We start from the raw sequence: 67,674 nt of genomic DNA on the forward strand, positions 1-67,674 counted from the left end.
CAGGCCTCTGCTGAGGGTTCAGGGGAGACCAAACCTGCGGCCCCTGCTCCCCCCACCCCCGGCACAAAGGCACACTCAACGCAGGCTGGCTGGGCCCTCCCTGGGGAGGCCTGGGTCACCCCCACTCCGCGGGGATGGGGTGGGGGAGGGGGAAGACTTCCCAACCTCCCAGTGAGCCCGGCCTCTGACGGCCTCTTCCATTTCTGCTCAGTGAATGCTGGTTCCCAGGCTCTATGCAAATTCCCCCACCGCCCCGCCAAGAGACTGCAAAGCATTCTGGGGGAGGAGCCCAGCTCTGGATGACTTGTCCATTCCCCAATGCCTGAAGCCCGTGCCTTACACGCCGCAGGTGTTCAGGGAAGACCTCTCCACCGTAGGAGTGTGCCGTTACTAATCCAGGACGGAGCGGATATACACAAAAAACTAGACTTTCTTCTCTAAGGTGGGGTCTACAGAACTGTGGGGCCAGGTGCAAGAGACAAGATTTCCTCACCCTACACTCCTCCTTTGTACTGCCTGAATTTTCTTATCTTCTGCCTATTTTATCTGCTAAAGTGTATTTATATAGAACACAGAAAAGATATATTTGTCTTTTTAAATATCAGGATTTACATTTGGTTCTATGGTCCAGCAGTGCAGTGAGTTACATGTCTAGCCATCTACCCCAAGAAACTAATCGGAAGCGGTATAAGGATGTTCAGTGCAGGATTATTTAAAATGGCAAAACTACCTTCAAAGAACTTACTGTGCCACAGTAGGGGCCTGAGAGATACGCAGGAGTACTTAAAAAAAAATCAAAGAGCATTCTGCTTAGGCAGCTTTACTCTGCCCTCCTGAGATCTCCAAGCGGTGCATCGGAAGCTCTTCCGGAACTGGGGGGCCCCTTCATGAGTACCTTGTCTGTGAGTCCCCACCATGTCTCTGTCCTTCCACCTCCAAGAATGCAACCCGCCTCAGCTCATGAGCTCTGTGGTCTCTGCAACTGTTCAAACACCCATGGCCCACATAAACCAGTAGGAAAAAACCCTACATGCTGAGTTCTACCAAATGGATTTCGGATCTTCTCTTCGCTGACATCAATCAGTGTTTTGTGTCGAACGAGGAGAAAAGAGAGGCATTTTCCAATAGAAAGCCAAACAAATCATCGTTCCTGTCCCCCCGACCCATGTCCACTGGCCCTGGAAATCGGCCAGCCCCCCGCTGCAGCTGTGGAGAGCCTCCGGGGTAATTTTGGGAGTCGTGTTCACAGCGTTCCTTCCTTCAGTCCATTCCTTTGAATCACTGGAGCTGCTAGTTACAGTGATCACACCAGGCCCCCCAGGCACCCTCCTGGAAGATTTCACTCAGTAGGTCTGGGTGGGGCCTGGAATAAGGCTTTTCAAACAATGGGCCCAGATGAATCAGAAAGCTCAGGTGAGTTTGGGAGGAAAAAGCTGATGTAGACCCACCCCAGCGACCCCTTCAGGCTGTTTCCGTTTGTAAATATACCCCAGGGCAGGCCAGCTGGCTGGCTAGGACTGGAATCTTGGCCTCATGAATCCACATCACGGGAGACAAGTTTCTTCTTAGCTGAAAAGTCTCTGCCTTCTGGGGCTGTGCTGATGTGGTCTCCCCTACCCTCCGCTGTTCCACAGGAAGTGGCCCCCCAGGGAATGCACTCCTATGCTCACTCTGCTGGATCGCAGGGTCTTCCCTGGCCAGCCTCACCCCAGCTGGCCCAACACACCTTGGGCTTGGGGCCCCTGCTTGGAGTGACCTCTTTAGAACCCACTCCTGGCCTTGGAGAGGTGAGGAACTTCACAGGCAGTAGGGGGGGATGTTCTCTAGAACGTTCTCTGACTTAAAGGGGATGGATGCGTTCACAGACCGAAGTCATGTCTCCCCGCTCCGTGGATCCCCTAGCTCATCCTTCCCTTCCTTGTGGGAACAACGAAGTCCTATCCAGATTGAGCCAGTCTCTGAAAAACCTCAGGCTCCTGGATGAGCAGAAACGGCTTGTCCCACCGAGAGGCCCAAAGCGGGATGATCGACAATGAACAAAGTCAGCCCCAGCTGGTTTGTTTCAGCTCGGTGGGACAGTGTGAACACAGCACACAAAGGCTGTCAGCTGCCGGGCTGCAATTCTGTGATCCCAGGCCAGCCCTGCGCTGGGTCAGTGATTCTAACTGCGGAGTGGGAAAACCAGAGGGATTAATGTCTGCTCAGGCCTGCCTCCTCCCTCCTCTCCGGACTTGGGTCCTGGCCATTTCCATGCCAGATGATGATCGGGGAATCTCTGGAGTTCCACTGTCTCCTTTAAGAGATGGGAGCGGAGTTCCCAGAGGGGGACAGGTGACTCGTCCTGGGTCACTGGCAGATCTTGAGACAGAAGCCCTTCCCACAGCCACTCATTCACCTGGGGAACAAATGTGAGCATTTATTACGTGCCAGACACTGCAGATACTAGCAGTAAACCAAGGAGAAAGACCTGGCTCTCAGTAAACAGGAAATCAGCAAGGTGATTTCTGAGTGAGTAAGCACTGGAGGCCCTGGGGGAGGAGGGGCCTCTCTGGATGGGCAGATCCAGGCCGCCACTGTGAGGATGTGAGAGTCAAGCTCGGTCCTCAAAGACAACTAAGGAGCCACCGACAGAAAGAGGGAGGAGCACTCCAGAGAGCAGTCACAGCATGTGCAAAGGCCCTAGGACACCAACAGGCGTGGCCAGTTCAGAACAGCAGCGCGCCGGCTGGCTCCGGTGCAGGGAAGGGTAGGAAATGAGGCCAGAGAGGCAGGTGGGGGACCCCCATACTGGAGGCCAGGGGAAGGGGTGAGGCCCTATTATACCATAACAGGCAGGTTTCTGGCAGGGCCAGCGACCAGAAGGAGGAAGTCCCCAGCTCCAGTGCTCTACCAAGCTGCCTCCCCGCAGGATAAATCTGCAGTTTACCACAGGACTTCTCCCCGAGGTCAGGGCGGCTCTCAGAGCACTCATCGGACAGTGGCAAACTCCCTTCGAGGAAGAAACCAGGCCTCCTCCAACGCCGCCTGCAGGAGATCCAGAAAAGCTAGTTGGGCCTGCCTCTCACGAAGAGCCCAGTGGCAGCGCCCAGTGGCATCACAGGCGACAGCTGACGGTCCCTCCCCCACTGACCTCCCCCGAGCTGCCTCTGCTTAGCTCTCCCTGCGGCTCCAGCTCCGAGTCAGGCCGGGAATAGAGGGAACTGGTTTGGGCCAGCCTGGTGCAGGGCTGTCTATAATTACCCACTCGGCTCTGCTTTCTGCCCCCTCCCCAGGCGGAGGAAGCAGTCTCAGGGCTCCCAGGCACAGCCACCAACCTCCAGCGACTGCCATATGGAGAGGCGCGCGCGGTGCCAGCGACGCACAGACGGCCCGGTGGGCCCCGGGCCAGGGGGTCTGCAGGGCAGAGTCTCAGCCTCCCTCGCTCCCTCCTCCACCCCCTGGGCACCTCCTGGCTCCCGGAAACATGCCACCCGGCCCACCGGCACTCTCCTAAGGGCTGCAAAGGGCAGGGCGGATGGAGTGATTCCCATTGTAGGTCCTCGACCCTCCCTGGCCCTCCTGTGCCTCCCGAAGGCCGCAGCCACTGCCCCTCAGTCCTGTCCTCTGTTTCTCTGCTTCTCCAGTGTCCCGGGCGGGCAAGAAGGGACCCCAGGGCCTGTCCCACCCTTACCGTGTCTCAACATTCTACCCACCTCCTTCACGTGATTAGAATGGCCTGGTAGGAGCGCAGAGTTCTTCCCAGTAACGCTCTGGGTATTACCCCTGCTCCACCGAGGAGGAAGCTGGGGCTCAGAGGGGTTAAGGGGCCTGCCCACACTTATGCTGCCAGAAAGTGGCAGGGCCCAGAAACAGGACTCAGGCCTGGAGATCAAGTGCTGCCTTGCGTCTCACTCACTCAGTGACCTGGGAAGCTTCCTTCCCCACGTCCAAGGGTCTTCTGGAAAACGAGAAGGTGGACAAGGTCCCTGCCTACTCTCGCCTCTGTTCTAGATTAAACAGCCAACGCTGTGCAGATTTTCCTCCCCTGATGAGCAGACGCTGCTCTCTGCTGGAGCCGCGCTGAGCACGCCCTAGGCAAGGGAGGGAGTTAAACCAGCCCCCCACAGAGGCCCCCGTCCATGCTGCAGGCGGAAGGAACGTTAGAGAACATGAAGGTCCACCTGGCCCAGGGAGCAGGCGGCCACCAGCCCTCTTCCTCTGCTGACTGCACTGAGCTGTCAGAGAGCTGTGGGATCCCCCGGCATCTCCTCCCGCACCCCCTGCAAGGCTAAGCCCTTCACCGCCCCCCCTGCTCGGTAGTGCACCCCCTCACCCCGGCCTGATGGGTATGGCCTCCTGTGGGGCAGGGCCTGGGCCCCCCCCTGCAGTGCGCACACAGGCCCCAGGAACGACTGAAGGCTAAAGTTGTTATGCGCTAACGGCTAGGTTCTTTTTTTTTTTTTTTTTTAAAGATTTTATTTATTTATTTGACAGAGAGAGACACAGCGAGAGAGGGAACACAAGCAGGGGGAACGGGAGAGGGAGAAGCAGGTTTCCCGCTGAGCAGGGAGCCCGACACGGGGCTCGATCCGAGGACCCTGGGATCATGACCTGAGCCGAAGGCAGACGCTTAACGACTGAGCCATCCAGGCGCCCCTAAACGGCTGGGTTCTGCAACCACCCCAGGTCACTCTTGTGACACTCTCGTGACACGTCTGTAACGGGTTTCTACAGAACAGACCTGGGGGCCAAGGGAGGGGCTGAGGCCAGTTTCGGGCACTTTGATAACAGCGTGACTTTGGGCTGATGATCAGCAGAGCCTCAGTTGCTTTATCTGTAAAATGGGAGACAGGAGCCGATCCGGGAAGCAGGCTGTGGGGATTAGAGAAGACGTATGCGCCGTACCCAGCACGAAGGGCAGAGCAGAACAGGTGCTCAAACGGCTGCTATTATGTGAAGGAGGAGAAACATGCTCTGAGGGCTGCCGGCCACCTGGCAAGGGGAATTCTAGAGTCACGAGGGCTTGGTGGAAAATCAAGGACTGCAGTTAGGCCTGGGCTCGAATGCAGGCTCGTGGCTTGCACGTCCCGGGTCCCTCTGTGACCCAGGGGGAGACGCCGTCCCTGGCGGCGCTGCTGGGGGCCCTCGCAATCTTGCAGGTAGCACCTAGGAGAGTGTCTGCCCCATGGCAGGCGCTCAGCTTGGCTCTTATCAGGCTGGCAGAGAGGGCATGTTCTAGAACTGTTTACCTATTTCCACCCTCAGCATGAGCTTTATCTCCCCTGCCCCCAGGCTGGCGAGGTGGCACCCTCCTCTGATTTCCACAGAGCCCTGGGCCTCCAGCCTCCCCACCGCCCTTACTACATCCTGCGGACAGTGCTTATTTCTGGGCCACTGCCTTCCTGACAGTAAGCTCAATGGGGGGGGGGGGCACGCCTGCGCACGGTGGGGTGGGTACTCCTCTAGTTCTCCTACTGATGCCCCTCCGCACCCCAACAAGATGACTTCACTGCAGCCCAAGAACTGAACGCGTTTCCTTTCCTTAATAGATGTTTCCGAAAGACCTTGGTCTCTCAGCTGTCCTGTCCCAAACAGGAGCACTGGAAGCTCTGTACAACCAGGCGGCAAAGTCCCCTCCATCGAGAAAGGCAGAACCCTGGGACTGCAGCAAAATGATGGCTGGGGTACCCCCAAACCTTGCATCCCCTCAGGAAGGGCTCCACTCTGACACTAGGCGAGGGACGCCCGAGTTTTCAGCCATGGACCTGGCAGGGGCAGGGCGCTCTGAGTGGCCACAGTGATCGCCGGAAACAGGCGGCCGGTCAGGTCGGGCTCGTGCAGGCTCTGCAGTGGAAGGTGGTCCAAAGCACAGCTGGAAGCTACGGTTCCCACACGGGGCTTGGCTAAGGGCCCACCCACCCTACCCAGGCAGCCATTCTTCCCCTACAAAAGCCAGCCTCCAGCGCTCCTGGGGGCTGCAGGTGCCTGCAGGCAGTTTAAACAGGACCTGATTGGTCAGGACCTGATTCCATCTTTAGGAACAGGCTCTCGGTCTACGGAACACCCTATCATCCCTGTTTCTCTGGCGCCTCCCACCCAACTTCCGGTAACAGCACTTAATGATAACAGCGAGCACTTAAATGCTTACCAGGGCCGGGCGCTGTGTGCTCACCACTTCACAAGCACGTTCTCCGTTTCTCTTTAGGACCACCCCAAGAAGTAGGTATTACTATGATTTTCATTTCACACACGCAGAAACTTCCTATCAACGTTGGTATCCAAGTGGAAAAGTTTTTGTCTTGGATGTCGGTAGGCGGGGGTTGGGGGGTGAAGGTGGAGGTGTCAGGGATGAGGACAAGCCCCAGGGAACACAACCACTGTTTAGAACTCGTACCACTCCAGAGGGAGCACAGCGGGGAAGTCTGTGGATCCATCTGAAGCCTCAGGGCAGGAAGAAGAAGGCATACCTCCCCTCCCCTTTCCTGCGGTTTCACTGTGCTTTACTCAGGAACTCTCCATCTTTTTGCTTCCAGAGAGAAGTCTGGGCTGCCCACCCCCCCATTCCCTACAGCTCCCTGCCGCAGGGGCATGTGCTCTGGCTGGGGACTTGAGGGAGGAGGAGGGAGCCAGAGGGAAGGTACACAAGGAGCTCGGATCTACTAACTGGCTGGTACTGCCTCCCCCGCGGGCCGCTGGTGCCCAAAAGCCCTCTAGTGTCTGGGAGCCCAGAAACAGTGAAGAACAAAGAAGGCCCTAACATCCAAGGATTCGGGCTTGCCCCAGATCCCAGGTGGGCGCTATCCTACTTGGCCCTCTGACATGACCAGAGACCTCTCAGTTTGCAAGGTTACTGCTGAGGTTTCTGAAAGGGGAGGGAAAAGCACGAGGGACAGGCTGAGCCCCAACACTCCCTTCTCCAGTCCCTGAAGCCACTGGGGTCTGTAAGAAAAGGCAGCTGTGAGATGCTGAACACATGAAACCCCAGCTCCAGAGGGGAGGAGGTGCCCGGAGTGGCTGCTGGCCAAGAGGAGTCCTCTGGGCTGACCTGTCGCTACACTCCCTGCTCTCAGACAGACAGGTTCCCGTCAGTACCTCTGCCCTCTGCTCTCGCCTTGCCCACTCCCCTCTCAGCACCATCCCAACTGCTTTTGGAGCTGGAAGGGACTGGGATGAATACACCGGCTCTTTCACTTAAATGTTTGGAGAAAACTGCCATGTGGGGCAGGGAGGGAGGAGGAGTTATAGGGTAGGAGCCCCCTGAGACACCGAAGTCTGCCAACATCCTTCCTAAGTGTAGTGTCCAGAAATGGGCACGAGCCTCGGGGAGAAATGAGTGTGGCAGCAAAGACAGCTCTGGGATCAGACAGGCCCAGGTCTCCCACTTACTGAGGAATCAGGCAAGTAAGTCTGTCCACCTCCACAGGGATGTTGTGAGGATTCAATGCAAGGACACAGGTAAGGTGCCTGAGACAGGTCTGACTCAGAATCAGAGCACTTAATAAATATTATCTGGTATTACTACCATCACCGCCTTCACTCTCCCCCACACCAGCTGCTGCAGTCCTTTCTAAAAGGCCAATGGGAACTCTCCAAGAACGGCCCTGTTATGCACTGAATGTGTCCTCTCAAGATTCATGTGTCGAGATCCTAACCTCCAAGATGACAGTACGCGGAGATGAGGGCCTTTGGGAAGTAATTAGGTTGCGAGGCAGAACCCTCCTGACTGGGATAAGTGCCTTTATAAAAGAGACTCCAGAGCGCTAGTTCTCCCCTTCCATCCACTGCTTCCACAATGTGAGGACACAGTGACAAGTCCCCTATGAGAACGCAGGCCCTCATCAGACACGAAATCTGCCAACACCCGGATCTTGGGACTTCCAGCCTCCAAACTGTTAGAAATAAATTTCTGATGTTTATAAGCCACCCGTTCTAGGGTACTTTGTCATAGCGACCCAGACAAACTAAGACGGCTCCCATTTAAAATCCTCAATGCTCTCCAGCACCTCAAGTCCAAGGTTCTTTCTCCAGTTCATGCAGCCTTCTCTCAGGCACCCTCACACACCTCAGACCTGGGCTCATCACTCCCAGGATCACCTTAGCCCTGACTCCCTCAGCCCCATCGCCCAAAGCTCATGCAAATCCACTGCGGTTCGCCTTGGAAAGGTCAATCCGCTGGGCAGGTGTCCTCGGTCCCAGGCCCCGCCGTGCCCATCAGGGATCCTTCAGATAGGTTCTCTTAGAACTCCAAAAGACTCTCTGACCTGGCTGCTCTCCCACTCCATTCCCCTTCAGGGCCTCAGACCGTGCTGCCTCGGCCCAGGTTCTCCTCCGGCCTCTTGGCCCACCTTCAGCTTGGGTCCCCTTACCGCCTCAAGACGGTGCGGCCTCGGTTTGGGTGCCCTCAGCCCAGGGCCCTCCCAACACCTCAGACCATCTCCCCTCCAACCGTGTTGCCATTGCCCGGGCCCCCTGCCCTTAGCCTGGGTCCCTCTCCGCTACTGTAGACCACGGCACCTCCTCCCGGTATCCCCTCCGTTCTCTAGGCTCGAGCCGTGCGACTCCGCCCCGCCGCTTCAGGCCATGACTCCTTCGTCCTCTCAGTGTAGGTCCCAGCCCACCCCTCGGCGTGGTTCTCACCCAAAGAGGCCCGAGAAGAAGGACTGCGAGTTCTTCACTTTGCGCTCCGCCTCGGCCAGCAGTGCCATCGCCTCCGCTTCTTTCCCGGAGTTGTCCATGGCGGCCGCAAAGGTACTCAGCAAACCGCCCGACCCGGGCCCGCGGGGGACTCAGCAGAGGCCCGGCCGCGGTAGACAGGTCGGGGGAGCTCACAGGGCTGCGTTGACGTCGCACCGGTACGCACCCCCCCACCCCGCTGCCCGGCACCATGTGACGTGCGCCGGCCAACCAGCGATCTGGTAGGGAGGTGCGCGCCCTGCCGGCCACACCCCCGCCAGCCGCCGCACCCCGCCCCGTGACTCACGGCCGCCAATCGGCGACGCGATGTTTCAACGCTTGCGCATACTTCCGCGTAGGACACTCCACTCTTCCTGGTGCGCTCTACGGCGCTCCACGTGATTCGCATAAGCCAATCGTAGTCCCTACCATCAAAGACCCGTCCCGAGGTGGGGCTTCTGCTCCACCAGTCAGCAGGATCCCCCGTCTCAGCCCGTACCTCCCCGCGGAACTTGCGCCCCAGTCAGCTGACCATTGACCCTCACATGACAGCTCCCGGCCCCGGCCGGAAGATACGCCCCGCCCTCCTCCGGGTTTGACAGGTGTCCTGCGCACAGCTCAGTCCCCGCCTCCGCTCCGTAACTCGCGCGTTCTTTACTAGGAGAGCCGTAAGCGGTGAGGAAAGCGTTCTGCCTTGTCTTGCGCCCTCTGCTGACGGATACTGGAACTGGTTTGGGAAGGCCGGTAAAGTCCGTAGACGGGGAAAGAAAACTGAGCGAGGGCTCTCTCTGGATTCATTAATAAAAACAAACAAAAACAAAAGCTGGAGAGAGCGTGTCAAAAATTCACTCAGAGCCCAGATCTTTGTTTTTAATACCATTCTCCAATAAAAGGAACCAGGACTCCTTGATAAATGGCTGCTTTGAGGCTCGGGCAGGAAATTACACAGGATGAGCCTGAAGGATCTTGTAGTGCCAAAAGGGGGGGGGGTGGAGAGTGAGTGTAGTGTGTGTTTGTATCAAATGGTAGGGTATGTCAAAGAGACACAGGAGCCAACTGAAAGAGCTCCCAATAGCCAAAGCTGGAACATTTTGAGCAACACAATAAACTAGTACTGGATTATAATCCAGTGTATAAAATATCCCTGAGCCCATGCTGGTGTTAAGGGAATGACTGAACAAACAAACGGGGAAGATAGACAAATACTTCATGCAGAAGAGTTCTGAATAGTTCATGTAGACTCCTCCCTCCAGAAGGTGGAGCGTAACTCCTCACTCCTCAGTGTGGACCACCCAGAGACTTCCCTCCAGAGTGTGGTATGGGAAAGGGACGGGGGAAACTGCTTCCAGTGGAGAAACCTGACAGTCTCAGCCAGGTGACTGAGGTTAACATCAACAGTGGTGAATCACATTGATAGAAAGTGCTCTCAATAATGTGATGTGAATGGCACGTCACTTCTGTGAAGGATGGCTCTTGACACCACCCTCTCCCCATCTAATCACAAACATCAGACAAACCCCAGTTGAGGCATATTCTCCGAAACACTTAACCAGGTCTCAACACTGTCAAATCATTAAAAACAAGGAAAGCTGGAGACACTGTCCCAGCCAAGAGGAGCCTATGGAGACATGCCCACTAAATGTAATTTGGTGTCCTGAGTGGGATCCTGAAACAGATGAATGTTAGGTAAAAACTAAGGAAATGTGAATAAAGTATGGACTTTAGTCAATAATAATGTGTCAATATTGGTTCCGTAATCGTAACAGATGTACCATACTCATCTAAGATATTAATACGGGGAGGGGTGGCTCAGTTGGTTAAGTGTCTTGACTTTTGGTTTCAGCTCAGGTCATGATCTCAGTTGGGCTCAGCACTCAGTGGGGAGTCTTCATGAAGAGTTCTCTCTCTCCCTCTGTCCCTCCCCCCACTCGAGTTCTCTCTCTCTCAAATAAATAAATCTTTAAAAGAAGTATTAGGGGGAACCAGGTGTGGGGTATATGGGAATTCTCAGTACCATTTTCACAATCTTTCTGAAAAATCTAAAAACGATTCTACTATGAAATCTTCTTTAAAAAAATTCAAGTTCCAGGGCCCTACCCCCAACGATTCCAATTATGAAAGTCGGTGGCAGGATACAGGAATATACATTTTCTTACAGGACTCCCAGATGATTCAGATGCAGATAACCCAGGGACCACTGGGTGAGAAAAAGCTGTTATTTGGGGGTGAGGATGGGGCTTAGCTGAGGGGGAGTAATTCACAAGAAACGTTTGCTGTGACATTCAGAGACTCTCTTGGACCACCTTCTTCTTGTGGTGGCCACTGTATTTTGACCGCAGATCAGGTGGGGGTGGTGGGGAGAGTCTGGATTACCACAAGCAGTTTCAGTTCCCTGTCCAGCCGAGTGGTGCTATTTTAGCTCCAGCTTGTTTAACGCTGTTAAATTTCAGGACGATTTGTTATGCAGCACTAGAGAACTAACATACCACCCGCCCTTTAAGTCAAGGTCTTTCATTTCCAGCAGCTGAGCTTGTCATTCAGGGCGGGACCCAAACAACAAGAGCAGGAGGACCCATTTAATGGCAATGGCTCTGTTCCTGCGGTGCACCCTGCCAAACGGTCATTTATGTCTTTTCATTGAACCTGGACGTGGGGGAAGGCACTTCCCATCCCGTTTCACAGACTGAGAACACAGAGGCTGAAACAGGGAAGGTGACTTGCCCAAGATCACAAAGAAAGAAGAGTTGGGCTGTAAATTCCGGCTCCTAGGAGACCTGAGCCTGAGCCCTTTCCCTTAACCACAAGGGTCCTAAGTCCTTCAAACTCAACTTGCTCCTCTGCTCCCCCTCCTGCCCCGGCTTTAAGATTTATTTAGCCACAACACGGCCCCCCTGGGATGGCTCCTGACACCACGCTCTGCCCTGCTCCCCCCCCCACCCCACAGTCCCTTAGAACGCAGCACCCACTATGACAGACACAATCGCACCTCGAGGCGATCAGTCTTCTGAGGTATCCCCGCTCTTCCCCATCTGATTCACTGACATCTACTCAGGTGCCGAGCCCCAAAGCTGTCATGCCGGCCCTGACCTGTCCTTTCCCTTACCACCTCTCCCTGGGAGGGGACCCACCAGCAAGGCTGAGTCTATCCCTAAGATGCTTCCCTACTCCCCGAGTTTCTGTCCCTCCTCAGACCAGGCCACCGTCTCACCTTCTTACCACCATGCCTACTGTGTTTGCCATCTTGCCTCCTACAAGCTCCACAGAGCAGGTGGAGGCTCTTGGACCACCCTCCACTAGCCATCCAGACCTTGGCCCCAGCAGCCTCCTCGGTGTGGCCTTCCCTGGCGGGCCACTGTGTGCCATGCCCCAGACACTGCCCAGGACTTGGCCTCCCGCTTTTCTTTATGTCACCCTGTGGTGGACACACCATCTCCCTGCCCGGTAGCCCTCTCCGCGTCCTCTTCTTTTCCTGGCAAACAGAATTCCAGTTTTGAGCCAGTGGCAACAAACTTGAGGGATCACACTGGTTTCCCCCGGTTCCTGGCGACACAGCCTGAGTGTCCAGGAAAACCGTGGCCATTTTCCTTCCAGCTGTCGGGGATCAGTGGAGAAAGAGCATGGGTTTTGCCAGTGGGACAGGAGGGGCATCCTGCGAGGGGCTGCTACAAGCTCTCCTCGCTCTTCCAAAGGGACAAGAGGGAGGGACGCTTTCTCTTCCCCACAGCCTCCGAAGGTCTGGGTGTTGGCAGAGGAAGAGGTGATTTTTGCTGCTGCGGCAGCCGACAGGCTGAGGCTGGCCCCTGTGGGCGCGCCTGACCTCACAGCTGAGCCACGGGAGCCACCACGCATCCTGACCCCTGCAGCCTGTGCTGCCTCCCCTGCTCCCGTGGCCGCGAGCATCCCCACGATCAGTATCTCAAATCATCTTTTCACTCATTCATCACCGCGACTCTCTCACTCTGACAATGGAAGCCCCACAAGGAGAGGGGCCTTTTTCCTCCTGCATCACTGTAGCCCCATTGCACAGACTGGGGGCCGTCAGTTGGGCTTATGCTCTAAGGTAGGTGCTTACTAAATGCTGGCTGGGTGAGCGTACGAGGCCCCCGGTTCCTGTCCTCCGGGGCCGGGACTCAGCTTACCCATCTCTGTGGCTCCATCAAGTAGCAGGGGCTCAAAAGCCTTTGTCAGATCAATAGGCCGGGGAAGCCAGAAGACAGCTGCTCAAGAACCCAATTTAATAAGATTTACAAGTCGACACGTACAAAAAAACCTAACAATGTACAAGTCATTGCAAGACTAGGGACTGAATCTGGAATGCAGACAGACTCCCCTGGTGAGGGGGCCCCAACATGTTGGAGATCTGAAGGTATCTTCCCACTGATTCTCTACGTCTTGGCCTTATCTAACAAATGTAACCAAACCCCAAAACTGAGGTGAAGATTTTAGCGCTACCCAGATCTACCTCATCCCCCCCGCCCAAGCCTCCCTGCTCTAGGAGGAGTGGAACTGAAAGAAGGGGAGAGACTTATTAAAACCTAAGGAGACTGGAGCCTCTGGCACCAGCCAACAGTGGTCTGACGACTGGGGGCTCCTCCTGCCTATTTATGGCTGAATGCCCACCATGTTTCCACGCCAGGCTGGCAAGTGAGGGAACGTAAGGGTGGGGAAGAGGCAGAGGGGTACCCCAAACCCACTGGAGAGGCCGAGGGGAAAGGTGACGAGGCTGGAGGCCCCCATCCAGACTGGCTGCCTTGCCCCAGTTCCCCCCACCCCACCCCAATCACCACTGCAGGGGGCCGATGTCAGCCCCTATCTCCTCCTCCTCCTCTTCTTCCTCCTTCAGCTGGAAGGGCTTCACAGGCCACTTCACCCTGACGATGGGCTCCACATGGTCCTGAAGCCGGTGGCGCTTCATGTGGGCATTTCGACTCTTGATTTTGTCGAACACCCTGAGAAGTCACCAAAGGACACAAGTCAGAGCAGGGGGAAGGCGGGTCGCCCAAGGGCCGCCAGGGGGGCCGAGGGGAGGTGGTGTGGGCACATCCAGGGACAGGAATGATACCTCTCACACTCTCTGCAGGGAAAGACACCCTGGCCCTCCACACTCCCCGGTGGCTCAGGGGTCCGCTTGGGGCCGGCATTTGGGCTGGAGTTGAGAATGGACTCCCTCCTGTAACTCTTGGTCTTTATCTTGAACTCAGGAGTGGGACGGTGGCTGGGTCTCTCCCGAGGGCTGCAAATGACCTGCAGAGGGACAGAAATGACGATGGAAGGGTGCCAACCCTCCACCCTTCTCAGGGAGCCTCTAGGCTGGGCAGGGAAGCCCTTCCCCCTTCCCTGACTTGGATGGGCAGTGCCATCCCGATCTGGGCCGAACTCCAGCTCCACCTTCCCCCGGACCTTCTACCTTTGCTTCTGTCCTGTCTGCCTCATCTGGCTCTCTCTTGACCCTCTTTTCCAGTCCTGGGGCTCGGCCACAGTCAAACTTGATCATTTTTTTCCAGATGTAATAATACTCAACACACTGGGCTACAGTCTTTGTCTGAATCTAGTGAAGGAAAACAGAAGGCGGCTATGGGCACCACCTCATGAGCAGCCTCAAGTGTCGCCATGACACCCTAAAATCCCCTCCCCATGGGGCCACTTTTTGAAAGCCTTCCTGAAATGTCTCTCTGCGTCGGCCTGGCGTGCCCCTTCACTGCAAGGGGCAGAGAATCGCAAAGTCCTCACAGGTGACGAGGGGTTCAGGGTGAAGCCCCCACAGCCGACACTGGCTAAGCCCTGCACACCCCAGGGGGCAGGTCCATCCCAGAGATCCTGCCCTATGGGAAGGTGCACTGGGAGGCATGTTACAAGGATGCTCACGGCGCCATCATGCCTAGGAGCCACGTGTCTGCCAACTGGGACTCATGAAAGCAGAATGCCCTGAGGCAGTGGGGGCCACACAGCCTTTGCGACAGGGAGGCAGGGCTGTGAAGTCCAGAGGGAAGTGGCCCATGAGAGGAAGAAGAGGTTCTGAGGGCACAATTTGATCCCGGCCATTTAGACCCCACTGTTTGCTCCTCCCTCCACTAAGAAGTGATTCCGTTAACAATAAAATCTGTAAAAACAAAACAGGATGGAAAAGTTTATTAATTGCTCCAGAAGGAACATTTCTCAGGTAAATTCAATTGGCCATTTAGTATCTGGAGCTCACTTCAGAAAATACCTTCTCTGTGTGAATTTTTTCAGCTTTGTGTGTTGTCACAAACTAAGAGTCAAAATAGTACATCCCCTGCCCATCTAGGAAATAGCACTAAGTTAAAAAAAAAAAAAAAAGCCAAAAAGTTGAACTTCTGCTTCCAAACAAGACGGAGCAATAGCAGGAGCTAGATCTCCCTCCCATCCCAAACAATGAAAAGACACAGGCAAAATATAGGAAACAGTGGTTGGTAAAACCCTAGGCATCAGTCAAAAAACATCTTTCTGAGAGGTAGAAAATACACTACCACCTTGGGAGAGTTTCCAGACCACGGCGCAGGGGTAGGGACCAGCAGACTCCTTAGCTGAGAGGAGCCTAGTGCCTGGGGAGACCAAGGTGGCAAGAGTCCACAGGACAGAGGACAGCAGAGCAGACAGCAGCACGGAGAAAAATGCCAGAGATCTGGACAGAGTTCCCCTCAAGGATTCAGTGAAGTGGGTGTGAAGAGACAAGCCAATGCTAAGTAAAGATCCATCTGAAAGGATCAGAGGGAAAGGCGCCTGTGGCTCTCAGGGGCCAGGAACGGTGCCTGTCCCCACCAGCTGGGGGTGGAAAACCTAATTCACGGGACACTGGTAGAGTAATGAGAAGGGTTTCACCTCAGAAATGAGAAATAATTAACCCTAGACAAAAAGCTGTTCTGGTACTGCCTTAAGAAACCCAAAGCAATACCCAAAAGGAACAAGTTGTTTTCAAGTAACTGTACCAGAACAAAGGTCAAGAATATTTATAAGATGCAAAAATATCCAGCACCCAACAAGCTAAAATTCACAATGCCTGGAATCCAGTGAAAAATCACCAGGCATACAAAGAAGCAGGAAAATATGACATATAATGAGAAAAATCAACCTGTCAAAATCAAGTCAGAATACTTGCAGATGTTTGAATTAGCAGGGAAGGACATTAAATTTATTATATCTGCATAATATTTGATCAAAAATTTAAGTAACGACATGGAAGATATGAAAGAGACCCAAAGAAAACTTTTAGGGACAAAAACCATAATGTCTGAGAGGAAAACTGCACGGCATGGGATTAATGGCAGACTTGGCACTGCAGGAAGAAAGATGACTGAACTTGAAGATACAGCAATAGAAACCATCCGAAATGAAACACACAGAGGAAAACAGATGGGAAAAATGAAAAAGAGCATGAGTGAGCCATGGGGCAAGTGCAGGAAGCCACACACACACACACACACACACACACACACACACACACACACGTCGGTGGAGTCCTTGAAGGAAAAGGGAGGGACACAAATATCTGAAGAAAGAAGGCCAAATTTCCCCAAATTTAATGAAAACTACAAACCCACAGGTCTAAGAAGCTCAACCAACCCCAACCACAAGAAAAAAAATGAAGAAAACCATACTGAAGCACATCATAATAAAACTGCTCAAAACCAGGGATGAAGAGAAATTCATATAAACAGCCACCACACAAACAAACAAACAAACAAAATACATGTTTTATAAAGAGGAACAGAGACAAGGAAATCTGTAGATTTCTTGGTGGAAACAACAAAATCAAGAAGAAAATAGAGCAACATCTTTAAATGACTTCAAGAATTAAAAAAAAAAAAACCTGTCAAACTAGAATTCCATACCTAGCAAAGATAGCTTTCAAAAATGGAGGCAAAAGAAAGACTTTTTTCAATACACAGAAGCTGGAAAAAATCCATGACTAGCAAACCTGAACCACAAGAAGTGGTAAAGGATTCGCATCTATTTCCTTCTGGAAAATGATGCCAGATGAAAACACGGATGTGTACAAAGGGATGCAAGCGCAGTAAAAATGCTAACTATGTGGGTAAAAATATAAGACTTTGTATTTTACTTTATTTATTTATTTATTTATTTTTATTTTAAAAGGTTTTATTTATTTGACAGAAAGACAGCCAGAGAGGGAACACAAGCAGGGGGGGTGGGAGAGGGAGAAGCAGGCTTGCCGCGGAGCAGAAAGCCCGATGCGGGGCTCGATCCCAGGACCCTGGGATCATGACCTGAGCCGAAGGCAGTCGCTTAACCAACTGAGCCACCCAGGCGCCCTGGATATTTTTTTAAAAAGCATATAACAGAATATTACTCAACTATAAAAAGGAATGAAATCTTGCCATTTGTGACAACATGGTTGGATCTGGAGAGTATAACGCCAAGTGAAATAAGTCAGAGAAAGACAAATACCATATGATCTCACTCATGTGTGGAATTTAAGAAACAAAAAAAGAAAAAAGACAGTTAAGACAGATTCTTAAACACAGAGAACAAGCTGGTGGTTCTCAGATGGGAGGTGGGTGGGGGGAGGGGGAAATAGGTGATGGGGATCAATAGCACACTTATTTTGATGAGCTCAGAAGTGCTGAATTATTATATTGTGCACCTGAAACTAATATAACACTCTATGTTAATTATAGTTCGATTACAACAAATAAAAAAGCACCATCTAATACATGCTACTTATAAAAATACACTTTAAATATAAAAACACAAATAGGTTAAAAGTAAGAGATTATACCATACAAACACCCATTATAAGAAAGTTGGAGGGGCGCCTGGGTGGCTCAGTTGGTTAAGCGACTGCCTTCGGCTCAGGTCATGATCCTGGAGTCTCAGGATCGAGTCCCGCATCGGGCTCCCTGCTCGGCGGGGAGTCTGCTTCTCCCTCTGACCCTCCCCCCTCTCATGTGCTTTCTCTCTCTCATTCTCTCTCTCTCAAAATAAATTAAAAAAAAAAAAGAAAGTTGGAGTAGTTGGCTATATAATAGCAGAAAAATAGATTTCAGAGGAAAGAATAATACCAGGCATAAAGGAAATCATTTCATTATGATAAAAAGGTCAATTAATCAAGAAGACATAAGAATCCTAAATGTTCATGCATCTAAGTCAGAGCTTCAAAATACACGAAGCAAAACCTGATAGAACTACAAGGAAGGGGCGCCTGGGTGGCTCAGGTGGTTAAGCGACTGCCTTCGGCTCAGGTCATGATCCTGGAGTCCCTGGATCGAGTCCCGCATCGGGCTCCCTGCTCGGCAGGGAGTCTGCTTCTCCCTCTGACCCTCCCTCCTCTCATGTGCTCTCTCTCTCTCAAATAAATAAATAAAATATTTAAAAAAAAAAAGAACTACAGGGAAAAAAGATCCATAGTTACAGCCAAATATTTTAATAACCCATTCCCAATAATTGCTAGGACAAGGAAACGGTAAAGGGATGGAAGATCCAAACCACATTATCAACCATCTTGAACTGATATTTCTAGAGCTCCAGTCAACAGCAGCAGAATACAGCTTCTTCAAGTGTGCTCAGGACATCTACTAAGATGTAGACCATATTCTGGGCCATAATCAATGATCAAAAAATTTAAAAGGATTTGAGTCATATGAAGTATTTCTCTGACCACAGTGACATTAAATTAAAAGTCAGTAACAGAAGAACTCTGGAAAATCCTAAAATATCTAGAGACTAAATAACACATTTCTAAACAACTCATAGGTCAAAAAAGAAATCAAAAGGGAAGTGAAAATGTATTTTGAACTCAATAAAAATGAAAACCCAACATATGTATCAAAGCAGTACTTTGAGGAAAATTTGTAGCACTAAATACCTATATTGGGGAAGAAGAAAGGTTTCATATCAATGATCTCAGTCTCTACCTTCAGAAGCTAGAAAAAGAAGAACAAATTAAACTCAAAGCAAGCAGAAGAAATGAAATAATAAACAGCAGGGGCGCCTGGGTGGCTCAGTCGTTAAGTGTCTGCCTTCAGCTCAGGTCATTATCCCAAGGTCCTGGGATCGAGCCCCACATCAGGCTCCCTGCTCCGTGGGAAGCCTGCTTCTCCCTCTCCCACTCCCCCTGCTTGTGTTCCTGCTCTCCATCTCTCTATCAAATAAATAAAATAAAATCTTAAAAAAAAAAGAAATAATAAACAGCAGAGCAGAAATCAATTAAATAGAAAAAAAAATCAACAAGCCAAAGCTGTTTTTTTTGAGAAAATCAGTAAAATCGATAAATCTCTAGCCAGACTGGTCAGGAAAAAAAAGACCAGTTACTGATATCAAGAATGAGAGAGGTGACATCCCTATAGTCAATGAATATAAAAAGCACAATATGAGACTATTATGAACAATTTTAGCTAATACATCAGACAACTTAGAAAAAATGAACAAATTTCTCGAAAGAAAAACCACCAAGAAGACATGATAATGTGAATCACCCTACATCTATGAAATAACCCGAATCTGCACTTCAAAACCTTCCCACAAAGAAAACTCCAGGCTGAGGTGGCTTCACCACCAAATATTTAAGTAATAAATAAAGCTGATTCTAAACAAATTCTTCCAAAAAATTGAAGAGGAGGGAATACTTCCCAGCTCATTCAATAAGGTCAGCATTACCCTGATATGAAAGACAGACAAAGATATTACAAGGAAAGAAAGCTACAGACTAATATCCCTCACAAACACAGATGAAAACTTCTAAACCAAGTGTTAATAAATAGAATCCAGCAATATATATACAAAGGACAAGACTTCAGGACCAAGTGGAGCTCATCCCAGAAATGTGAGGTTGATTTAACAATGAAAAATCAATATAATTGGCCATACTAAAATAAAAAAGAATAACCATATGAGCATCTCAACAGATGCAGAAAAAGCACTATCAATACAACCCCATATCCTTTACTGAACAAACTCTCAGCAAACTGGGAATAAGAGGAATTTCTTCAACCTGATCAGCAACATCTACAAAGACCCCACAGCTAATGTCATACTTAAGAGGGAAAATAGGGGCTGGTTTCCCTCTAAGATCATGAACAAGTCCAGAAGGTCCACTCTCACCATTTCTACTAACAAGGTACTGGACGTTCTACAGTGCAGTGAGGCAAGAAAAAATCAAAGGCATCCAGACTGGAAAGGAAGAAATGAAACTGTCTTTATCTGCAGATAATATGATGGCCTATGTAGAGAACCCAACAGAATCTGCAAAAAAGCTATAAAAACTAATAAATGAGCTTAGCAAGACTGTAGAACACAAGATCAATATTATTTCAATTTTATTTCTATGTATTTAACAAGAAGCCACTGAAATCAAAATTAAAAAGAACCTTCCATAACAGCAGAAAAAGTACAACTACTTAGGAATAAGCTGGAGGTCAGATGTGCAACATCTACACAGTAAAACTTTCCTCAAAATACCATGGACAGAAATTAAAGACTTAAGTAAATAAATATACTTCGTTCACTGGTCAGAAGATCAGATACTATTAAGGTATCGATTCTCTGCAATTGACCTAGAGAGTCAATGTACCAAACAAGATCCTGTCAGTTTTTTTAAAGAAATTGACAAGCTAATTCTATAATTCACATGGAAATGCAAAGGACCTAAGATAGAAAACACTTTGAAAAAGAGTAACAGAGTTGAAGAACTAACGTTTTCTGATTTCATGACTTATTATATAAATCAACAGTAATAAAGAGCATGCCAACAGCTTAATAGCAGGCCAACAGGGGGCGCTTGGGTGGCTCAGTCGTTAAGCATCTGCCTTCGGCTCAGGTCATGATCCCGGGGTCCTGGGATCGAGCCCCACATCCGGCTCCCAGCTCATCGGGGAGCCTGCTTATCCCTCTCCCACTCCCCCTGCTTGTGTTCCCTCTCTCACTGTGTCTCTCTGTCAAATAAATAAATAAAATCTTAAAAAAAAAAAAGTAGACCTATAAATAGATCAAGTGAACAAAATGGATAGCCCAGAAATAAACACATACGTATATGGCCAACTGATATTTGGCTGAGGCACAAAGACCGTTGAGTGGAGAAAACGTAGTTTCTTCAACAAAAGGTATTGGAACAATTAAATATTCATATGCAAAAAATGAACTCCAATCCATACCTTGCATATCAATCCAGAACAGGTCATAAATCTAAACCTAAAACTGAAAACCATAACACTTCTAGAAGAAAACATAGGGGAAAATCTTGATGACTTTGGGTAGGCAAAGGTTTCTTAGAGACGCCACCAGAAGCATGATCTATAAGAGAAAAATTAATAAATTGAGCTTACTCAAAGTCTAAAATTTTTCCTCAAAAGACACTGTTGAACTGAAACTGTGAAGTCAGAGACCGGGAACAAACATCTGCAAAGCAGGTATCTGGATGAAGAGTTTGTGTTCGGAACGAATAAAGAACCCCCACAGTTTAATAAAAACACAAACACCCCCAAAAAAACATAGGCAAAGGATTGGGAGCAGACACCTTACCACGAGGCACAGCAAAAGCGAACAAGCAGGTGGAAAGATGCTCAGCATCGTTTGTCTTTCGGGAAGCGCAGCGAGAGAACGCCGTGTGCTCATCAGAATGGCAAAAAGAAGCCTGACCGCAGGGCGTGCTGGGGAGGGCATGCAGCACTGGGAACTCTTGTGAGCGCTGCCCGTGGGCACGTGAAGTGCTGCGACCGCCTTGGATAACCATTTGGCGGTTTCTTCAAAGTGAAACATGACACTCACCATATGATGTACTCATTCCCCCGGCTAGGTATTTACCCCGAAGAAAAACAGTGCTGGTCCTTGAGAACCCTGTACGTGAATGAGTGTTCACGGCAGCTGTATCTATAATTGCTGATATCTGGAAACCACCCAGATGGCAACAGGTGAAAGATTAAATAGATGGTGGTACACCCACACAATGAAACATTCCCCGGCAATGAAAAGGGGTGAACGACTGGTACTCAACAACACGGATGGATCTCACTGATGCTAGGTGTAAGCAGAGCACATGTCATATGACGATTCCATTCATAGAAAACTCTGGAAAACGCAAACTAATTTACAGTGACAGAAAGGAGACAAGGAGTGGACTAGGGACAGAGGTGGCAGGAAAGAGGACCGAGGGGCAGGGGGAAACGTGTGGGGGTGACGGATGTATTTGTGATCTTGACCGTGTAAATGGCCTTGTAGGTGTGTAAATACACAAAAACATCAAATGTTACACTTTGATTACGTGCGGTTTTGTGTACATCAGATTAACAAATGAACAAAAAACCCAGCGGGATATCCAGTGTGGTAGGATCTCAGCCTTTCATAAGCACGCGCACGTATGCGTGTGAGACGTGCACGGGGAGCGCAAAGCTGAGGCGCACGAGCAAACAGGCCTACGTTAGCCACCAGAAGGAGGCCTTTACCGGAGCACTTCTCAAGTTGAGGATGGGAGCATTCATTTATTTGAGCACTGAGCCTTGATGCATTTCTGGGCTGTTTGGAGGTGTTCACAACAATGGCGTTTTGAAATTATGAACCGTTTCTGAGACAAGCAGAGCGTCACCCCCGACAGGCCCTTCTGCTCTAGTTCGGCTCAGCTGTGTGAGGCGAGGCCCTGTCTACACCAGCGCACCCACATTCACCTTACCGTCTTGTGTATCAAGTAGAAGTCCTTCTTGTGGGCACAGAATGCCTTCTTAAAAAGCCTCTTCTCCATGGGGGTCCAGATGTCTGAACCTATTAGAGAAAGCCAAGCACGGGGGGCGGGGAGGGGAGGACAGGGCTGACATGCAGACCACCCTCCTTTTAAAGCTGCCATCACTAAGCACAGTTATGTGTCAAACATTCTGCTAAGCCCCTTACTTCCTTTATCTCCTACAATCCTGACAAAAACTTTAGCAGGTAAGGCCCATTAGGATCTGCACTTTACGGAGGCAGCCACGGCTTGCACTGGTTGAGAGACTTGCTGAGGCTGGGGGAGGGCCCCAGACTGCCTGACTCCAGGGCTGGCACGCCCCACTGCTGAAGCTCAGCCTGCCTACGCCTCTCCCTGGCCAGGGGCATCCCCTTCCAGGTTGGGCACAGCCCACGAGGGAACCACCGGAAAGGGGATGGTAGGACGCAACTAGAAGAAAACATGCCAGAGTCCCCCACCCCACCCCCACCCCCCTGGGAGAGGAGAGGCCTTTCTGGAAAGACAGATGAAGACCCCAAGAGAACTCCCAAAAGGCACAGGCAAAGCTTGCTGTTGGGACTGACTGTTCACAGGTCTTGCCTGGCAAAAACCACACCCACAGCCTCGCCCAGTCACCTGTGTAGCGGTAGTCGGCCAGCGGGTGAGTCTGCGGCTTCTGGGGTCCTCGGAGTAAGAGGGTCTCCAGGGCAATCTGGAACAAGAGGAGTTGTGGGCTACTTTACACAGGGAGGGAATGAAGAGTCTCCCTCCATTCCTTCCTTCCAAAGACACTTCTAGGTCTCCCTAAGGCCTTCCCTAGCCCTACTACCCGGTGTGTGGTTGGTCCACGGACCAGCCACCACCTGTAAACCACCTGTGGCCCCGCGGACCACACCACTAAGCAGACTGCTGAGTGCAGCTGACGTAGGTTTCTCACGGCAAGGTGCTCCTGATGCAGGAGACAGTGTATGGATTTATTCTGGTGCACACTCCTTACCATCAAGGACCAGCATTTGGAATAGCACTGCCCTTGCCCACTGCCCTCCTTTATTTCCTTCATAGCACTAACCACTATCCAGCAATCTTCTAAAACGTACTTCCTGTTTTGACTCTTCTAAAATGTAAGCCCACAAAGAGAGGGATTTTGTCCTGCTCCCCTGAGGAACCACAGTCAGGTCCTGCCAGGGGATCTGTGGGACCCAGCACAAGATGAAAACGTGGGCCCTTGTTCAAAACTTACTAAGAATTTCAAGATGGCAGCAGCAGAGCACGAAACCAAGGCTGGGGCCCCCAAGCCGGCCCTGGCCCCAGCGCCACCACATTACCAAGCACTCAGTTGAACCCCATAAAGATGTGTTGATCACTCTGCTGAGCACCTACTACGTGCCGGCCGCTGCCTCTCGGCTCAAGAAAAAGCATGACCGTGGCACTGATTCTTGGGGACCGACCTCAGGTGATGGGACTTTTCCTCTCCCACTACTCAAGACTGTGAAGAGGGTCCTTGGAGGAGGCAGAGGCCATTCTACTGCATCAGAGGTTTTCATACACGGGTTTTTATTTTTTTTTTTTTAAGATTTTATTTATTTATTTGAGAGAGAGAGAATGAGAGACAGAGAGCATGAGAGGGAGGAAGGCCAGAGGGAGAAGCAGACTCCCCGCTGAGCAGGGAGCCCGATGCGGGACTCGATCCCGAGACTCCAGGATCATGACCTGAGCCGAAGGCAGTCGCTTAACCAACTGAGCCACCCAGGTGCCCCATACACGGGTTTTTAATCGAAGAGAGAAAGCTCAATAAGTAAACCCAATTAGCACAGGACCCAAGATGATGGGTCTCCGGGGCGCTGACTGCCCAGTGCCCCCGAGATGTCTCCGAGGACCCCGGGGTAGTGTTGTTGCACCACCCAGACAGCTGCCTCACTGAGCCCACAGCTGCGGCTCACAAGGACCACACCAATCCCAAAGCCACTGGGTCGAAGGACAGTGGCCCGCCTTCACTTTTCGTGAGCCGCAAACCCCCAAGCAGACCGCACACGGCATGTACCTGCCGGTCCCGGCCCCAGGAGGGGAGGGGGCTTCCGCAGATGCCCCCTTGCCCTAACCCTGCCTCCATTTCACCTGAACGTTGCCCTGGGCTTCGTGCAGGCAGTGCAGCGCGAGCTCCAGGTTGGTGCCCCCTCCCGGCATCACGCTGGAGCAGGCCACGTTGCAGAGCTCAGTCACTGTTTCCGGCAGCAAGCCGTCCCAGCACAGGGGGAGAGAGGAGACACAAGGAGTCAGCGAGCTCCAGGGAGGAGACTTCCCTGACAGCACTGAGAGGGGGCTCCTTGTCACCGGCCTCCTCACGTCTCAGCTGAAAGCGGGATGAGAGAAGGGAGAGACAAGGAGGAAGGGCGCAAACCCTGCTCCTGGCACTTGCTCTGAGCAGCCTGGCCGGGCTTGCGTGAGAAGGCAGCTGGGGGCAGGGGAGTGCAGCTCAAGAGAAGCCACACAGCACCAAGGGCGAGCCTTCCCCACCCCCTCACCCCAGGGTACTGCTTCTCAGCCGAGGGGAGTGCGGTGGGGGGGGGGGGTGGCGGCAGGGCCCTCGGGAATTTGGCCCCAAAGTCTCAGCCACCTCTGTCCTGCGTTTCTTGGTTGGTCATCACATCTCCCCATGGCTTCCAGACCAGAGAAGCGATGTGCTCATCAACTCCAGCCAGCGATCTCTCCTGGAGCTCTGGGATCTCAGCCTGGAACCGGCTTCCTATGTTGATGTGTCTGAAACGAGGCCACACACACAGACGCGTGAGACATACACATGTGACCAAGATGGGAAATGGAACAGAGACGGGCGGTGTGCCCTGCTCTCCGGCTGCAGCCCTGCCCAGTGCAAACCCTCTGCCATCTGCCAGACGTGTTCAGCGTCCATCATCCCTGAGAGATATGTGCAGGCATTCCAGAAACCTCTCAAGGGGGGATTTCCTTCCTTCCTCTGATTTTCCTTATTGCCGTACCTCTGGCCTCAGGAGTCGCTTTGGGTCTAGGGCAGGGGAGGTATACGCTTACAGCCGGCATGCTTCTACACCCATGGCCATACCGATCTAGCCACATTCCACGGACACTCAAAAGTCTCACATGGTGGTACCACCACCACTTCTACCTAGGACCCCAGGGTCCTGGGCATTCTGTCCCCCTGGACCCAGCTATGGTATCTCTGGACAGAAAGAATACTGAGGGAGTTTCCCACATACACACGTAGAAGTGCACCACTTCTCTCTTAGGGAGGCTCCGTAGCTAGACCAGATCCCCTATGATGAAGGAGCCCCCGGGAAAAACGGACACTGGCCCGCAGGGAGGGTAAAAGCACCCCCACTTTGGAAGGACCCACCCTCAGGTGCTAAATCTGTTCCAACTTACGGTTCAATGCTGATCTTGGTGTCATCCTTTACCATGCAAATGCCGAAAGAGCCATCCACTTGATCTAAAAAACATACAACAACAAAAAGTCTCAAGAAGACTGACCGTAAGTGATCCGGGGGGCCCCTTCTGCCTGCCTTTGCAGAGCAGCTAAAAGCAGGCTCTTTAAAACCGCATGGTAGGGAGATTACTCAAAAAATTAGAAGTAGAACTACCATAAGATCCAGCAATCCCACTTCTGGGTATTTTTTTTTTTAAGATTTTATTTTTTTTTTGACAGAGAGATAGAGCCAGATAGCAAAAGCAGGGGGAATAGCAGAGGGAGAGGGAGAAGCAGGTTCCCCACTGAGCAGGGAGCCCCAAGTGGGGCTCGATCCCAGGACCCTGGGGTCATGACCTGAGTCAAAGGCAGACGCTTAACCAACTGAGCCACCCAGGTGCCCCCCCACTTCTGGGTATTTATACAAAAGAACTGAAATCAATCTCTCAGGGATATCTACACTTCCATATTTACTCAGCATTATTCACAACAGCCAAGTGGAAACAACCTAATGTCCATCAGCAGAGTAGTGGGTAAGGAAAATGTGGTATTTACATACAATGGAATACTAGCTAACCTTTTTTTTTTTTTAAAGGAACCTTCAATATGCAACAACATGAATAAACCTTGAGAACATCATGCCAAGTGGAACAAGCCAGTCACAGAGAAGGAAATACTACGTGACTCCGCTTATGTAAGTATCTAGAATAGTCCACTCCAGGGGCGCGTGTGTGGCTCAGTTGTTTGTGTCCGACTCTTGGTTTCGGCTTGGGTCATGATCTTGGGGTCCTGGGATCAAGCCCCACATCAGGTTCTGCACTCGGCACGGGGCCTGCTGGAGATTCTCTCCCTCTCCTTCTCTCTCTGCCCCTTCCCCCCACCTGCATGCATGCTCACTCTCTCGCTCTCAAAATAAATAAAAATCTTAAGAAAATAGTCCAATTCACATAATCAAAAGTGGAATGGTGGTTGCCAAGGGCTGGGGTAGTGGGACGTGCGTATTTACTAATTTTTTTTCTTTTTTTTTTAAAGATTTTATTTATTCATTTGAGACACAGAGAGAGAGAGCATGAGCAGGGGGGGAGACAGAGGGAGAGGGAGAAGCAGGCTCCCTGCTGAGCCAGGAGCCCGACGTGGGGCTCGATCCCAGGACCCTGGGATCATGACCTGAGCCGAAGGCAGACGCTTAACCATCTGAGCCACCCAGGCGCCCTGTGTATTTACTAATTAATGAGCATAAAGTGTCAGTTAAGCCAGATGAATAAGCTCTAGAGCTCCACTGTACAATGTGGTACCTGTAATCAACAATGATGTACTGCATACTTACTCATTTAAGGGAGACTCATGTTAACTTCTTATCATGATAAAACACAATTTTATTAAAAAAGATTTATTTACTTGAGAGAGAGAGGCAGGGGAGAGGGGCAGAGGGAGATGGAGAGAGAGTAACCTAAGCAGACTTGGTGCTGAGCATGGAGCCTCATGTGGGGCCCGATCTCACAACCCTGAAATCATGACCTGAGCTGAAACCAAGAGGTGGTCACTCAACTGACCGTACCACCCAGGTGCCCTGATAACACACAATTAAAAAAAAAAAAGGATTTCATGGAGGGATTGAACTTCTAAAAAGCAGAATAAGGAACTCAGCAAGACAACAAATTAACTGATAAAAATTATTTTTAAAAACAGTAAGTTAAAGTCTCTGGAAGTTGTCCTAAAGGCATACAGCATTTTAGAAAATACTATTTAAGGGATGCCTGGGTGGCTCAGTTGTTAAGCGTCTGCCTTCGGCTCGGGTCATGATCCCAGGGTCCTGGGATCGAGCCCCGCATCGGGCTCCCTGCTCAGCGGGAAGCCTGCTTCTCCCTCTCCCACTCCTCCGGCTTGTGTTCCCTCTCTTGCTGTATCTCTGTCAAATAAATAAATAAAAAATCTTAAAAAAAAAAGGAAATAATCATTTAAGAAAATGACCAAATATTGGTAAGAACAGTGAGAGTCTGTGGCATCTGTCTGCCACCCAACCCCCAGCTCCATGTAACAGAAGCTCTACCTGGAGTGCCCTACTCTAGGCAGGTGCATCCAAGGAGATGGACCCCCTCTCCCTGCAGTATCCATGCTTAAAGAATTAAAGGGAGGTATGATGATTTCTCATCAAAGACAGAATACCATTAAGAGACAGAAGATTTTTAAAAAGAACCAAATGGAAATTCTGGGGTTAAAAGAAAGTACAATAACCAGGGCACCTGGGTGGCTCAGTCAGTTAAGAGTCCGACTCTTGATTTCAGCTCAGATCATGATCTCAAGGTCATGAGATTGAGCCCTGCATGGGGCTCTGTGCTCCGTGGGGAGTCTGCTTGAGATTGTCTCTCTCCCTCTGACCCTCCCCCCCACAAAAGAAATAAATCTTCAAAAAAATCACAATAGGGGCCCCTGGGTGGCTCAGTCGTTAAGCGTCTGCCTTCGCTCAGGTCATGATCCCAGGGTCCTGGGATCAAGCCCCACATCGGGCTCCCTGCTCAGCGGGAAGCCTGCTTCTCCCTCTCCCACTCCCCCTGCTTGTGTTCCCTCTCTCGCTGTGTCTCCCTCTGTCAAATAAAAAATATATATATCACAATAACCAAGATGAGGCTCAACAGCAGATTTCAGTTGGCAGGAGAAATGATCAGCAAATCTGAAGACAGATCAATGGAGATTATGTAATCTAAAGAAGAGAAAAAAGAACGGAGGAAAATGAAGTGAGCCTCAGAGAAATGCGACACATCATTAAGTGCAGCAAAATATTTGTAATGAGAGTACCAGAAAGAGAGAAGAAAGGGACGAAAAAACATGTAAAGTATCATGGCATTGATACAACAGCTGAAATCCTCCCAAATTTGGTAAAACAAACAAAAAAGATATAATCCAGGAAACTCTATAAACTCCAAATAGAACAAACACGAAGAGCTCTACATCTAGACACATCCATCACAGGCAAAATGTTGAAAGGCAAAGATGAAGATCTTGTAAGTGAAAAGAGAAAAACAACTTGTTTCATGCAAGAGTGCCCCAGTAAGATTAACAGCCGGCTTCTTGTCGGAAACAATGGAGGTCACAAGGCAGAAGGATAACATATTCAAGTTGTTGAAAGTAAAAAACTGTCAACCAGGAATCATATCCAGCAAATTACTTTTCAAAAATAACTGTGAGGGCGCCTGGGTGGCTCAGTTGGTTAAGCGAGTGCCTTCGGCTCAGGTCATGATCCTGGAGTCCCGGGATCGAGTCCCGCATCGGGCTCCCTGCTCAGCAGGGAGTCAGCTTCTCCCTCTGACCCTCCCCCCTCTCATGTGCTCTCTCTCATTCTCTCTCTCTCAAATAAATAAATAAATAAAATCTTAAAAAAAAAAACTGTGAAATAAAGTCATTCTCAGATAAATAAAAATTGAGATTTGTTGCTATTAGATCTGTCTTATAAGAAATAGTAAAGATGGAAGGGCACCCAGGTGGCTCAGTCAGTTGAGTGTCTGATTCTTGGTTTCAGCTCAGGTCATGATCTCAGGGTCGTGGTATCGAGCCCCGCGTCGGGCTCCATATTCAGTGGGGAGTCTGCTTGAGATTCTCTCTCCCTCTCCTTTTGCCCCTCCCTCCCACTCTCTCTCTTTAAAATAAATAAATCTTTAAAAAAAAAGAAAAAGTAAAGGTGGAATATCAGTCAGTCATAAAAAGGAATGGAATATGGACACATCCTGCAACATAGGTGAAACCTAAAAACATCATGCTAGGAGACAGTCACGAAAGACCACATATTGCAGGAATACATGTATATGGAATGTCCAGATTAGCCAAATCTATAGAGACAGAGAGTAAAACTAGAGGTTACCTATGGCTGGGGTTGGGGGACAGGGACAGGAGTGGCTGCGAATGAGGGTGGGGCTTCTTTTGGGGGTGATGACAATGTCTGAAACTTGATGGTAGCAATGGTTGCCCAGTTCTGTGAATGTAATAAAACCCACTGTATTACATGCTTTAAAGGGATAAGTTTTATGTAAATTATATCTCCATACCGGTAACAGACAACTAAGAAAGTTCTTTAGACTGAAAGCAAATGACACGAGATAGTAATGGGAATCAAAACAAAAAAACAAAGGGTGCTGGTAAAGGTAACTATATGGGTAGTTATAAAATTATAATCATATATTTCTTCTCTTATTGACTTAAAAAACAATTGTATAAAACAGTATGTATTGCGGGCCTATAAAATATAGAAATACACTATATGTGGCAACAATAGCACAAAGGGGTTGCATTAGAGTAAAGAAATAATAGCCCAGACAGTAACTTGAATCCACAGGAATAAATGAAGTTATCAGTAATGGTTAATGAGAAGGGTAATACAACAAACTCTATAAATAATGCCTGTTTTCCTTTATTCTCTTTTTTCATATAACATAAAATTATATAAAGTAATAATTATGACAGTGTACTTCTGGGTTTCTATTATCTACATACATATATAACATTGTTATATATACATATGTAACAGTAATAGCAAAAGGATTAGAAGAAACGGAATTAGATAGCAATGTTCCTATATTTTATTAAGTTAATACACAACTGAGTACACTCTGATAAATGAAGATGTATGTTTTAAGTCCTAGAGCAACTCCTAAGAAATGACTAAGAGAAAGTGAAAAATTAAAGGAAGGGATGTGTTGTACAAGAAAATACTCACTTAATACAAAAGAAAGCAGAAAAGGAGGAACAGAAGGAGAAAATGCCATGAGACATATAGAAAATAAAAAGCAAAATGGCAGATACAAATGCAACTGTGTCACTGGAACATTAAAAGAGAATGCTTAAACAAACCAATCAAAAGGCAGTTTGTCAGACTGGATAAAAAAATATGACCCAATTGACGCTGCCTGTAGGAGACCTGCTTTATTTTCAAAGACACAAACAGGGTGAAGGTAAAAGAACAGGAAAAACCATACCAAGCAAACAACAACCATAAAAGACATGAAATAGCTATACTAATGTCAGGCAAATTAGACTATTTTTTTTTAAAGATTTATTTATTCTAGAGAGAGAGAGAGAAAGAGAGTGGGAGGAGGGGGAGAGGGAGAGAGAGAATCTCCAGCAGACATCTGAGTGTGGAGCCCAACGCCGGGAGATCTCATGACCCTGAGATCATGACCTGAGCTGAAATCAAGAGTTGGATGCTTAACTGACTGAGCCACCCAGGTGCCCCTGCAAATTAGGCTTTAAAACAAAAAATATTACTCAAGAAAATGACAAAATTATTGTAATAATGATAAATGATATCATACCATAATGGTAAAAGGTCAAGCCATCAAGAAAATATGGCAATTATATAAACACAATGCACCTAAAACAGAGTCCCTAAATACATAAAGCAACAAATGACAGAAGGATAAAATGAACAATTAAAAAATAATAGTTGGAGGGGCGCTTGGGTGGCACAGTCCGTTGAACGAATGACTCTTGGTTTTGGCTCAGGTGGTGATCTTGGGGCTGTGGGGTCAAGCCCTGAGTTGGCCTCCATGCTCGATGTGGAGTGTGCTTGGGACTCTCTCTCCCTCTCCTTCTGCCCCCTCCATGCATGCATGTGCGCACTCTCTCTCTCAAATAAATACATCTTTAAAAAAAAATACTTGGAAATTTAAATACTTTCAATAATGCATAGGACAACTAGGCAGAAGATCAACAGGAAGTATAATACTTGAACTAACTACACATAGCAGATATCTATAGTATATTCCATCCACCATCAGGAGAATACATTCTTCTCAATTATACATGGAACATTCTCCAGGACAGAACATATTCTAGCCCATAAATATGCTTCAAAAAATGTAAAAGCACGGAACTAATACAAAGTATGTTCTCTGGCTAAAATAGAATTAAATTAAAAATCAATTTAAAAAAGGCAATTTGGAAAATTCACAAATATGTGGAAATTAAACGACACACTCCTTAATAATCACTGTATCAAAAAAGAAATCAGGGGCACCTAGCTGGGTCAGTTGGTTAAGCGTCTGCCTTCGGCTCAGGTCATTATCTCAGTGAGGTGGGATAGAACCCTGAATCGGGCTCCCTGCTCAGCAGTGAGACTGCTTCTCCCTCTCCCTCTGCCCCTCCCCACCCCCACTCGTGCTCGCTCACTCTCTCAAATAAATAAAATCTTTAAAAAAAAGAAAGAACAGGGGCGCCCGGGTGGCTCAGTCGTTAAGCGTCTGCCTTCGGCTCGGGTCATGGTCCCAGGGTCCTGGGATCGAGCCCCGCATCGGGCTCCCTGCTTGGCGGGAGGCCTGCTTCTCCCTCTCCCACTCCCCCTGCTTGTGTTCCCTCTCTCGCTGTGTCTCTCTCTGTCAAATAAATAAATAAAATCTTAAAAAAAAAAAAAAAAAGAACAAAGAAATCAGAACATACTCTGAGATAAATGAAAATAAGAATATAACATATTGAAACTTGTAAAATGCAGCTAAAGGGGTGCCCTGAGAGAAATCTATAGCTGTAAACGTCTGTATTAAAAAAGAAGAAAGGGCGCCTGGGTGGCTCAGTCGTTGAGCGTCTGCCTTCGGCTCAGGTCATGATCCCAGCGTCCTGGGATCGAGTCCCACATCGGGCTCCCTGCTCCGCGGGAAGCCTGCTTCTCCCTCTCCCACTCCCCCTGCTTGTGTTCCCTTTCTTGCTGTGTCTCTGTCAAATAAATAAAATCTTAAAAAAAAAAGGAAGAAAAATCTCAAATCATTTATGGTCAATTGGCTTTCCACAGGGTGCCAGGCCAATTCAAAAGGAAAGGAACAGTATTTTCAATAAATGGTGCGGGAACAGTGGATATCCACATGCAAAAGAATGAATTTAGACTCCCACCCTACACAATATATAAAAGTTAAAATGGATCAGACATGAATTTAAGACTTAAAATGATACAACTCTTACAAGAAAACAAAGACGTACATCTTCATGACTTCCGCTCAGGCAAAACCTTAGATACAACACCGAAAGCACAAGTGACAAAAAATGAATTGGATTTCATCAAAATTAAAAACTTTAGTCCTGCAAACAAGACCACAAATAAAATGAAAAGACCATGCCCAAAACGGGAGAGAATTTGCAAACCGTATATCTGATAAAGGGCTTAATTCCAGAATATGTAAGAAACTTTTACAACTAAAAAAAAAAAAAAAAAAGAAACTTTTACAACTGAGTAATAAAAAGATAACAACTCAATTAAAAAAATGGGAGAAGGATCTGAAAAGATTACAAATGGACAGTAAGTACACAGAATGATGCTCAGTCTCAATAGCCATCAGGGAAATGCAGATTGAAACCACTGTACACATACTAGGATGGTTATGTAAGAAGAAAGATCACAAGTGTTGACAGGGATGTGGAGAAGCTGAAACTTTCATACGACACCGGTGGGAATTTAAAATGGGTCCATCACTTTGGAAATGGTCCGGTAGCTCTTTAAGTGGTTAAACATAGAGCTACCCTATGACCCAGCAATTGCCCTCCCGGGAATATACGCGAGAGAAATGAAAACATATGTCCAACAAAAATCCGTACACGGATGTTCATGAGCAGCATTATTCACAGTAGCCAAAAGACAGAAATGACCCAAATGCTCACCAACTGACGCATGGACAGATAAAATGCGCTATGTCCAGACCATGAGATATTATTGGGCCATAAAGAGGCATGAAGCCGTGATGCCACGTGGTGAACATGGATGCTAAGTGAATAAACTAAACACAAAACGTCACCCACTGTAGGATTCCAATTATACAAAATGACTAGGAACGGGCAGATCCATAGAAAAAGCAGATTAGGGCGCCTGGGTGGCTCAGTTGGTTGAGCGACTGCCTTCGGCTCAGGTCATGATCCTGGAGTCCCGGGATCGAGTCCCGCATCGGGCTCCCTGCTCGGCAGGGGGTCTGCTTCTCCCTCTGCCCTCTTCCCTCTCGTGCTGTCTCTCATTCTCTCTCTCTCAAATAAATAAATAAAATCTTAAAAAAAAAAAAAAAGAAAAAAAAGGAAAAGCAGATTAGTGGTTGCTCAGGGCTGGGGAGATGGGGGCAATGGGGTGTGCGTAACTGCATGGATACGGTGCTTCCTCCGGGGGTGACAAAAATGGCCTAAAATTAGGGGCTCCTGGGTGGCTCAGTCGTTAAGCGTCTGCCTTCGGCTCGGGTCATGATCCCAAGGTCCTGGGATCGAGCCCCGCATCGGGCTCCTTGCTCCGCGGGAAGCCTGCTTCTCCCTCTCCCACTCCCCCCTGCTTGTGTTCCCTCTCTCGCTGTGTCTCTCTCGTCAAATAAATCAATAAAATCTTTAAAAAAAAAAAAAAGGCCTAAAATTAGATGGTGTGATGGGCGCACAACCCTGTGAATATACTAAAGAAATACCGTGTACTTTAAATGGGTGATTCATATGGTTTATGAATTCTATTCCGGCGAAACTGTTAAAAATTACTCAAAAGGCAGGCAGAAGGGTGGGCAGGCTGAACAGTCTCTGCATTTTCTTTCTGGCTGTAAAACTCCAAGCACCTGGAAGGCTGCCGGTCCCAGAGGGTGCTGGGATACCTCCGAACAGCAGCAGGACTCACACACCAGGCACAGCCACGGGCCGGAGAGAATGTCTGGCCCCCGTGCAGCAGGAGAGAGTGGATCTGGCCCCCAGCAGGCCTGCCACACGCGGAGCAGAGACCATAATGATGCCCAGCGTCACTCACCGAGCATGTTGCTGATGAGTCTGTCGGGACCGGCATGAGCAGAGGTGGAACAGAGCGTGTTGAAGTACAGTCCCGAGCCCTCCCGGATGGGGCTGAGCATCGGGGGCGGCGTATAAGGAGAGCATTGGAACAATCCCTTGAGGAGGCGGTCCACGAGGAACACTGGAGACCGCAGACAGCTCTGGTGGCATCCTCCCAGGCCCGGCTCCCCAGATGAAGAGGGTGGAGGAGGGGCGAGCAATGCCTTGGGCTGGGGGCGCTTCTTCCGCTTCCTATGCTGGCTGCTCTCCTTGCTATCTCTCTCTTCCCCGTCTTTCTCTTGTCCCTGGGAAAGAAAAGAGTTCAGGACTCAGGGGATCACCTGAGGCCACCCACCACACAGCTCAGTCTTCAGGATAGCAGGAGAGTGGGAAAAGAGGACGGACTCCAGAGACAGAGGGACACACGACTGCAACCCGGCACATCCATGCCTGGGGCCCTCAGAAGAGGGAGCCGAGCAGGGCCCCCGTGCCCGAGCTGGACCCCAGATCCTAAGTAAGCCACTGGAGCCCTCCCATGCACCCGTGCCCTCAAGGAGAGGCCTTGACTCAGGGAAAGGTGGGAACAGGTGAGGCCAGTTTCAGCTGTTAAACTGCCTGGTCCCGAGAGAGTGGGGGCCAGACACCGCCACAGCACGACCAAAGGAGAACCAGCGACAGGTCCTGAGACGAGCGAAGGCATCCATGCACCTCGTCCCCGAGTCCAGCACAGACTTGTCCAGCGAGATCCTCTGGTATGGCCTGAAGGGACTGGTCACTTGAACTTGCAACGCTCTCACCCCCATGCAATCGCCCCTCCTCTCTGCCAGTCTCACTCCTCCTCTCCTCCAGGTCTCAGCTCCCACACCGTCTCCTCCAGGAAGACACCCCTGACCTCTCCAGGCGGAGTCCCTGGTGCCCCTCAGAATGCCCTCAGCTCTCTCTGCTCCCCCTCACAGCCTGGCGCACACTGGGGCACCACTGTCTGGGGACAGGTCTACTGACCACTGGACCGGCAGGCGCGGGGGCGCAGTCACCAGGGTCCGCAGCACCGCCACCACAGACAGGCGCCGAGGACGCTCCGAGCGTGTTAACGACTGAATGAGCGCGCTCCCCAAGACTCAGCTATTTTTCTGACGTTTGGTCTGGGCTCCCCCCGCCCCCCGCAGCTTCCGCCAGCAGGTGGGGGAAGCAGCAGGAAGGAAGCAGCCTGACCCGCACCCACCTTGGCGGAGCTCCCAGTGGGTCGGTTCCCTGGAACTACAGGCACAGGGATCCCCAAAGAGGCTGCAGCCGGGTTGTCCAAGGACTTCTTAGCTCCTGGGGGACTCTGCCCGTCCCCCTCTGGCCTCAACACCTGTCTCAATGGCTTGCAAAACTCCGTGCCAAACACCTAAATGCAGAGAATCGATGGCTTTTTAAGATTAACGGGTGGGCAAGAGGGGAAGAGCTGCTCCAGCCTGCAGTGCCGGCCCCCCGCCCCCACCCCCGGGAGCAGCACAGCCCTGACTCCTGGCCCCTTGCCCACGCTTCCCCCAGCGGGACATCTCCGTCCTGAGATAAATGACATCCCGTCACCTAATCCCTGAAAGCCTGCCAGAAACCCTGCAAGCACAGAGCCGACTGCACGCGCCCCTTCACCTGCTGCTCCTGCTTCCCTCGAGGTGACGGCCACTGGTCACTGTGGAAACACATGTGACTGCTCAGCCCTTTCTCTGTATAAAACATCTGGCTGCAATTCTTGCAGACATAAGTGCTCCTTGGCTCTGCCCAGTCTGCAGGGCCCCCATTTTGCTGGTTACTGTGGGGAAACATGGCAGGAGGGAAGAACGGGAGAATGGAACTTTGTCCCCATCACTAATTTCTCTTTGTTTTTGTTTGTTTGTTTTTAAGTCTGATCCACTGACAACTCTTGATGAACCCTAAGAAGTGGAGAGAGAATACCCCAATTCTTCATGGCCGGGTGCATACCTCTTCAGGACTGAAGCATCCAGAACTCGGTGACCCAGGCCCAGCACATGAAAGCCACCAGAGGAATCAGAGGGGCTGAGCACCCCCGGGCTGGGCAGGGTATGGCTTCTGAACTTACCATCCACCTGCCACGTTCTCCTCCTTCAGCGGATGGGGGAGCCGGTAGATATTTCCACCCTGAAGATGAAAATACATCTGAGCCAACATATTGGAAAGGAGGCATGCAAGAGCTACAACTGTAAGACTCTGAGAAGAAAGCATAGGTGTAATTCTTCGTGACCTTGGAGGAGGCACTGGGGCCTTGGATGACACTGAAACGAAAAGACAGAACTGACAAATTTGACTTCATTAAAACTCAGAACTGCTGTGCTTCAAAGGACACCATCAAGAAAGTGAGAAGATGACCCTCAGAATGGGAGAAAATCACTGCAAGTCACATACCTGACAAGGGAGTTGTATTCATAATACATAAAGAACTCCTATACAGCTCAGTAATAAAAAGTCCAATCAGCCAATTTAAAAACGGGCAAAGGATCTGAAAGACACTTAACTCAAGAGGATTTACAAATGGCCACTAAGCACATGAAAAGATGCTCAGCACCATCAGCCACCAGGGCAATGCAAATCAAAGCACGGCGATGTGATACCACATCACACCCACGAAGGTGGCTGGGATAACAAGCCTAGAGAGCAAGCAGTGTTGGTGAGGATTTGGAGAAGCTGGAGCCCTCCTGTATTGTGGGTGGGGACGTTAAATGGTGTGGCTGCTTTGGAAAAGTCTCACAGTCCCTCAGATGGTTAAACACAGAGTTGCCATATGACCCAGGAATGCCCCACTCCGGTATTTCCCAAGAGAAATGGAAACCTATGTCCACACAGAACCTTGTACACAAACATTCACAGCAGTACTATTCACACTGGCTGAGAAGTGAGAACAACTCAAATGCCCATCAACTGATGAACAGATTAACAAAATGTGACACTACCATACAGTGGAACATTGCTCAGCCATAAAAAGGAGCAAAGCACTGACAGGCGCCACAATGTGGACGAACCTTGAAAACACCACACTAAGTGTAAGAAGCCAGACTACAGAACGCCACGTGGTGTATAATTTCAATTATATGGAATGTCCAGAAGGGGCAAATCCATCGACACAGAAGGTAGATTCATGGTTGCCGGGGGCCGGGAGGGCTGGAGAGATTGGGGCCGACAACTAAGGGTGTGGGACTTCTTTTTTGGGGTGATGAAAACGTTCTGGCAAAGAGTGGTAACAGATGCACAACCTTGTGAATATACTGAACGCCACTGGAGGGTACACTTTAAAATGGTGAATTAAATGATACGTGCTGTTAAGAAAAAAAAAGAGGCAGCTGTGGGGAGAGGGGAAGGATGCTGGACCTCGGGCCGTGGTAAGGAAGAGCGCCCAGACCCGGTGCCAACCGCAAGGACTGAGCTACTACCACTCGGCAGGTGCCGGCCAGCGAAGGGACCGTGACTCCCACCAGGTGAGAGACGGCATCACACGCAGAAATATTTCCGAGGCGAGATCTCTACCTTTATATCCTCTGAAGAATTTAAGGAGGCCAATCCAAAAGGAAGTGAAAGGCAAAAAGCAAGCAAGCTGGAAAAGCTTCAGGGAGAAAATGTCTCTGACAACTCTAAAGACCTCATTCTCAGCTCTTTCGGGGGGTGGGGGTGACAGGAGGAACCACAATCTCTACGAACCTTCCTTCCGGCCTATCTAAACCTGTCCCGGAGGAGCCCCTAAGATGAAACACAATGCCTGCCCAACCAATAAAGGCGGGAGCAAGTCACGAATGAGACTCCGGCCCAGAGCACCAGCAGGTGTCGGGTCTCGTGAGGGAGAGCCCAGGTACCTGGATTCTGTTGAATATGGTCAGCTTGGACTTGGAGTCCTGGGGAGGCTCTGCCGGAGGCCCAGCCGACGAGAAGGAGGCCATGGCTACCTGGCTCGGGGAGGCCGTGCAGCACATATCCATTTTCACCTTCTCCTTCCGGAAGCCCGAGAAGCGCTGGGACCTGAGGTTGCCTGAGAAGAGCCTGTAGCCTCCGCCCCGGGCGCAGGCCTGGCTCTTTTCACCTTTTGTGGCCCCCAATGCTGTGTCATTCTCTGCCTGGGCCTGCTTCCCTGGGAGCTGGGCTCCGAGGGGCTCCTCCCCACCTAACTGGGTCTGCCGCGGGCCCCCGGGGGAGAAGATGTCCCCCAGGTCCAAGGTCCCTTTTGTGGATCTCAGCTGCTTGGCCAGAGAGGAGATGTCTGGATTGCCGGGAGGGTCCAACGATGAGGCCGTGAGGGACGGCGGAGCGGTGGCCACTTTGGGTCCTCCCTTCGAGTCCCGTCTGGTGCTGGCTGGGGAGGCCTCCCGGGGGAAAGCGGGCGTGATTTTCCTCCTGCGGGCTGGGGACCCCTCTGGCTCCGGGTTTCTGGGGCCAGCATGGAGAGAGTCGACAGGGGGTGCCGGCGGCGGGGGCTGCTGTGGCCATGGCCCTGGCAGTGGCTTCAGGGCGGCCTGCTTGCCCTCAGGCCCGGGGAGCTGGGAGAAGATCCGCTGGGACTTGGCGATCATCTGGAACACCTGCATCTGCTCATGGCTCACCAGAGACTCCTGGGACTTCAGGAAGAGCTGCCGGAAGAGCGGCGTGGCATCCGACGGGAGCCCGCTCGGCTTTTGGGCATCCTGGAGGCCCGGCTCCCCAGGGTTTTGCCATGAGAAAGAGTCGCAGTCAAACTTGCTTTTCTTGGAAACCCAGGAGTCGTCTTCCCCGCCGGCATATCGGGAGTCACCGGAGGCCTCCCCGGGTGCCTTCAGGAGCGTGGCAGGGAAGGGCAACGTGTCCTCCAGACTGGTGGTACCCGAGCTGGGCGGGGGCTCTCCTGCGGGGGACGTGCTGCTGGGCCCCGGGCCTGACTCGCAGCCCTCCTGGGACGGCACTGACGGGGCCTTGTGGACCATGAACATGTTGTTCCCTTTGCTCCTGGGGCAGCTGGGCAGGTTCCGGAGCCACTGGAAGTTGTGGCTGGCTGGCTGGGAACTGGCAGGCACTGTCTGGCCTCGGAACAGAGGCAGGCAGGCAGGCAGGGGGCCACCCTCAGGCCAGCCCTCCAGGGTGGGCGGCAGCGGGAGCACAGGGGGCTCGGACTCGGCTGAGTCGGTGCTGCCGTTCTCCACAGCTCTCGAGTGGACGGCCGTGAACATGGCAGCGGCAGGCTCCTTCCTGGGGGGACGAGGCTCCTCGGGAACGTCCGTGCCCAGGTTTCCGGGGGCCGCCGGGATGCCTGCCGGGGTGCAGGAGGAGGGCCCGGAAGAGGGTGCGCAGGGACAGGCCGCGCTCCTCCCCTCCCCGCCGTCTGCGGGCCCTGTGGCTGCTGGGACGGCGGAAGGAATCTTCTGGTGGACGATGCTGCTCACGATGCAGCGCAGGAGGTCTCGGTTGGGCAAGAGGGAGCCGGGGGACCTGGCTTCCGGGGGCGCCAGGGACCGCGGGCCAGCGGGTGTGGGCTGGCCGGCCGCCTCGTGAGCGTGAGGGGAGTCCCCGCAGGCCTCCTCGTCCGGGGGGGCCTCCTTCAGGATGCACAGGCCATGCTGCACCTCGTAGTGGCGGCGCAGGGAGCGGTAGTCGCAGTAGCTCTTGCTGCAGCCCTGTTCGATGCACACGAACGGCTTGGTCTTCTGGTGGGTGAGCATGTGCCCGGTCCTGGAGCCACACGGGAGGAGCAAGTCAGCAGGTACCTGGGCCGCTGCTCGCCGCGGGACCCCAAGTGGGTCCCCAAGGGGCAGTGGTGCATCCATGTTACCAGTCAGAAGCTACACTCGCCCCCCCATGAGCAAAGACCCAAGCGGCCCCTCCGAGGGCCAGGGCAACACAAAGGGTTCTCCTCTCCCCAACCTTTCAGCAAACCCCTTATTGGAGGGGGGGAAAAAAAATCAAAGAAAGGCAGACTGGCGTTCCCCAAAGTGAGTTCCCAAGGAACACCAGTCCTCCAGAGTTGCTCCCTGAGGACATGGGCTCAGCTGGCAAGGAAGTTTTGAAAAAAACACTCTTTGCTCCTTGGAGGTTCAGAGTAGCAAATTTAAGAGCCACACAGTACACAGACGTCTCTCTCACCTCCCATGTCTCTCAAACTTACTTGCCCGCAGAACCATCTATTCAAATAGCCCCTTTTAGCATCTCTGAGGACCAACGTTCTGCAGGATTCACTCGAGGAGATACTTACTGGATGGAGCACGACCCTTCCCTTAGCCAAAGAGTCTTTGCCTTCCCATAGCACTCCTCTAAGGACACACCTACCTGGAACCTACCCCTGGGGAAAAAAAATTTACAGATGCCCCATCAGTAAAAACTTTCTAGCAAACAGCCAAATGTGCCTCCTGTAATTTCTGCAATTATAAACGAATACGAATATGTACTACGTTTACGTCATACTTCCAGCTATGTTAACATATCGTAGGCATAAACAAATGAGTAAATCCCGCTCTAAGGTTCCCAACAGTCCTACCCTGGCCAGTCTAATCCCCATGGCACATGGGGTCATCTCCAGTAAATAATACAGCCCTCCCCCCAAAGCCCTTCTGAGGGGAGCTGCAGAGGACGAGTCGGGAGACCCAGTTTCTAGTTAGGAGCATCATAAAAATGCAAGGTCTTGCCATCTCCCACTGGCAAGTGTCTGGGTTTGAAAAAAAAGTCTGCCTTTCCAGCCTCACTAGCAAGAAAAGCTCATCATTTCCAAGATACTGAGAACAAAGGGAATTCTGGCTCCTAACTCTTACAATAGGCTTTATTTTTTTTAAATCAAGAGTTTTTTTTGTTTTTTTTTTTAAAAGGAGTTTAAAAAATACGTTAATGCTCCAATGCCAGGCATTTCAGAATCTCTCAGGCCCCCTGAGTTATTCCCACACACACTCCTCATGAGATGCAGATCCGTCCTCCTTGGACACCTGCCGGGGACTCCGAACATTTCTCTATAAAGTTAGCCCAATTCCCTGTATGACAAAATTGCCTTGGGAGTGAGCCCTTGTGTGTCTTGAAACCCTCAAGGGTCCTGCCTGCAATCGAAGCAGCGGTTTCCTCCCTGGTGTGAACATGGGGGCCGGGCAGAGGGACCTGTCCCCGGCAGAGCGAGCCCCACGGCTCGGAGGGCTGGCAGTGTGAGAAGAACGGAGGGGGCTTCCGCGCACAGCTCACAGCCATCTGGGGAGGAGGGGACCCCTGCCGAGGGCGGGCCTGGTGGCCTGGCAGGGGGTGTGAGGGAGATCCAGGAGCAGCGCGCCCATTCCCCACCAGCCCCCTAACCACACTCCTACATACAGGTGGTCCTGGCGCTTGAAGGCCTTGCTGCAGATCTTGCAGACGTGCTTCCTCTCCTGGCTGTGTGTCAGGTAGTGCTTGCTAAGGGAGCTGGCACTGCTGAACACCTTCCCACAGAGGCTGCAGTCCAGAAGCGGGTTCTGGGGGGAAGCATGCTGCCGCTTTCCTTTCCTGGCACTCCCACAGGTGGCCCTGCCTCCTTCATCAGCCTCCTTAGGTACCTTGAGGGCGCCGAGCCCCAGGTCTAAACAGAGGGAGAGAGCACAGGTTAGGGCCATGTGGGGACATCAGAGGGCACGGCCGAAGCACTCAGCGGGTCTCAGGGCTACAGCCCGCTGGGGCAGAGGGGCCAGGTCCACGCCCTCCAACTCCAGCGGCTTTGCGCACAGAGAAAAGGGGGAGGGGGAGAAGGGACCCCAGTCAGGCCAGCCCCGTGGGATGGCCCTTGGAGGGACGGTCTGGGACAAGGTGACCACTGTGGGCCAGGCTTTATGGTTAGACCATCCATGGCGCTCTCAGAAGGCCAAGCCAGAAAAATAGAATCCAAGACCTTAGCAAAGTACAAATCCTTCCTTGCAGCCAACTCCACTTCTGGGATGTTAAAGGAATAAATATAGATGTGTACAAAGAGGTAGCTGGTAAAGCAGTTAACAGTAGCACTGTGTTTCCTGTTAGAAACAACCTAGCATCTGACAAAAGGGCACGCAGGGGACCACAGGACGCTTTCAATGCTCTAGGGCACAGCATTTAAGATAAAACCGTGGGAAAATATCTGACGACATGAACGGATATTCACGCCACGCTACTCAGTGAGAAAACAACAATCTGTTACAAAACAGAAAAAGACAAAACAATTTGAATAGAAAACAAGCTGAGAAAATGGCATAGACTGGGAGGATTATGGGCCACTTCTATTTTCCTCTTCTCGTGTATTTGAATGTGTTTCCGTGTTTTCTGTATCTCTTGGGGTAAAATGATAAAAGGTATGTTACAAACCATTCACCTGGGGACCCGGGGAAGGGACAGGGAATGCTCAGGCGAGAGAGAAGCGGGGTCGTCAAGCATCTCAAGGGCCAGTGTGTGGGGAGGATACCGCCCGCTTCTGTCTTGCTCCAAGGGACAGAGATTAGGTTTGGTTTCATCCGACTAAAGAGAAGCAGATTTCAAATCACTGGACACATAGGGCCCATGGATGCAAGGACGCTGCGGGCTCCTGCTGTCCCCAGCGCCTGGAATTCCCTCTGGGCACTCGTGGTCACTCCACAATCGTCTGGTGGACAGACCAACTGTGGAAATATTCCTGCTCTTTAGATTGGTCTTCAAGATGGTTGGGACCACCTCATGAGATGGCAAGTTTAGAAACTGCCACTTCTCTTGGGCGCTGCGGGGGGGCGGGGGGGGAGGCAGGAGTGAGCACAGCAGGTGCAGCGTGAGAGACACTGCAGGAAGGAGCCTGGACTGGAGTCTCCCAACTCTGTCCGGCCGTGGGCCGTCTGTCTCTCAATGTGCCTGCTCTCCTCTTCGTGTACGAAATTACTGTGACAAGTGGTCGACTGATCCCAACAGTTTAAATGTGGAATAAGAGGACTCCCGTCGGAGAAGTCCTCAGTCCTGCTAAGCTACTTTAAAAATGCTCATTAAAGCAACTATTAAACCAGAAAACAAAACATTGTTCCAAAAAATTGGCAAGGACACTGAAAATCAGGCAGGGTCACCGGCCAAGGAAGCTGCCGGATCTTCACAGAACGCAGTGTTAGGAAAGTGTTATAAAACGGTGTACGTTCTCTGACAGGCAAACCTACTTGGTTGTTTTTTTTTTTTTTTCCTTAAGATTTTATTTATTTATTTGACAGAGAGAGAGACAGCGAGAGAGGGAACACAAGCAGGGGGAGTGGGAGAGGGAGAAGCAGGCTTCCCGCGGAGCAGGGAGTCCGATGCGGGGCTCGATCCCAGGACCCTGGGATCATGACCTGAGCCGAAGGCAGATGCTTAACGACTGAGCCACCCAGGCGCCCCAGGCAAACCTACTTGGAGGAATACGTTCAAAGAACTCATCTGAAAGGAAGCTCGACATGTAAAAAGTTGTTCACAGAAACACGAACACTCTAACGAGCAGGAATATGGTCAAACAGCATGATGGAGGATGGAGTAGTTTATGATGACAAGGGAATACCTCACATAAGAAAGCAAATATGCTCATTTGAAAAACCTCAAACCACATCACACACTTAATGCACCTGTTTTTCTGAGTGCCTTAACTCGTGTTTTCCAAAATCTATGTGCAGGAGTCAGGCTGGGGAGTTTTCCTGATGTGACTGTTCTCTGTTTGCTAAGTTTTCTTTAATAACCGTGTATTACTTTCCTAATTAAAATGAATACAAGTGTATGCATTTATATCAGCCTGAACTTAAGTCGGAGAAGTATAAGGAGTGAGAACTTGATAATGTACAGTGGACTCTTTATAAGGTAAAAAAAGAATTCAAGTTTAAAACACACCAGGGAAAGCTGAACTGTAACACATTTTGCAGGGAGGGACACAGACCCCCATGAAAACCTGGCAAAAGCTACAGTTTCTTTGCCCAGCAAAATGCGCACATATTTGCACTACCAGCGTTCTTCAGGTGGTTTCTGTGGCCGGGGTTGAGGACCCTAATTCTTGTACCTCCCACAGGCCTGGCCCCATGCCTACAACACTGCACATGTCCCACGATTCTAAGATTTCATATCAGCCATCGTTCCAACACGGTAACAAGGCTGAGCCCTTGTCTACTGCATCTTGTATGGAGACGGGGCTTCAGGAGTTTCTCATTGTAGCAAGTCTTCAGGACACTTCCTGAGCTGCTTATCCCAACTGACATTAACACCTGCTCTGCAGAGCCATCGTGGACGTGGCCTTCCGTGCAGGTGGTGTGAACATAACTATCAAAGAGCTCTAGCTCAGTTAACCCAACTAAGCAACTTATCCATGAAAAGAGTTAGCAAAAATTGAATTTGGGGCGCCTGGGTGGCTCAGTCGGTTGAGTGTCCAACTCTTGATTTGCACTCGGGTCATGATCTTGGGGTCGTGAAATCGAGCCCTGAGTTGGGCTCTGTGCCCCAGTGGGGAGTCTGCTTGAGATTCTCTCTCTCCCTCTGCCCCTCCCCCCCAAATAAATAAATAAATCTTTTAAACAATTTTAAAAATCGGGATTTATCTTGTAGGGGAAGCCTGAAAGCAAACCAAATGAAAATTGCACCAAGGCCTTTAACTATCCCATCAGTCCTCCTTTTGTTCCTCCACTGTTGGAGAGAGAGACTTAGAACTGAATTGATGGACGGTCTGGGATGAACCCCACCGATTCTGATGGAAATAAGCACTATCTGTCCTGTGCTCTGCAGTCCATGCGATGCTTTTACATTCCTCTCTTCTCTTGCTTCTTACTGCTGTTACTCTGGGGGGAAGCAGAGTGAGCACTCTCATCCCCCCACTGCACGGATAAAGACAGCGAGGCTGGGGAAAGTTAGCCAACCAGTGACAGACAGGATCCCAGGTCACTCTGCAAACATGAAAAGGGCCTCTGAGATGTAATCAGTAGGAAAATCTCCTGTGAACTCAAAGGTCTGCCCACACCACACACAAGATCAGGACATCCACAAATGGCCCAGTTTCTCAACATTATTCCTTAGGATCAGTGTTCTGTTTCCTTGACTAGGAAGTTGGAAACAATTCCCAAGTTAAAAAAGAAAGTGTCCCCTGTTCCCTATTCACCTGTGGAAGATAAAAATTTTCCTATCCAATCCCCGAGCCGGCCACAGGAGCTTTCACACAGCCCTCTGGGCCCTCGGACCCAGGTGGACAGCCTCACCTTGTAAGGAAGCCTGGGATTCCGGGTCTACGTACTCCTCCAGCAGCTTCACGGAGTCACTGTCCTTCCCTGAGTACAGGGACAGTGTGTCTAAGTTGTCCTCCAGTGCCTCGCTGGCCATGTCGGGCGTTGGGAGGCTGGGGTCTAGGTCCAAACCACTCAGGCCAGCGTAGAGCAGGTCTCGTGTGCTGGGACCCAGATCCCGGTTGAGGGTGTCGCTGCAATTGAGTCCCTGGCTCTCGGAAAATGAAGGGAGATGCATCTCTGGAGGGAGGGCACCCTCATCCCCGAGGCTGTACTGGTCCATGGCTCTCCACTGCCAGGTCTTGGCCAAGAGCTACTCTCCAGACAAGCAAGGCCGTGTAAGGAGTCAGGGAGGAAAAGCTCTTGGTGCTGTCTAATTCCTGAAAATGAATGAGGAGGAATCAAAATTATGAGATGGCAATACGGCGTGGTGGATGGAGCGTGGACTTGGAATTCAAATAGACCTGTGTTTGGGTCTGTTCTCTGCCACTTAACAGCCATGTGAACTTGGGCAAGTCACTTAAGCTCCACGAGCCCCAGTTTCCTCATCTGTAAACTGGGCATAAAAGTACCTCCATCATAAGGTTGTTGTAAGGAATAAATGAAAGGAATTCCGGCAACGTGGTGGACAGAACTGACCTCTTTCTCCAGCTATAAACACAGAGAAATATGACAAAAGATAATTTTTAATACACAGCCGAGCTCAGGAGACAGGCAAAACCCCATGTGCCAGCAACAATGCGAAAACACAAAGGCATCTCTGAGGCGTTGGCTCAAGTCGGCCAGAGGGGAAAGTCAGACTCAGATACTGAGCCTGTTGTCCAACACGGTGGCAACTAGCCATACGGGCCTGTGAAGCACTTGACACATGACCGGCCCAAACTGAGACATGCCATAAGTCTAACCTGCACACTGATTTTGGAAGACTTAGTACCAAAAAAAAAAAAAAAAAAAAAGAGTAACTTTAGTATGTTTTTATATTATTACATGTTGAAATGATAATATTTTGGATACAGTGGGTGAAATATGTGATTAAAATGAATTTCATCGTCCTCTTTTTAGTTTTTCAAGGTGGCTCCTAAAAAACTTTAAATTATATATATATGGTTCATATTATATTCCTATTAAAGAGCATTACCCTGGAGGCTGGGACCCAAGGTCCTAACAGACCTGGGAGAAAAGGAAACAGGGCCCTGAGCTTGCAGGAAGTGGAGATCTGGGACCTTGGAAGAGCCAGGCCATCCATGGGAAAACTAAACAATCAAAAAGAAAAACTGTGCACACGGGGTGCCCGGGTGGCTCAGCGGGTTAAGTGTCTGCTTTCAGCTCAGGTCATGATCCCAGGGTCCTGGGATCGAGCTCTGTATCAGGCACTCTGCTCAGCGTGGAGTCTGTTTCTCCCTCTCAAATAAATAAAATCTTAAAAAAGAAAAGAGGAAAAACTCTGCACACAAGCCTAGAGAAGTACCCCAAGAGTTAGGAAGAAAACAGGGCAATGAGAGACAACAAAACCTAGCATGAAAAAAGAGTAAGTCAGCTCAGGGCAAGAACAAACAAACAAGTGAAACTTGCATGAAGACATTTAAATTAAAAGCTCACTTGGAAGGGCTAAGCAGCAGAAGAAACAGTGCTGAAGAGAGAAATAATGAACTGGCAGAGCAATCTGAGGAAATCCCCCCAGAATTCAGCAGAGAGAGAGAAAGGAATGGAAAATATGAAGCTAAGACAGTACAAATGGAGAAGTAAATGCAAAAGAATAACACTGTCCAATAGGGGTTTCTCCCTAAAAGAGGAGAGAATACAGAAGACACATCTTTTTTTTTTTTTTTTTTTAAGATTTTATATTTAAGTAATCTCTGCACCCAGGGTGGGGCTCGAACTCACGACTCCAAGATCAAGAGTCGCAGGCTCCACTGACTGAGCCAGCCAGGCGCTCCAGGAGACACAACATCTTCAAGAGATATTGGTGGAGGAATTTCCAGAATTGCAGGGACACCAGGCTTAAAGCTCATAATTCCTGAAGGTACATGGTTAATGACCAAGCACTGCAAGGTAGAGCAGGATGAGTAAAAATGAATTCATTCCTCAACACACAATAGTAGAACTGCTGACCATGAAAGACAGACAGAAAACCCTACAAAAGACCAGAAAGAAGAGGCAAACAGTCTACAAAGGGATGAGGACTAGCTTGATGGCAAACATCTCAGAAGAGCGGAGGCTAGGAGACAAGGAATAACACCGCCAGCAGAAGGGCAAGAGCCGGCACAGAACTCAATGTGCAGGGAAACTAGTATCAAGAGGGCGCAACAAAGACTTTTTCAGACGAGGCATAAGAGGTTGCCCATAAACCTTGGCTCAAAGGCTAATATAGGTTTTGAACCATTTGGAAAAGAAAAGACAATGATTAACTTTGTACTTTACCTATGCTAAAAGAATCCGGGGGTAACTACCGGAAGAAAAGGAATAAACGATGTAACATCTGAACTAGTAGAATTTATCCCGCCCCCAAAAAGAGAAAAAAGACTCAAATGACTCAAATTAGAAATTAAAGCAGAAACAAAACCAGAAGGGATTATAAAAGATGACTATAAACAACTGTATGCTAACAAATAAGGTTAACTTTGAGAAAAATGGACAAATTCGTAAAAAGAGACCAATTACCAAACTGACTCAAGAGGAAACAGACTATCTGCATAGCCCTGTGAGAAGGAAAAAGACTGAGTCAGTAACTTTAAAACTTCCCACCCATGCCACCACAGAAACAATGAAAAAATCAACTTTATTGGAACTCTGGAAAATAGTCAAAGGTTTACTGCAAACAAACGACCCTTAGCAAGACAAAGGTGGATGAAACATGGTCCTGTGGCATTTTAACTTACTCCTATCTCATCCCCCAATCCCCCCCCACCCCCCCAGCAGTGGTTTTGAAGGCAGAAGCCACGTTCTGGTGTGGGCTCCTAGTGCAGAAGGGAGCAGAGACAATCTTGTTCTCACACAGCTGAGCTTGTCTGTCCTGACCTGTCAGAAGGTTCCTGAGGGGCTAACATGGAGGTCTTGCCTTGATTTTGCCTAACTTGGAACTTTCTCAGCAGAGAACAGTCACGGGGATGGCACTTGTTGAAAACATTAAAGGCAATATTGTACACCCAAAATTAATATAAGCGTATATGAATTATACTTCAACTAAAAACGCTCAAAAATTAAAAAATAAAAGCAATGAAGCAGGGCCAACAGCAGATATGCCACTGAAAGCCAGGAGGAAGAGGTGAACAGTGAGAGACTTTGAAGCCTAAGGGCTTTGAAAAGCTTCCATGCTGGCAGTTTCTTACAAAGCTAAACACGGTCTCACCATACAATCCAGCCATCACACTCCTTGGTATCTACCCCAGTGAGCCGGAAACGTATGTCAACACAAAACCTGCACACAAATGTTTACAGGAGCTTTATTCATAACTGCAAACAACTAGAAGCAACCAAGATGTCTCTCAATAGGAGAATGGATAACCAAACAAAAGTGATCCTGAATGGCACATATGTACAAAGGAATGTTATTCAGCAATAAAAAGCAAGGAGCTAGCAGCTTCTGGGTGGCTCAGTTGGTTAAGCATCTGCCTTTGGCTTGGGTCATGATTCTGGGGTCCTGGGATTGAGCCCAGCATTGGGCTCCCTGCTTGGTGGGGAGCCTGCTTCTCTCCCTCTGTCCTTCTCCTCCTCCTCCTCCCCCCAGCTTGTGCTTGCTCTCTGTCTCAAATAAATAAAATCTTAAAAAAAAAAAAAAAAAAGCAAGGAGTTATCAAGCCACAAAAAGACATGGAGGAACCTTAAATGCATGTTGCTAAGTGAAAAAAGCTGGTCTGAAAAGACTACATATTATATGATTCTAACCATATGGCATTCTGAAAAAGGCAAAACTATGGAGACACTAAAAGACTGGTGGTTGCCAGGGTTCGAGGGGAGGGAGGAGGGATGAATAGGTAAAGCACAGGAGGGACTTTGAGGGGAGTGAAACTACTCTGTGTGATTCATGTAATAGTAGGTACATGACATTATACATTAGCCAAAACCCACAGAACTACACAACACAAAGAGTGAATCCTAATGTAAACAATGGACTCTAGTTAACTAAGAATAAAATAAATTTTAAAAATAAAAACCGTCCACGTATTTCAAGGACTCAAGAATGCCATGTGCCCAGGGCAGGCACATGCTCAGAAAACACTTGTGAAGGCTCTAAGCTCTCACTTCTGGCTGCTCGTCGGTCTGTGTAAGCAGGAAGTGAAGGTGAAGGCAGAGGTGCAAACTCCCGCTGAGCGCTGAAGGTGTGTCCCAACACTCACACAGAGCACAACCACAAAGACCGGGACTTTTTTGGACTCCAGGCACTTAAGGAAATCTCTGCCAAATCATAGCTGACCACAGACTAACAGAGCAGAGACTTTGCTCACCACACATGACAAAGAATACAGTCTGCAAAAAGAGTCTGCAAAAGTTACTAACCTAACATTACAATCCATAAGCAGCAGCAGCAGCAACAAACCCTGGGGTAGGGGAAAGGAGAATCTGATTCCAAGAGTCACCACCACATTATAATATCCAAAATGCCCACTTTCTCAACAAAAATAATTACAAGGCAGGCACACAAAGTATGGCTCAATGAGAGGGCCCACCATGTCATACAAATGATAGACTCAAACAATATCGGCCTTTTATGTCTGGCTGCTTTCATGAAGAATAGCATTTTCAAGGTTAATCCACATTGCGGCATGCATCACTACTTCATTACTTTTTATCAACGGACAATACTCCACCATCTGCATATAGCACATTTCCTTCAACCATTCATCTGTTGATGGGTATTTGGGCTGTTTCCATTTTAGGCTATTATGGATAATTCTGTCCTCACCTAAACATTTAGTAAATGCCTGATGACTCACTGGTAACAAATCTGGTGGATCCTAGAGTAACTGAAGTTTGGGTCTAGATTCCTAGGCTATTGGTTTCTACTGTTTTTAAACTTTCCATGTTGAAATATAATAGAAAAGCTGTGCCCACAACATCTGCATTTCACGTCATGCATCTACCTGCATGTCTGTGTGGAGCCTATTGGGGGAAACTCAGAAGGTGAATACAGGCCCACAACAGTACAACTCTGAGACCCAAGTGAGTTCTAGAATTCAGAATATGGGGTAAATCAATGAAAAACACTGTATTTTAAGTAACCTTCAGTGGGTCTGGCAACCAAATCACTATTTCTGCATCGAGACTTGTGACGACTCAGAGTAAATGGAATAAATACTATAAAGAATAACATGTGAGTTCTGGTTTGCCCACCAAATGAGGTCTGCGACACCATGGCATTGTCCGAGTTTTTTGGGTTTTTAAATTGCAGAGAAGGGAGTGGGGACCATTGAAATTTATATTCTGAGGCAAAAAGAATTTCTCTGCCAATTCTGAAGTTCCTTGCACAGTGTTGCAATAAGCTCTCTTTAGCACTCCAAAGAGGAAAGAAGCCATCTCTTTCTTCATATTCCAGTAATAAAAACAAGCTAATAAAATAGAAAGCACTGTTCAAAATAAACATGAAGCAATATTTAATAAAATAAAATATGAAGCATTTTCTCCTTCTCAGGCATCGCACTAAGAGCTTTCCATGCATGCATTCACTCCCTTCTCTCTACAACCCAGAGGTCGGTGCTGTATTACTTCTGTTTTACAAAGAAGGAAAGGGACTGACTGACTCTGAGATGCTAAGTAATTTGTCCAAAGTCACTTGTCTAACAAGGAGTGGAGCCAGACCTTAAACCTAGATATTCTGACTTTACAGCTTGTGTTCTTACCCACTACACAATACTAATTCACCATAAATAAATTTACACTGCGCTGGGTGCCTGGGTGGCTCAGTTGGTTGGGCAACTGCCTTCGGCTCAGGTCATGATCCTGGAGTCCCAGGATCGAGTCCCGCATCGGGCTACCTGCTCAGTGGGGAGTCTGCTTCTCCCTCTCCCGCTCCCCCCTCTTGTGCTCTCTCTCAAAAAAAAAAAAAAAAAAATTTACACTGCGCTACACCAATTAATCTAGAAAGCACAAAAGGTTCTGGATAGGGGCAGAATTCCCCACAGGCCAAATCACCTGCTTTCCAGCATACTCCCATAGTCCACAGAACAAACTGGTCTCATTACCACCTGGGGCAGGCACGCCCAAAGTCCAAAGACCATGTTTTGATATTTACATCCTTTTCCAGTTAGTAAAGCAAACCCCCTCTTCAGCCAATATTGAACTTGTTCTTGTTCTGTCAACAGATAAATTCAATTCAACAAGTTTTAGCACCTTCTATGTACAGGGCTCCCCACTAATCCCTGTGGGGCCGGGTTTGTGGTCCCCTGGAACCTTGCAGACATTCCCAATTCTTTCCAAGAATTTTATAATTTTGTGCTTTCACTTGGAGAACCACCTAAGAGAAGAAAATCAGTCTATGCAGATTACTGATTTACTACCTTATAACCCAGTACTACCATTTGGTTTCAGTGCCTGGGGTATGTTTTAATTGCACAAATGCCAAAAAGGATGATTTTAATTGCCACAGGCTAATGAGAAGAGGACAGAGGTGGATTTAGTTCATAATAATGCCTTCGGGGTCACCTAAAAGCCAACAGACATCGTGGTACAAATGGAGGTCTTGCTGCAGTTGGAACTGAGGAAAAGGACAGGAGACCGGAGACATCACAGGGTCTGCCTTGGGCAAGATGTTTGTTTCAAGAAAGCTGTTCGGTCTCAGCAAAATAGCACCCCTCCCACTAAACTCAGCAAAATAGCACCCTTCCCACTAAACTGATGTTTATAATTTGAATTACGCTGGTTTGGTTGCTTTGTTTTACATTTAATTTGCAAATTGATTTTGGCTTTATGGGGCCACAAGAACTGTAAACTTTAGGAACATATGCCTTGTTTTATCATCATTTATGTCTTGTTTAATAGTTTAAAAAACAATTTCAGCCAACGCTAGGGATCTGAAGCAATTTTAAATTTTTTTTTTTTTTTTTTTTTTAAAAAGGTCTGCCATTCTATGACTGGTGGGAGCAGGAGGTAGGCAGGGATTCTCCTGTGAAATGCCATGGCCTCTTGGGAAATTAGTCTTCCATACGTTCTAGCCTGCAACAACAGGCACACAATCCGGTAAATAACATTTACCGAGCCGTTGTTTGGATGGAAAGGAGGCAACAATCTAAACACTTACCACCTCCATAAAGAGGTTTTATTTCACCACAGTTAATCTGAATATTTTTCTATTGGTTATCAAGTCGAAAAATCTGTCCGACTTCTTTTGGACAGAGCAACGCTGTCCAAAAGAACTTTGTGTGCTGATGGAAACGGTCTAAGTCTGCACAGTCCGAGGATAGCCGCCAGCCATGAGCAGCTGATGAGCGCTTAGAAATGCAGGAGATACAACTGAGCAGCTACACTATGTATTTTACTGAAGTTTCACTGAATGTAAATGTACCTAACTACAAGTGTCTGGCAGCTCCCACACTGGACACTCACGGCAGACCTAGAGATTTCTCACTGAAGTAAGGCTTTCCAACTTCTATTTCAAAATCTTGGAAAAGAGGTGCCTGGCTGGCTCAGTTTGTGGAGGATGTGACTCTTGATCTCCTGGCCACCAGTTTTAAGCCCCATGTTGGGCGTAGAGTCTACTATAAATAAATAAGTCCTAATATTAAAAAAAAAAAATCTGAGGCTCTGTCAACGGCAATAACAATTTTTTTTTTAAAGATTTATTTATTTGAGAGAGCGAGAATGAGAGAGAGTACATGGGGGGGGGAGGGTCAGAGGGAGAAGCAGGCTCCTCGCCGAGCAGGGAGCCCGATGCGGGACTCGATCCAGGGACTCCAGGATCATGACCTGAGCCGAAGGCAGTTGCTTAACCAACTGAGCCACCCAGGCGCCCGCAATAACAAATTTTAAGAGAAGCCTTGCGATCACAAGGGAAATCATGGGCTGGAGCTGAGAAGTGCAGGTGCTTTGGACAGAGCAGGCACTCTCCGGTTTGCCAGAGCCCCCACCAACGCCTAATCTCTCACCCCCTCCCGCCTCACTCATTTATATGCCCTGCCAGGCCCCCCCGGAGACCTCTTCCCTTAGGACCCTGATTTGTGCAGTTTCCCTTGACCAACCTCTCTCTACGTAGATTTACCGAATGAAACCCTTCAACTGCAGGCCTAAGGGGCCCCTCCCAACATACCAAGTCTGAGACTACCTCTCCCTCCTTCGGAACTCCATAAGCACCTGTCAGGCAGGCCATGTCACACTTAACCCCAAATGGTCTTGGAGTCTCATGATCTCTCAAGTTCTTCTGGTTTTCCCCAGACTACAAGCTCTAGGATGCCTGTGCCTCTGCCTACGTGTCCATATTCCTCACAGCCTCTTGTCTGGCACAGAACTAACTCCGATCAAAGAAAGCTTTCTGCATTCCTTTTGCAGATGTGTGACAAAATCCCACTGTGCCACCTCCTTTCCTCTTTGAAAAGCCCCAACCTACTCTTCTGTCTGCTTTTCTTTCTTTCTTTTTTTTCTTTTCTCCAAGCACCATCTTCTCCTTTCCCTCTCTGTGTCAGTGTTACCAGGGAGAGAGTGATCACGTCCGAGTAAGATCAGACTGCTGGAAGCTGGGAAATAAGAGAGACTTGCAGCTTCTACCCCAACTATGCAAATTCTTTCCTTGTTTTCCCACTCCAAACATTATTGCAACTATAGGCGTGTTTTGTTTGGCCTATGCGGTGTCTTTCTGCGATTGCGTTCGTCACCAACATTTTTTTTAATGGGGAGATTTCAACTAAATGTATTAATTTCTGGCTTCTCTTGAAAATTGTTAGATTTTGCATTTCCTGATAGTTATCAGTAGGAGAGAGGTGAGGGACAATTGCCATCTCCGAAGAGATGTTCCCACAGTCCTCACTTTCTTCCTCCCTGGCCCCTATAATCATCATCGTTATAAATATCAACAATAGCAGCAAATACTTCTCAAGGCTTTGTCATGTGCCAGGCACTCCTAGAATCACTTATGGATCATCAGATTCCCACAACATCCCTTTGAGGCACATCCTCTGTTCTTTTTTTTTTTTTTTTTAAGATTTTTATTTATTTATTCATGAGAGACAGAGAGAGAGAGAGGCAGAGGGAGAAGCAGGCTCCCAAGGAGCAGAGAGCCCGATGCGGGACTCGATCCCAGGACCCTGGGATCATGACCTGAGCCGAAGGCAGATGCTTAACCATCTGAGCCACCCAGGCGCCCGAGGCACATCCTCTGTTCTTAACCCTATTTTACAGATGAGGTAAATAAAGTCCAGAGAAGGTAAGTAACTTGCCCAAAATCAAGGTTAGGATTCAACCCCGGGTAGTCTGACGTCAAAGCCCTCACATGTAACCACTCTCTATCCTAGGATTCCGCACCTGAGCCTGGGACTCCTGCCCCACACTCTGCACCTACTTTCTTAAGCTGAACAACCAAAGGACACTCCCTCCCCCAGCCATGGAACCAATATAACTTTAACCAGAAGGTTAACTCATCTCCTCTGATAAAGAGCAGATTTATACCTTACATCAGGAAAGAGAAAGAAGATATGGGGGAATCAGATGGCTAGGACTATGCTTTCCAGGAAAATTTTTTACACAGAATTAACTAAGGGAGGAAAAGAGACCTTAAAGCTTCTCATTCCAAAAGCTGATCCTAGCATAAAATGCAAATAAGCATTAAAATCTAGAACAGCAGTTTTCAAAGGGAGGTGGATGGGGGTGGGGAACCCTGGGGTCCTCAAGAGTCTTTCAGGGGAGTCTTCAAGGTCAAAACTATTTTCATAATAATATTCAGACATTATCTGCCTTTTTTACTCTCAGTGAAACTTTCCAGAAGCTACAGGGAATACCTCAAAAGGCTGAATGCAAAAGCAGATATGAGAGTCCAGATGACTATAAAAGCGTAAGACAAGGCCACTATTCTCACTAAATTTTTTGTGTTCTGAAATACAGTCTTTTTAAAAAAATTTAAAAATTAGTCAATTTTGTTAATATATAATGTTTGTTACTGTTATTTTTATATGAATAAATAGTTTTAAAACTTATTAAACTTCCAATACACCAAATATCAGCATATATAGTTCGCATGCACAAACTCTCTGGGGTCTTCGATGATTTTTAAGTATAAGGGGGTCCTAAGATCAAAAGTTTGAGAACTGCGGCTCCCAAGAGGAAAAGTCCTGCATGTACACACACTGAAAGAAACCCTAAACCAAATATTCCAAAGTGGTGGCCAGCCGACATGTTTTTGTAAGGGCTTCACAGTCTTTAAATGCCTTTTAAAGTCATTGTCACCATTTAAAGATCAAAAGGTTTCACATAAAGACAGTGTTCTGGTCCCTTCTCAAAAAAAAAAAAAAAAAAAAATTAAGTTCTGGCAACACTGTCCTGGCATTTCCACTCGGCCATTTCCACAGACTGGTAGGTATCACTTAGATGGGAAACACGATCTTTGGTTCACCACACTGCAGGCCTTTAACTGCCTGTACCTGGAGGTATCTAAGTTGCTACCCTAAGCCAGAGGGGTGGGGGGGAAAGCATTTTTGCAACCAACGATGAAACATACATCAATTTAATAAATGTCTGCATTCTTCCAGAGAAGTCAACATGCACTATAAATAACCTTTTCCTTATCTGATTTCCCCAAAGCAGCAACTGGTAATGGTTTCACCATTCGCACAGAGACTCTTGGATCAATTAGAAACCCTTTTGAGAAAGAAAGGAATCCATCGGACAAAAAAAGGTATCTTTGGACACGGGCAAAGGGAGAAAACTCACCAGGAGAAGAGCAAACGAGTGAATCTCCAGGGAACTGGAGGGCCCAGGTTAGGCCCCACAGGGAGGGGATTCAGGTGATCGTCAGACCACTGGCTATTTCCTCCTGGAACTCTGGGTAGTAAATTCAGGACACTCATCCAACTTCTTTTGCCCTGAAAGCAGGTGGTGGAAAGGAAGAGGCATTCAGAACTTGGGTCCCCAAAGAAGCAAGCACACAGGTGTGAAACTGGCAAAGGGGCAATTTTTGGAAGAAGGAAGAAAGCAATACTAAATTGGGGAGATCTAGATGGGAAAAGGGGTTTTGTTGTTATGGGAAAGTTATTTTTTTCTTCTTTTTTTTCCTTCCTTGGGAAGGGACCTGGAGGGTTTTGCTGGGGAAAGCCTAACTGGGGTGGGACTGGTGATGAAAAGGAATTTTTGCTGAAGAGGCAGGAAAGAGGGTTGGAAAAACAAATACTACATGAGAAACTGGAAGAACTGAGTTGGTCTGTTATCAGTGGAAAGATACTACAAAAACGGGGACTCTTGGTGAGAAGAAACAATTTTTGCTGGAAAGTGATCCTGAATGGAGAAAGAATCTGGAAAAGAAAAAAATATATATTTCTATATGTATATATATATATATATTTTTGCTAGAGTAAGTTCCTAAAAGGAGGGCGAGGGGTATAATCAAAGAAGAGAGGAGAGATTTTTGTTTTTGCTGGAAGATCCTAAAAAGAAACAAATCTGGGTCCCCTATTCAGAAGAAAGGGGATTTTTAGCAGAAGGCCTGGAAGCGAGGGCGAATGCAAGGCCGCGGTGCAGAAAGTGCGGAGGTCGGTAGGGCCCCGAGGCGCGAGCTGGGGTGCTGTGAGGGGGCAGTTGGGGCCTGCGGGGTGGGGGGAGGAAAGATAAAGGGGATGCAGCGGACCAGGGGCCCCTGAGGAGAGTCTTCTCCAAGCGGGAAAGGGCTGCGGGGGTGCAGCAGGGCCCGGAGCTGTTGGGGTGCAGAAGGTGCGTGCGTGACGCGGGGTGAGGGGCGCCCGCCGCGCCTGCTGCGCTCCTCGAAAAGGAGATGGGCCCCCTAAAAAACAAATATATAAACGAATTAGATTTTAAGGGGGGGAGGGGTTGAAAAGTGAGGAGGGGCGGGGAAGGGGGGGTAGGGAGGAAAGGGAGGGGGCAGGGGCAGCAGCAACCGGGTTTTACCCGCCCCGGGGCTCGCGCGCCGGCCTTGAGCCTCGCGCCTGGCGGGCCTCCCAGCGGCCCCCTGCCTCCCTCGCGCCGCCCGCCGGCCGGGCGCGCACGCGCAGCCCGGCCCGCCCCCGGAGCGGCCCGCTCACCCGCGGCGTGGGCGCGCGTGCATGGCTGAGGGTCGCTTCACGACGCCCAGGACGGCCTCGCGCGCCCCTCGCGCCGCCCGGGCTCCCGGCGCGTGCCGCCCGGCGGCGAAGTCTCCGCAGCTATTGGGCCTCCGCCGAGGGGCGGGGCCACGCGAGGGGCGGGGCCACGCGAGGGGCGGGGCTTTGATGCGATCAGGTGACCAGCGGCGGGCGGGAAAGGAGGCGGTTGGTGGCCATTTTGCGGGGAGGGCCGTTGAGGGCGGGAGAGTGTCAAGGCGGAGCCCGGGAAGGGGTGCGGGGGGAGGGGCCGGCCCCCCAACACCCGCACACACACGGGGGCCTAGAGTCCGGCGGCCCTGGCCATTGTTCCTGGAGGGCGGCTTTAGAACGCAGCGGCGGGGCACTCGGGCTCCCTGCGGCTGCTCAGAGCTGCGGTGGCCCGCGATGGGGGCTGCGAGGGCGGGGGCCGCCCTGGCCGGGTCGTGGGGCCCAGCGAGGCAGCCCCGCGTGTTCCCGAGGCAGCCGCGGCGTGAGCAGGAGCCACGGAGACCTGCCCTGTAGTGGGTTGGGAAGATGCGGGGCTGCCTTGCTTTGGTGTGCCGGCGCCAAGCCGTCTGTGGGTCCAGCTCGGTGCTGAGCCGTGTTGAGGGAGGGGTGGAAACGGGGTGAGCAGTGGACGGGGGGTGCTGACTGGTCAAGGAGTTTGAACCCTGGAACAGCTGAGACGGGGAGTTCATTCCCTAGAAAGGGAACGCCGAACATCTATGGACACGAAGTAGCTTTGCGGTTGCCTGAGGGTGGGAATGGGGATCCATACCTGAGCACGAGGGGGTCTCACTGGGGTGATGGAAAGATTCTAAAAGTGAGTTACGGCGATGGTTGTGCAACGTGGTGGGTTTACTAGAAATCCTTGGATTGTACACTTAAAACGGGTGACTTTTATGTAAATTATACCTCAGTAAAGTTTAGTTGATTTCAAAAATGGATCCCTGGGGTAGACAGAACAGAGAGGAGAAGAAAAAGACCGGCGTTCTACTTTTGGATTCCTTTGTTCAGCAAATATTTATTGAGCTGCTTTCTGAGATAGAGCAGCGTCTGAGTCAGACCAACATCCCTGCTCTAGCTTATGTTCTGGAGTAGTGCTGTCGCATGAAACAATACAAAAATGTGAAATTAGCTTTAATAATTCAACTTAACCCAAAATGTTATTTCAATATGTAACCAAAACAAAATTTTTAATGTTGCTTTTTTTTTTGGAAGTCTGGACATCTCAATCCAGACCCGTCACATTTCAAGGGTAGTCACAGGTAGGTAGCTACTGGTTCTGGTACTGAACAGCATACCTCTAGTGGGGGACAGGCAAATACATTTAGAATGCAATGTGGAAAGAAAAAATAAGGAAAGAGGATGGAGCTCGTCAGAGGATACTGTTTGATACAGGTCAGTGAAGGTCTTTCTGGTGAAGTTACACTGAGCAAAGACCTGAAGGAAATGAGGAAAGGAATCTATAAAATATCTGGGGGAAGAGCAAGTGCAAAGGCCCTGAGACAGGAGGATGTGGATCCATTTAAAGAACAGCAGAGACCAGTGTGACTAGATCTATGTGAGTAAAGAGTACACTAGGGACAGATCATATAGGCCTCCATAAGTTATGCAAAGATGGGAATTAAACACCTGCTTTCAATTGAGGAGAGATGTTTCATTTATTTAGCAAACATTTAAAAATAGAGTTTCAGCAGTGTGATCTATCCCCTTAATGGAAATAGGAACCCTGGTCACAAGGTGCGTGAGAGTTTAAAGAACAGGACTTAAACTCCTGAAATAAATTGATATCTTCCAGTCCTCTGACAAACACTGAACACTTTATGGACAAAGAAGACACTTGCAACATGTAACACAAAGAATTAGCATTCAGAAATTATTTTAAAAGACTGCAAATTAAAGCAACAGCCAAATTAAAGAAAGAAAAAAAAGATATGAAGAGACGCTTCATCCCAGAGGAAACCTATGAAAAGCGGCCGAACCACAGTAACAAGAAATGCAAGTTAAAACAGGAGGTGTCATGTCATGTCCACCAGCATGGCAAATTTTTAAATTTTTCTATCAGGTAGAGCAAGGAGAACTCATACAGTACTCATAATGGGTAAAATTGGGACAGTCACATTGGAGAACAAATTCGACTTATTGAATACAATTAAAGATGTAATGTATCCCATGCCCCAGCAAACCCAGGGGTTCATTGTAGAGAAACTTGACTCATATACATTAGGAGATGTGTACAGGAGTAATCATAAGCAGCAATGCTTTCACAGCCCCCCATAAGCCTGGATTGGATGATCCTAGAACAGAAAAAGGACGTTAGTGGAAAAACTACTGGAATCTCAACAAAGACTGGAAGTCAGTTAGTAATGTATCAATGTTGATTTCCTGGTTTTGAAAATTATACTATGATGATGTAAGAGGCTGACATCAGAGGAAACCGGGTGAAGGGTGTATGGAGGTGTACATCTTTCCAACTTTCCTATAAATCTAAGATTTTTATCTACAGGATACTGGAAAAATTATGATGCATTTACTCAATGGAATATTATACAACTGTGAAAATTAGTCAATTTCAGTCACAACAGTACAGCTGTGTTTTCATTTACTTACAAAGTTTCAAAAGAGGCAGAGCCAAACAATGTAGAGTTAGGGACACAAAGATGTCCCTGCAGATGATGATTATTTTTTTATGTAGGTTCCATGCCCAGCAAGGAGCCCAATGTGGGGCTTAAACTCATGACCCTGAGATCAAGACCTGAGCTGAGATCAAGAGTCAGACACTTAACTAACTGAGCCACCCAGGCACCCCTGTGGATTATTTTTTTTAACGATAAGATAACACAAAGATAAGATAAACACAAAGTTTAGCAAAGTAGTTACCTCTGAGGGGTGACAGAAGGGAATGAAAAGGAGGAGGGCCCACAAGGAAACTTCAGAGGAAATGGAATGTTTTCTTTCTTAAATTGGGTGGTGGGACCATGGCTGCTCATTTCGTTCTTATTCTTTATATTTTATGCATGCATATATGTTTATATTATATATTTACATTATATACGTGTGCATTTGATCTTTAAGCACCTACTCCATACTTAAGTTAAAAACAAAAAGAAATTTTAAAAGAAATAAGAGTTAAGCTGGAGAAGCAAGACCGTGGACTTGAAACAATTCAAGTACTTCCTTCTATCCCATCTCAAACATTGAGAGCCTTCTGAGTGCTATTCTCTGAGGAGGATACAAAATGAAGAGGGTCCACTGGTCACAGGCAATGGGGGTCCAGTTAGGCAGGAACAGTTTTTAAAGCATTGTTCTTTTCATCATTTAGTAAACATGAAGAAATACCAAGGCTGTGTCACTTGCATGACACCTGAGCCGGGCAGTCAAGCAGATAAGGACACGGGGTCCTGGCGGTTGAGAATCTACTTACAGGAAGTAGCACTTAACTGCTGAAATGATCCAAGAACAAGCCATTCCTTCTTCCCTTAAGCAGCACTTTTGAGCGTCTGCTTTATGCTCTACTCAGTGATCAGCTTTTCTATGAAGGGACTCATAGGAGGCCAAGAGACTCAGGAAGGAGGGGGCCCTGGACGAGGGAGATGACAGTCCACTTAGCCAGAGGGGACTGAAACTCGAGGAGTGAAATCACAAGGATTCTTGCCTTTAATTAATAGACGTTAAGAAATACTGAGAGCCTGTCTGTCTTCTGCTCAGAGTTTATGCTGGCAAGGAAGAAGAAAATGCAAGGAGCCTAGTAAAAGCTGAGAAGTCACAGAGAAGGATTCGGGTCCTTGCTTCACGATCACATACTGGTTGACTAAGAGCTTGCTGTGGGCCCAGAGTAGGCTAAGGGAGAGCTTACAGCCTCACGAGGGCCCGGCATCGCCAATCTCTGAGGATACCTGCAGGAGGAAGGTCATTAGAGCCGGCCTCAGAATGGGTGTCTTGTCTCTGTCTGGAAGAGAGGCTGGCATCTGTGCAAATGGCCTTTTGCCCCCACTTTCAAGTGGAGACTTATGTTTAAGGTTTGTGTGTGGAAGGGCATTTCCCAACAAGATGGCCCTTCCAGATAAAAATGCCTTAAAAAGCCCCTCAGCACTCATCAAGATAGCCAAAAGGTGGAAACGACCAAATGTCCATCTACCGATGAATGGATAAACTAAACGTGGTAGATCCAGACATTGGAATATTATCCAGCCATAAAGGAAGTGAAGCACTTAACGTTATATCCCCATGACTTATTTCGTTCATCAGAAATAGGTTCAGTATCAAAACAGGTAAACACACTGGGGCGCCTCGGTGGCTCAGTCAGTTAAGCGTCTGCCTTTGGCTCAGGTCATGATCCTAGAGTCCTGGGATCGAGTCCCGCATTGGGCTCCCTGCTTCTCCCTCTCCCTCTGCCCCTCTCCCCTGCTCATGCTCTCTCTCGAGCGCTCTCTCTCTAAAATAAAGAAATAAAATCTTTAAACAAACAAACAAATAAAAAACCCGAAACAGGTGGACCCAGCTGTGGTAGAAGCAGGACTCTAACCAGTACCGGATGGTGTCCAAGCCCATTGGTACTAACCACTCTCTTACGATACAATGACATGTGTCTTCAGGGCCTGGCATTCTGAATTTTTGTTTAACTGAATTTAATTAAATGTGGTGACTTAAAAAAGAAGAAGAAGAAGAAGACTGGAGCCCTGCTCTGTGCTATTACATAGGTAAACCCTGAAAACAGGACGCCAAAATATCCAGAGGAGGCAAATCCATAGAGACGGAAAGCAGACTAGTGGGTGCCCAGCAGTGGGGGATCAGGGAATGGGGAGTAACTATTTAGCGACTATAGGGTTTCCTTTTGAGATGCTGAGAATGTTCTGGACCTCCATAGAGAAGGCGGCAGCTCAGCATCACAAACATATGAAGCACCACTGAGTCGTATACTTTAAAATGGTAAACCTCATGTGATGTGAGTTTCATTTCAACAAAAAAGTCATTTAAAAAAAAACCTCTCAGTATCTTTAAGCTTTTGAAAGTAAAAAAGCACCCCTACATCTCTTTTACGGGAGATTTCCTTGGGCTTCCTCTGTCTAGCGCAGTGTTTCTCAAAAGTGAGCCTGGAGGGCTGACTCAGGTCTGGTGTGGGTGGGACCAAAGAATGTGCATTTCTCCGGTGGTGATGTGGCTGCTACTGGGCGGGAGGCCACGCTTGGAGAATTACTATTTTTGCACCAAGAATCTACTAACGTTCGGGGGTGCTCCATTAGACACTTTCACGGGTAGGGTGGCAGTCCCCCCACTGACTCAGCGCCACACTCTGAACACAGCACACGTTCACCTTTGTGGGACGAATGAATCAGCGGGGTGACTATGGCAGGATCAAAATGACTGGCTTTCCCCTACCCTGAAACCCAGTATCTGGGGACACTGGTGCGATGTTTCTGGTTGAAATGAGGACTTGAACAACCCTAATGCCAAGAGCGGGGGGGAAAGCAAGCAAGCAAGCAAGCAGCCCTGCTTCTTAATATTTAGCCATGGAAATCCGAGTCTACGGAAGTAGAACACCATTCCTCTGGCTTAAAAAAAAAAAGGAAATAGAACAGCTTCCCTGCCCGGATAAATATTGAGCCCTCCTGCAGCATTATTCCATTTGTGCTAGATCATCTTGCAAGTCATTCAACGAATGCCTTTCGACTGTCTGCTCAAGCAAAACACTCTTTGGGGTGCCTCCTAGGGTAGGTATTTATATTGGAGTAATCTTTCTATTTCATGTGTTGCTAAATATTTTTTGTTATTTTTGTAATTCTTCTGCTTCTCCTACCAGACTATATATGCTCCTTGAAAGTGTGGTCTGGGACGCCTGGGTGGCTCAGTCGGTTAAGCGTCTGCCTTCGGCTCAGGTCATGGTCCCAGGGTCCTGGGATCGAGTCCCGCATCAGGCTCCCTGCTCCGCGGGGAGCCTGCTTCTCCCTCTGCCTGTCTCTCTCTCTGTCTCTCATGAATAAATAAATAAAATCTTTAAAATAAATAAATAAATAAATAAATAAATAAATAAATAAATAAAAGAAAGTGTGGTCTGGCCTCACTCAGCAGACACTATCGTCTATAATAATACTATTATTAATAATATAGAATTATATCAGGACGACCAACTCATCCCAGTGTACCCAGAACTTTCCTGATTTTAGCCCTGAAAACCCCATGTCCCTGGAAACTCCTTAATTCCAAGCAAATTGGAATTTGCTTGACTGTTGGTCCCCCTAATTATAATGAATGATATAAATAGAAAGCATTTATCAAGCTCTACTTGTATTAACTCACTCCTCACAACATGGGAATATTAGTATCATCCCTATTTTCCAGATGAGGAAATGGGCTCAGAGAGGTTAATTAATTTTCTCGAGTGTACACAACCAGGAAGAGGCAGACTCAGGAATAAACCCATCCTTTTTACCACCACGGGTGTTTAGTAAATATCTGTCAATTGAATGAGTAAATCGAGAATCCTTAGTACCTTCGTATTTGACCATAAAGTCTAGCTGAAGAGGTCAGACACTCTTACTCATCTTTGTATCTCTGTAACCTTACAGGGCTGGGCACGTCTGTCCATCTGTCGTAAACCAATGTGAAATCGCACAGCTCAGGATGTTCAAAGAACACCAGCAGGGTTTGCTTAACTGCTAACGGAGGAGCTTAGTTTCCACGGGCTGTAGGAGGAAGGAGAAGGTTATGAGGACTGAAGCCGATTGAAAAAAGGTCTCAGGCCTAATCTGCATCTTAAAGGACCAGTGGATTATGGCATCAGTGGGCCCAGTAGCGATCAGTGGCTTCCCATGTACCAGACACTTGGCTGAAACGTATCCACGAAGGATGTGTGGTTGGGGGAGGAGGGAGAATCTCCCTGCACAAAGGGTATAAAAGGGAAAGTGAGGCGGGGAAATTCAAAGACTGGCCAGACTTCGATCTGGTGGCAGCAAACTCCAAGACCAATGGAATAATAATAATAATAATAAATAGTAATAATAGCAGCAATAACAACAGGAAACATTTCAACAGTGACTATCATGTACCAAGCCTTCCTCTCAACATTCTATATGCAAATCTCACTTCATCCTCCCAACAAGCCCACGATGTAGGTACTATGACTCACCTCATTTCATGGAAGGGGAGACTTTGAATGGAAAGCGATAGGGGGAGGAGTTGCAGACTGTGTTCTGTGGGCCACGGGGAGTCCCCTGAGCAGAATGTTCAATCTCAATCATTTGGGGGGTCAGGCCCTTCTTGGTTTTGGGGGGCTGTCCTGTGCATGGTAGCATGTTTGGCCGCATCCCCAGCCTTTACCTGCTAGAGGCCAGGAACGCCTTCTCCCCACAGCGTGACAAGCAAAATGCCTCCAGACCTTGCCAAGTGTCCTCCAAGGGGGAAAAAAAAATCACTCCCGGCTGAGAGCCTTTGCACTGGTGGTTTTTTGAACAGTGGAGGGATACCTAGCTGGGTCTGGAATGATTTCTCTGAGATCCCAGAATGACAAGTCTGAAACATGGGCCTAGATACTGGGATTGCAGGCTCTACAACCCACCCTTCATTTGTCATTTGCTCAATACTCCAGCTTTCTGCCATACCAGCTCCAAGCTTTTAAAATGAGAATCAGAGTTGAATCCTGAGCAGCAATGCATTTTTGTATTTTTGTATTTTTTTTTTCCTTCTACCTGGGGGAGAAGGAGAGATGAGATGTCCGAGGGCACTGGGCTTTCTCACAGGGCTTGGGGATAGGGAGGTGGTGGGGTGGGCAGGCATGACTGGGAAGGGATGACACAGCTTGTTAAGGACTGGACTGAACTCTAGGGGTCCCCAAGACTACCCTCAGGCTTAACGATTGGCTGGAAGGATGCCTAGAACCCAACAAGGTTGTTGTACCCATGGTTACCATGTTACAGTAGAAGGAAGAGGTAAGGGGCGCCTGGGTGGCTCAGTCGGTTAAGCATCTGCATTCGTCTCCTGTCATGCTCCCAGGGTCCTGGGATCGAGCCCGCATCAGGCTCCCTGCTCGGTGGGAAGCCTGCTTCTCCCTCCCCCACTCCCCTTGCTTGTGTTCCCTCTCTCGCTGTTTCTCTCTCTGTCAAATAAATAAATAAAATCTTAAAAAAAAAAAAAAAAGGAAGAGATAAAAGGTAAAAGGTGCACGGGGCAGAGTCCAAGTGACACCAGGCACAAGCTTCCAAGTAAGAAAGGGCTTATTTCTCCCAGGCACGATGTGGGACAACATGCATGAGCTGTTGCCAACCAGGAAAGCTCACCTGAGATTCAGCGTCCAGCGTTATCGTGTGCCTGACCTTAGTCTCCAGCCCCTCCAGAGGTCAAGCTGCCACTGGGTGGGCCAAGACCCTAGGTAAACAAAAACATTCTTGTTGAGGCCAGACAGACCAAGGGCTTAAAGGTTTTACCTCCTAGGAGCCAGGGACAAGGGCTAAATCTCCCTTTGCGATGTACAGGGTGCAGATGCCCCAGGCCTACTGAGTTAAGTCTATGCCGTACAAGAACAGAACAAGGTTTGGAGCCCAGTTTTCCGGTCTTCTAAGACCCTCTCCGGTCCCCTGCCTGTGTGAATAGAAGTAATTTCCAAAGTAGCATTTGAACCCACAGCAGCAACGCAAACCTCCATTCCTTGTCCACCAGCCTCGACAGCTGTGGTCGTACCAGATTAGCTCAGTGCCCCCGGGGCAGCCTGTGAGATGCTCGGCTCCCAGAAGGAGTTCTGATACGTGAATATTCTAAGGTTCTGAAGTCATTTACAGGCTCACGCACCCCTCTCTGGACTTCAGTGCTCTCCACCATCATACACGGAGTCCCCCTAGTCACCGCGGTGCCAGGACCTGGAATTTCAAAGATGACCAGCTATGGTGCCCACCACCGGAAATTCTTTCAAGATCCATCATCTCCTCCTGTGAACATTCATGTACAAGTTTTTTGTTTGAACACCTCTATTCATTCTCTCGGGCATACACCTAGGAGTGGAATTGCCGGGTCGTATGGCAGTTAGTTCTGTGTTTAACTTCTAGGGGAGAATTGGTTTCGAAGGTAGAGGATTTGCTGAGGAGAGAGAATGAGATGAGGCAAAGCTGATTCCAGAATTTTCGAGCCAAGCAATTGGGTGACTGAGCGGTAGTGCCAGCCACAAAGATGGGAACACTAGCAGGAGGTGGGGGACAGATGGCAGAGTGGGGGACAGCCATGAGCTCAGTTTTGGACATGTTTGGACCCCATGAGCCAGGTCCTGGAGTGGTATATAACTGAGTCTGTCAGACTCTGCTCATGCAGCCCACAGGGGAGACAAGACGGACATTAAACAAATAATCATGCAGCTGATCACGATGGTGACAAGCGCTATGAAGGAGAAACTGAGGGCCCATGAGAGGGAGAGGGTGTGCCTTGAGAATCTGGTCAGGCCTGGAGGGTCAGGAAAGGGTTGCTTAGCCAGGGATATTTGAGTTGACATTTAAAGGATGAATAGGAGTTAACTAACGTTCTGATTTTTTTTTTCTTCCTGATTATCTATTACTGCATAACAAAACTGCCCTAAAACAGTGGCTTAAATAATGACAATCATTTATTTTGTTCACAAGTCTGGGGCGAAGGGTGCGGGTTGGCTGGATTCAGGCTTGGGGCCTCTCATGCAGTTACAGTCACATCTGGGTGGGCTGGAGTTGTCTCCGAGGCTTATTCATTCGCTATCTGGTGTTTGATGCTGGCAATGAACAGAACCTCAGCTGGGGCTGTTGGCCTAGAACACCAACATCTCCTCTCCATGTG

At 49.0% G+C, this 67,674-nt stretch overlaps 2 protein-coding genes across 2 annotated transcripts in view; both read right to left on the minus strand.

The window, feature by feature from the left end:
- The window catches only part of NAPA (NSF attachment protein alpha), a 22,412-nt gene extending 13,554 nt beyond the window's left edge, over positions 1-8,858 (minus strand). The window contains exon 1 of the mRNA XM_006739432.3: positions 8,617-8,858. Coding sequence (XP_006739495.1) covers positions 8,617-8,714 — 98 coding nt within the window. The 5' untranslated portion in view covers positions 8,715-8,858. The remainder of the gene's footprint in view (positions 1-8,616) is intronic.
- A 4,007-nt stretch (positions 8,859-12,865) lies between these two features.
- ZNF541 (zinc finger protein 541) lies at positions 12,866-46,047 on the minus strand. The gene is made up of 15 exons (XM_081807213.1): positions 45,653-46,047; positions 41,808-42,051; positions 38,357-40,196; positions 36,595-36,653; positions 36,147-36,306; positions 35,731-35,898; positions 34,489-34,813; positions 25,715-25,778; positions 24,933-25,075; positions 24,434-24,537; positions 22,955-23,030; positions 22,292-22,380; positions 14,060-14,200; positions 13,715-13,896; positions 12,866-13,601 (listed from the first exon to the last, which is right to left on the minus strand). The coding sequence occupies exons 1-15, from the start codon at positions 45,957-45,959 to the stop codon at positions 13,433-13,435; spliced, it is 4,071 nt and encodes a 1,356-aa protein (XP_081663339.1). The 5' UTR covers positions 45,960-46,047; the 3' UTR covers positions 12,866-13,432.
- Positions 46,048-67,674: the final 21,627 nt, after the last annotated feature.

The sequence above is a fragment of the Leptonychotes weddellii genome, chromosome 16 (genome assembly GCF_054177405.1).
Source record: "Leptonychotes weddellii isolate Sample4059 chromosome 16, ASM5417740v2, whole genome shotgun sequence".
In the NCBI taxonomy this organism is placed as follows: Eukaryota; Metazoa; Chordata; class Mammalia; order Carnivora; family Phocidae; genus Leptonychotes; species Leptonychotes weddellii.

Excerpts from the sequence above, each read along its gene's own strand:
- ZNF541 (XM_081807213.1), bottom strand. The coding sequence starts at position 45,959 with ATGGACCAGTACAGCCTCGGGGATGAGGGTGCCCTCCCTCCAGAGATG. Across the intron at positions 42,052-45,652 it reads ATCCCAGGCTTCCTTACAAG|ACCTGGGGCTCGGCGCCCTC; the intron begins GTGAGGCTGTCC and ends CCCTCTGTTTAG. Across the intron at positions 34,814-35,730 it reads CCACTGGGAGCTCCGCCAAG|GGACAAGAGAAAGACGGGGA; the intron begins GTGGGTGCGGGT and ends TTTCTTTCCCAG.